The 71,716-nt window shown below is 42.4% G+C and overlaps 4 protein-coding genes across 9 annotated transcripts in view; 2 read left to right on the forward strand and 2 right to left on the reverse strand.

Annotated features, from left to right (window-relative positions):
- Positions 1-12,857, reverse strand: part of ttyh3a (tweety family member 3a) — a 105,363-nt gene extending 92,506 nt beyond the window's left edge. The window contains exon 1 of the mRNA XM_063185328.1: positions 11,662-12,857. Coding sequence (XP_063041398.1) covers positions 11,662-11,787 — 126 coding nt within the window. The 5' untranslated portion in view covers positions 11,788-12,857. The remainder of the gene's footprint in view (positions 1-11,661) is intronic.
- Positions 12,858-17,514: 4,657 nt separating this feature from the next.
- On the forward strand, positions 17,515-52,978 carry snx8a (sorting nexin 8a). 3 transcript variants are annotated; one of them, XM_063185347.1, is made up of 13 exons: positions 17,515-17,634; positions 19,240-19,367; positions 22,197-22,326; positions 23,715-23,905; positions 24,871-24,991; positions 25,588-25,724; positions 31,448-31,528; positions 31,661-31,821; positions 32,634-32,763; positions 32,902-32,970; positions 35,009-35,158; positions 39,723-39,872; positions 51,056-52,978. In XM_063185347.1, exons 1-13 carry the CDS (start codon positions 17,613-17,615, stop codon positions 51,146-51,148), a joined length of 1,563 nt encoding a protein of 520 aa, XP_063041417.1. In that variant the 5' UTR covers positions 17,515-17,612; the 3' UTR covers positions 51,149-52,978. The 3 variants fall into 3 exon arrangements, with proteins under 3 accessions (XP_063041417.1, XP_063041427.1, XP_063041408.1); XM_063185357.1 differs by lacking the exon at positions 19,240-19,367 and having other exon boundaries at positions 17,521-17,634; XM_063185338.1 differs by lacking the exon at positions 17,515-17,634 and having other exon boundaries at positions 19,006-19,367.
- Positions 52,979-52,980: 2 nt separating this feature from the next.
- nudt1 (nudix (nucleoside diphosphate linked moiety X)-type motif 1) lies at positions 52,981-56,272 on the reverse strand. 3 transcript variants are annotated; one of them, XM_063185395.1, is made up of 4 exons: positions 56,090-56,272; positions 54,752-54,910; positions 53,802-53,947; positions 52,981-53,697 (listed from the first exon to the last, which is right to left on the reverse strand). In XM_063185395.1, exons 2-4 carry the CDS (start codon positions 54,901-54,903, stop codon positions 53,525-53,527), a joined length of 471 nt encoding a protein of 156 aa, XP_063041465.1. In that variant the 5' UTR covers positions 54,904-54,910; positions 56,090-56,272; the 3' UTR covers positions 52,981-53,524. The 3 variants fall into 3 exon arrangements, with proteins under 3 accessions (XP_063041465.1, XP_063041474.1, XP_063041457.1); XM_063185404.1 differs by lacking the exon at positions 56,090-56,272 and adding an exon at positions 55,562-55,657; XM_063185387.1 differs by lacking the exon at positions 56,090-56,272 and adding an exon at positions 55,141-55,385.
- mrm2 (mitochondrial rRNA methyltransferase 2) lies at positions 55,705-58,410 on the forward strand. 2 transcript variants are annotated; one of them, XM_063185375.1, is made up of 3 exons: positions 55,705-56,050; positions 56,255-56,533; positions 57,559-58,410. In XM_063185375.1, the coding sequence occupies exons 1-3, from the start codon at positions 55,705-55,707 to the stop codon at positions 57,597-57,599; spliced, it is 666 nt and encodes a 221-aa protein (XP_063041445.1). In that variant the 3' UTR covers positions 57,600-58,410. The 2 variants fall into 2 exon arrangements, with proteins under 2 accessions (XP_063041445.1, XP_063041435.1); XM_063185365.1 differs by having other exon boundaries at positions 56,255-58,410.
- Positions 58,411-71,716: the final 13,306 nt, after the last annotated feature.

Raw genomic sequence — 71,716 nt, forward strand, 5'->3', positions numbered from 1 at the left:
TAACGGTAATTACCCATATGCTGATGCTGAACTCTCTCTTTTCTCTCTCTCTCTCTCTCTGCAGCTTTTGAGAATTTTAAGCCAGGGACGGTGGGAAGGTTATACAGTATACCACATTGGGGAATGGTCCTCTCTCATATACACACCGCTACTCTTTGACAGGGCAGTAATCTCTGCCAGATTATCCTAATGGACCACCTCCCTCCCCCTTCCATCTCCCTCCCACTCTCCCGCTGTTTCCTTCCTCAATGAATAGAGGCCAGCTAGTCAGCCAGACATCCAGCCAATACTACAGGCTACCAGGGTTGCCAGATAGGGCTGGTTCCCGCTGCTTAGAATGGCCGTGTGCGGGAAAAAATGGCATTTATCAGAAAAACCCGCCCAATTTCTGCCATAGAAATCAATACAATTGGGCGGGATTTTGTGCTCCTAGGCGGGTTTTGAGCATTTTTTGGGCTGGAAATCATCAGCCCCATCTGGCAACCCTGCAGGCTACAGTGCAGTCTGGCTGAGCGGTTAGGCCAGCTCACCGCTCCCATACTCTCAAGCAGTCTCCCTCAGGGCAAAACGTGACCTTCATTATAGGCAGTTTACTGCACTGTAGTCAGATACGCAACAGTGGCTGCTGCCATACCACTACACTAGGGATGCAAATGATTAATCGACTTTAGATTAATTGTCGAGCAAGAGGTTGCTCGATCAAAATGTATTAATCGCGATTAATCGCTAGAGGGCGCTAGAGACTGTTGAGTAGTTCTAGTTCTATTCAAATCCATGGTGCGCAGATTTTATCTATTAAATCGTCATTGCAACTTCTAGAGTTCTTGTGGGTCTTTTGGAGATGTGTGCTTGAATCTGTGATTATGCCAAGCCCAATGGTGTAAGTTGTTACTGTTTGAATTATGAGAAAAACGATCTTTCAAGACAGGCAAATGTCACTGCAAGCAGCATTTCACTGTAGGGTTAAGCTTGCTATGTTAGCTTAGCGTGCTAACTAGCGAAATCACAAACGTAGTCATTTCCAAATTGTGAGCTATAATTTTAATCACTAACACCCTGTCAGATATCAAGACTAGTATTAGCTGAACTGGGCATGGTAATATATGACCATGCATGAAGAGGAGCACCATCTGTTCAATTTCAGGTGAATCCATGTTAGCTGTAAGTGTTGTTGTCATAGCTCCATTCATTCTCAATGGAGCCTGTTAGCTTATTAGCTCTCCTTACAGACACAGGAAATAGCTTTTGTTTGTTCAGAAACGAACTTTGTTGACATTACTATACATCATGGACAACACACCTCCCAAAATATAGGCCTAGCATTTATTTATATTGAAGCGTATAAAATTAAAATGCTTGTAGTTGATCATGCTGGCTGACACACCTTTATGCAGACAAGTTCTGAGTCTGATCACTCAACGTTGTCTGTCATCATATCTCAGGCAACTGCAGGGCGACATAGATAGAGGGGGCGAGGGGCTACTAGTTCACTCCTGGGTGAAACCAAGCAATGCCTCCCCAAAGGTGGTGTGGAGATGTCATAGAAAACAGCTGCTTTCTTTTCCTAATGCATAAATACTTATAGAATATATAATATAATATAACACAATACAATAAAATACAATATGGGCTTAATGATCATAGTGCAATTATCATAATATAATTTAATACAACAATATAGGCCTTTTGAACTCAGTGTTTTAACTATTTAGCTGATATTTTAAAAGGCCCTATGAAATTCAGGTGAAAAAACGCTGCTTATCAATTAATCGAAAGTCGATCGATAACACTATCAACTAATGATTAATGAATTAATCGATAATTTGCATCCCTACACTACACCGTCTTCCACTTCAATGACAATATAGCACACAGATGGTTGACCACGATTGAAAGGCACTTGTTTTGCAGATGCAATGTATCAGAAGCCTGGCATTGACTGGAGATATAACTTAGCCTTGCATTTGAAACCTTAGTTTGCACAGGTCAGTGCCTATGCTCCTGCTCAAGTAGTAGGCTGGTGTGGCAATCCAGTAGCACATGGTTTTGACATGCTGCAGCAGCACTGCCATCTTTCCACCTCTTTTTGGTCATCTTGATGGTTTTGCATTTAGAACAAATTTGGAATTACTCTCTAAAAATATTGACTTCCTCAGTGACTTCTCTGATAACATAGAGTCTTCGCTTAGCAGTCTCATTTAAGTACAGTAGCAGGCCTAAGTTGTTCTTCAAATCTCCACTAAAACCCAAGGCTACTTCTCTTGGCATTTGGATATCTTAATCTAATCTAATGTGCTTCATCATAGACTCCCTACTTTTTCTTTTGCTATAGAGTTTGGTGCAGCAGGAGCTCTTGGACCGATTTGGTGTTAGGGCCGAAAGGAGGAAATAATTGTAGGTCCAACATATTTAAAATTTATAATGACCATCTACTAAGCAAATGTTAAAAGAGATGCATTGTTCCTTACTGGTCGGAGTTTAGGAAGCATGCCTGATCGTTTTTAGCCCTGTGGATACTGTGGTTGTGGACAGAATTCTAATCATTTTCATAACAATTCTGTGCTAGAAAGTTACTGCTTAAGTATACCGCTGTACACATGTTTGCTGATTTTCACTGTGGGACCACAGACAGTGGTGGCATTACCATAGCCGGCCTAAGTCAAAGCAGACTACACCAGTCAGCAGAGAGAATTTGTAGTGTCGCCTGTGCATGCTGGTTTGATGGAGCGCTAAAACGTTTTTGGTTTTCCACAAGCGTCTCTCTATGCCTCTCCAGGGGGGGATATACTGCCTTGTGAACAACCATTCCTAACCCCCTCAGCTGCAAAAGTCAACCAGACAGTGGGAATGATGAGGCTGCAATTCCCCTTCCGCTCTAAAACAAAAAAAACTTAAAGTTGTGGTATGTAGGACTAGGCCTATGTCCTGAAAGCATACAGTAACAAACAACAGTTAAACAGAACGAGGTGTTTTATGTATTTCCCCCTCCCAAATTTCCTACCGCCCTCTTTCAATATGAGCAAGCAGACACAGAGCAAACACCCACTCGCTCATTAAGAAAATGCATCAAAGAAAACTCTCCCTCTAACCCCAACCCCAGGGGAGCCTTCCATTAAAAGAAAACCCCTTCAGGCAAAAAAAAGACTCTAATCAGAGAAGTTACTAAGCAGGGCCTTGTTCTGTGCGAGAGAGGGAGAAACCAGAGCCTCATGTAGACATATAGCGGAGCTACGGAGTGTGCAATGGAGGAAGTTTATGGTTTCCTGCACGTGGCTGAAATGCGGCTGAGACTAAAGCAGTCCTGTGTTTATGGTGTGAAGCCAGAACAAGGTATCTTTATGCTAGCTCGGTTATGGAATGCGGAAACCATCACAAGAAACAGCACCCATTATCTATCGGCGCCACTTAATGAGAGATGAAAAAGAAACCCTTTGAGAAATTTTGCAATTGTGAGGAGCATGCCCCGCAAGTTTTTTACAGTGGACTTCTACACAAGCTCAGAGACAAACAAAACATGTGCATGAGCTTGGGAACTGTGGGAAGACTACCTTTAGGAGTAGAGATTCCGTAATGGAAGATAGGGGAGGCAGGGAATCATTTGACACTCAGCACTTTAGGAAACACCTTTTCACAGGGACATTGTTTAAGAAATATATTTTCCTCCTGTGGATTTGTATTCTCTGATGAGTGTTGTAGCCGCTGGCATGTCTCATTACTGCCTCACCTCAGACTGAGGTCGGCTTTTTAAAAAGCAGGTCAGTGGCAGATTCACTGGGTCCCCCGGCCGGGTTGAGCTGCATATTGGTGAGTCTTCTGTAGGGGGGGACTATAAATCTCCACTGCAGTAGGAGAGCCAATAAGAGTGGGGCAGGGCTGGGGGCCTTGGCCATGATGATGCTGAAATGAGTATATCCCCAAACAACACACACACACACATACACATACACACACACACACACACACACTCCAAGCACCTTCAAACACAAACGCGCATGCACGCGCACGCGCACACCCACGCGCATGCACACACACACGCACACGCACATGCCAACACCAAGCCCCTCCAAGTGCACCGCCAGCTCCTAAGTAATCATCATGATCCATCTTGCACTGACAACAGCAATGGTCCCCCACATTCTCTGGGAAAATGTGAAGTCTTAAAAGCGCTGTGGTTTCAGAAGCAATATCGGGTCCGTAAAGGATGCGGTCCACACAGTCTGTGAATGAGAGATCTGTGCTCATGGAAAGGTGGGAGAGCATTCTAGGACACACACACACACACACACCCACACACACACACACACACACACACACACACACACACACACACACACACACACACACACACACACACACACACACACACACAAAAGACAACAAACACAGGACACAGATAGAGACACTCACACACGTTGAAACAACAAACACACAGCAGACACAGACACAGGGGCAGCAAAGTCTTTGAAGATATCTGCTGTCAGGGGGGAAAAAGACCACACACACTCCTTAGCCAGTCATAAAAGACTAGGGGGAAGACATGGAAATAGCCTACTGTGCAGTGGGTGTAGGAAGGTGTTGTGAATGTGACAATAGCCATGCAACTCAAAATGCAATAAGCTATTAAAATAGACACCGTAACCCATTTATGTCAGATGCTGCGTAGCGCAACATTGAACCTAGCATTAGGCGCTGCATGACAAAACTTTAAAAGGGACACTGTGTGAGATTTTTAGTTGTTCATTTCCAGAATTAATGCTGCCCATTCACTAATTTTACCTTTTTCATGAATACTTACCACCACCATCAAATTCTAAGTATTCATTATGACTGGAAAAATGGCACTTTTTTAATACATGAAAAGGGGGATCTTCTCCATGGTCCGCCATTTTGAATTTCCTAAAATAGCCATTTTTAGCTGCAAAAATGACTGTAATTGGACCATACTAGTTAATATTTGTTTATTACTTAGTAAACTTTCATGTAAAGATCAATTTGGCAATAGGGAGCCTAGTTTTAATGAGCAGCATAGTTGCAGTACATTTTTTGACCATTTCCTGCACAGTGTCCCTTTAAGGCTCATGAGATTTTGTTTTATGAAAAATGTTGGGATGTTCGAGCTGAACAAAAGTTCTAATGCAAGACAAGGGCCTACTTCATGTTTTATGTGCTTCATGGACTGAGATGTTTAGGTTATTATGGGCTGACTGTACCTTTTTCAAAAAATGGCTTAGGGGTTTAAAAAGGCGTTTTTTGCAGGCGTTTCAGGCATAAATGGGTCTTTCCGCTTTGTCTATTACTGCTACATCACTGCCAATGATTAGGCAGTGCTTGTGGGGGAAGGCATCAAGTGCAGCTAAGCCATTACATACATACTGCAAAACCTTTGGAATGTTGTGGAGTCATACAGCACAGTAATGTAGGGCCTACTGAGAGTGAGATACCATGATCCTCTTTATCGCAGACAAACTTCCTCAATTGAAACAGCAATGTAGAGGGGTAGGAAACTTTGGACGTGTCTACCCAAAACATTCCTCTCGCTCAAGTTGGCAAAGCACACCAAATGGTCTGACGAAGCGACTGGCTTACTGGCAAGACGAAGCACCACTGAGCAAAACAGTCAGAGCTTCCTCTCTGGCCAGCTGACAACAGGCACTTGTCAGTTTGTGTCAAAGCCCGGAGAAACCTGCCAGAAAAAACAAATTAATGGGCCCTCCCGCTTAACAACCACAATCCTTGAAATCTGCCCTACCTGGATTTAATAACATTACATTACAATTAGCGGACTCTTCTCTAGGGGTGTAAATCACAGCCTCCACGACGATACGATTTGATATCGATTTGATATCGATTTCTTAAGGCAGCGATTCAATCATCGGCTGTAGGATCGATACATAAGTTATCAACTAATACACCCCTACTCTTCTCCCTCAATTACTTACAAAAGAGGGCCATAAACATGCTAAGAACAGCAGAGGAACAGAGAGGGAAAAAATAATTAGTTGGAACAGCTTGTGGTGGACAGCAGTATGGAACACAGAAATTGATGTTCCTTGGAGACCAAACATTCTATATGGTGGAAAAGTAAGATGGAATATAATCAAAAGTATCCGGTGAGCTTTTTGTCCTTATCTTAGTGTCAAGGAAAGGACAGTGGCGGAAAAGGCGGATGTTCACCACATCCGTAAGCCCAGCACCCCTTACCCAACCTCTAGTCTAACGCCTAGCATCTAATCTTGAGAGTAACCAAACTGTTCCCAAACCTCCCCCACATTGCAGTCATGAGAGAGCGAGAGAGAGAGAAAGAGAAAAAGGCTGTGGGTGTGGGAAAGCCTGTTGGCCTGCCCTACGCGTTGGTGCATGTTAACCCTTGCGACCAGCATAACAAGCGGCTCTGCACTATTCTGGCAGCCAAGGGGAATTACAGATAGGTGGGAGTAACAAAACGAATGCAGAAACAAGAGCTCCCTTCATGTGTTTTCCCCCTTCTAGAATGTGAAACTGAATATTTTCAGACAAAACAAAGCGATCTTACACCCACATGTTACACCAGTGGGTCACAAGAAGGGTTGAGGAGGCCATTGTCTATAGACAAGCTGCTTCTTGATTAATCAGCGAAACAATTTTAGAAAGAGATGTGTAAAAGTCAACCCCCACTCTGGTGTTAAACCCCCTGTTATGTCCCGTCGCTCAGTGTAAAACTTTACTCCATGTTGATGAACAGCAGTGAGCACGAGAGAGTACTCATCAATCCTATTAGGGGCAACAGGTCCCGCAAACTAATCTGTGTCTCCAAAGACATGGGATTGTCAACTGAATGGCATGAGATGGATAGCAGCACAAAGGCACGAAGAGGAATCCCGTGGAGTGACCCTGACCGTCACAGAACATCCCACAGAGAAGGGCCTGACAAGTCATGCGGAAGCCTCAAGAAGCACCAGTAGATAGAGATACAAGTATGAAAGAACTTATTTAAATTCCATCTACTTTCTCAATCAAAATTGGCTCAATATCATAAGCACAAACGGTTCATTGATACTAAGTTACACAGCCAGATACTATTTCATTGAAACCGACCACTGCAGAAGCTATTTGGAACCATTTTAATACATCCATAATAAACTTGAAGTTCCAAAAATATAAGTGTTCAGGATCAAGCCAGGGAGCTTCACAGGGGCAACAGACTCCTTCAGTCTGATGTAGGCTTTGTTATGACGGGAATTTTTTCTTGTTTTGGGAGGTCTGTCAGGAGCGATGACCAGCCAAAAGCCCCAGGCATTCCACCTACCCACCCGCCTGCCTGCCTGTCCTTTCGTTCCCTTCCCTCTGGCCCTGTTGTCTAGCCAGACCCTGTGACCTGTGGAGGCTCGGTGCGCTCACCCCTGCTGTCCCGTCTGCACTTTTCGCTACCGCCCGCCCAGCCGAACCCGGGCCACCGCCTCAACCCTGTGTTTGTCTGTTCATAGCCACCCGAGAACCGCGCCGGCTTCATCAATCATGGCAACAGGACAGCAACAACACATAACGCCTCTCCCCTACTCCACCTCACCCTCAGTCCTCAATCCACGCATTGCTTCTCACTCACTGTTGACTGTTTGCCCCACCACCCACCCCCACTCCTCCAACCCCTTCCCAAGAAGAAGAAAAAAACTTGACACTTGGCTTTTGTCCCCATCTCTTGCCCTGCTCAAAGCTGCATTGTCCCCTCAGACTTCTCACAGTTTTGGCCTTGGCAAGGCCAGTCTTCACAAAGACGGCAAGAGTGGGGGTTTGGGAAGGGGGTGACTGGGTGTCTTGTCTCTAAAACCCCCAAAAGAAAGTGTGAAAATGAGAAAAGTCGTCAGTGTTGTGTTCACAGCTTATTGGCGACATCTTCTCACTCCTCGACTTCAATGGGCTCACTGGTATCAGGATAAACTGAGGTAGTATCATCAGGACAGGAAAACATGATAAACTGGCACATCTAAAGGTTTAATGATTATTCCTTAGACAAAGAAAGGGGTGAGCTGGGATTTTAGCCAAAAAAAGAGAAAATTGGGTAAAGTTCATTGATTTAGCACATCAAGGGCCTAGTGTACTGTTTCTCAACGGGGGCTCTACACTCGTCTAGTGTATGGTGTGCACCAAGGCTACTTAACCCTTGACTTGCTGACCTGATATTAAGTTTGTTTTCCCGACAGTGCTTTGTTTGGAGACAGCGTGCCACACATGCAGCCAACAGTCAGGCCTGCCCTACCATCCTCCGCCTCCACCACCACATGCCTGCATCTAGGGCTGGGCAATATGACGATAAGTCATATATCGCTTATCATGATAGAAAAGTGTATATTGTGACCTTTCTCCTATATTGTTTATATCGTGATAGTAATTTTATCAATTTTATACAACTGAATATCATTTAATTACATTTCATGTTGTCACAATACACACTATAAGTTAATGTAACTGTATATAAGAATAAAAAGATCCATTTTAAAGAAAGGTTGTTTTGCGACATGAAAATATAAAGAGCAAATAAAGAGAATAACTGAAAACGTATGTAATTGTGCTAAATCGTGTAAAGTAATCCATATCGTGATATTGTTTTTTTTTCCATATCGCCCAGCCCTACCTGCATCAGCTGTGCAGACCATGCCACATTAGTCCTCCAGGGTTCAGAACCCAGCACAAGCCAAGTAGAAGGCAGGCGATGTGCATGAAAACACAAACACCCGAGAGGGGCATTGTGTTGTGCAGGCTGGCTTGTCACCTCAAGATGTTGAAGAGAGAGGCCAATCAAAATTTGATAATGTTCAAAATGAGAAGTGTTAGAAGACAAATTACGCTTTAAAAAAAAAGAGAGAGGATATTGGGAAACCAAGGGGGACATTGCAAGGGCATCTGAGACATAATTAAGAAGTGGAGCCTCAGCTTACCAGCCCTAATCTTTGCCTCACAGCACCTAATTACTTACTGGCATACCCTGCCCGGCGCCCGCACAAAAAAAAAAAACCTGCCCACTACAAGAAAAATAATAGTCGCTGGCAGAGAGAAGATCTCCCATAATCACAATGAATGTTTGGTCCGCAGCGAGCATAGTCAATAGGCCTAATGTGTAGATCCAGATCAGCAATCTACAACTTGGCATCAACAATGCCAACTGAAGGCAGACAAAAATTATCCGTTGTAGGGATGTGAGCTACAAAGTGTTGCCGTCGATTTCCAGACTCAATGGCTCAGGGACACACAAATGTCAGGCTGCTCTTTCGTCCTTGCAGTGACCCCAGGTTGGAGAGGGACAGAAATATCAAGTTTGTTGTTGTGAACCCAGTTCCTTTTAGTGATTTGTGGGTGATTTGAGGGTGAACAACAAGCTGTTCAGAGCAAATTCCAAGGTTTGAAAAGGGGCACACCAGGCTGAGATTTCATCTCCTTCTGGTTCCAACACCAGCATGTCGGCTGGTCCTTCTGGTATGCCACCCTGAGCAGCATGGCCTGAGACTGGCCTATATTTGGGGTTAGAGGTTCTTAAATCTGAGTGGATCCAAGGTTAAGCTACAGCAGGAGGGGTCACCGTTACTAAGTAGCTCAAGTTTAGCCCTTCACACTAGGCTTCCCCATCAGCCAAGGCATAAAATACCACAAGCGTGCACAGAGGTCAAACAATGAGCTTAACAACATTCCACCAAAGGGCACTGGGCCTGTTGGTCAGGCTTGAAAACTTAGCCTACATAGCACAATGATTCTCTACCTTTTTTTATTTTATTAATCGGGAAGAAGCACCTTTCTTTATGCTTGCAAAAAAATATTGGTATGACACAATAGCTGCAATTTTGGATCAGCCAGGGGGCGCACAGCTTCTGATTTCAACGCCATTGTGGTTTTCTCAAAGAAGTTATGCAAAAAGAAGGCATTTTTTTAATCACAATCCAAAAGGAGGACACATGGTGCGTTACAACTGATAGGGACTGTCTGAGGCATCACGCAGCCAAGTAAGGAAGGCGTTGGCGGAGTGTGCTTCCTATCTCTCGGTTGGCGTGCCGAGTGCCAGTGAGTAGGCCAGCTGAAGCCTGCCTGCCCACGGTATTTCTGTTCTGGCTGCATCATCCCTGTGGCGGTACGGTGGAGGCGGTGATGATGGTGATAGCATCACAGACTCCGAGCACAACAGAGAGCCCACACCCACCACCACAGGCACCCACCCACTCACTCACTATCTTCAGCCTTTGTGATTGAGGAGCCTCACTGTGCTCTTCTTGTGCCTTTTGTGCTGCGCTCATCGTTTTCATTTTCTAAATGTTGGGTGAGATAATTGATTCAATTAAACTGAAACACCCAGCTCGGGGTCAATTATTGGGTACAGAGACTCAGAGGCCACCTTTTGAGAAATTTCACACCATTCTCCTAGAGGCTTGGCTATTTAGAGGGTCTCAACAACTTAGGCTTTGAACCTACACAAAGCATGCTGTGGCTCTTCCCATTGGGTCCAGTAATTAAAACCCAGTTGTAACTAGCAGCTGTGTTTGGCCCTGGGTAGTTCACACGTGCCCTCCACAACACTGAACAAGGCACTGCAATGTTTCCTTTTTACGAACAGGGGGCAGAGAGGACGCCTGGACACAGCTGATACGTTGCACAATTAAACAAACAGATCACAGTTTTGCAATAGTCAGCACTAATCAGAGGGGGCATTTAAAATGAGCACGTTAAAGTGAGTTCACTGAATTCACAAGGATAGGCCCAGAGGGTGAAGGCAAGACATAGGCCTAATTCAATGCCTGAAATTACTGCTTCAGAGTTAAAAGCAAATGTTAAATGTAGTCTTCTATCTCACAAATGATTTCAAGTTATATGCCTGAGTTCTTAGGACCTGCAGATAGGATATTCACTATAATGCCACCAGGCAAGCAACATCATGCTGTGTGTTAGGCTATTTAGCCTACTACTTACTTTCGGGCATGAGAAACTGTGACTGGATAACACTTCTTTAATTGCATCAAGTCTCACCTTTAACTCTGCAACACATGTGACTGGAACGGTAAATACAAGACTTGAAGAGGCTATACTATACCTCCATGTCTGGGATCTTTCATCAAATTTGTCTCTGGCTGTTTACATGCACACAAACCAAACCTCACTCTTTATCACACGACATTGTTAAGACGTATGCACATTCCAGGTCCCATCTTACTAGCATTTTGGGGTGCACTGCTGACTATAAAGTCTTGGTGACCAAACACCTGACTGTTGGCACAGGTAGGCACCACAATGTGGCAATGCCATGCACTTAAAATGCCCATGCACAACCTGTAATCTTAAATATAATTCCGTGTTCTCCATCTACTATAGACACATAACTGAAAAATACATGTGAGGCACAACCCCAATTACAGTGCTATATTAATAAGAGATGTGTGCAATACCCCATCACATGATGGTTAAGCATATGCCATGATGAAGGCTACGCAATATGTCCCCATTTCCCCAAAAGGTCTAATCAAATATGCCTACTAAGATGACACCAACAGATATTTACAGGAGCTGATATATGAATCCACAATCCACATCAACACAAACGAATGTGTAGTATTAGTTACCAGAGAACACTGTAACAGCAACACAATTACTTTAAAACGAATAGGCCTAAGGAGGAAAGGAATAAGTGGAAATAGACATTTAATTTACCTGTTGGTATGAAGAATCTTCGGGTCGAAAATCACTGCTTATTGGCTCAAACTGTAGGTTGAAGTGAGGGATTCTATGCAGCAAATTGACCCACCAAGGAGGGGAATAGTTGACGACGGCTGCCATAATGATTTTGCCGAAAAAGACACCGACTCCGAAAAAATGGACCAGCTGGGAAGCTGGGGTAGGTGTTCAGTCCGGTGTTATGTTGTTCAGCACTAGTTCCGCGCTGGGAAACGTGCAGATTCAGGCGCGTGTCAAGTCTTGCGATTGGAATTCGGAGGACATAATTGCAACACTTCTCGTTGTGGCAGAAAATACAATGTTTCTGTTTTAGGTTACTGTTCAGAAGGCATCAAGGCGAGAAACAATCCTGTGGTAGAATCTTTAAAAGGACATGCCCGGTCCATACAGCAGTGGACAAGAACAGGAGGAATAAATCTAGCATTAGCTAATTCACATTGTTGGCTAATTCAGATGTAAAGTTAATAGCTTGCCTCGTCCTACCTCTCACCAACCGAACACGGTTTAGAAAGCCAGAGGATTCCTGTGTACCTGGTGTTTTAATTCAACGCGCACTGTTCCATTTTTACCGGTCGACTGCACACACCAAATGTCACGGTCCGTCTTGGCAAGCAACCCCTTCAATAACACCACCACGGTTTTCGTGCAATTAAGATTGGTAGGCAGTAGGCACCAATTCTTTGGCGGTGGGGAGACGACGATGACGTAGTGCAAAGATAGCTAGCTTGCTACATTGGTTGTTAGCTTGCTGCCTATTGTTGTGAGAGCAGCGGCGTTTATGTAGATCGGTAGTGCCGCCACTTCTTCATATTGAATAGCATTTTAAGTTCCCCCAAACAAATTAAGTAGTGCCTAGTCTTGTAGTCAAATAGAACTCCTATGCTCCTAAATTAAATGGCAGTCCAATAAGGTCCCCTTTCCTCTTCCCCGTGTCCTGTTGATCACCTAGATTCCCTCGTTGGAGATCTCTAGTAAAAATAAATGTTTTAAAAAAACCACACTGACAATAAGTAAGTCCTGTCCTATCCAATTCTTGTTGTCTTCAGTTGTTCGTCTCCTGCGTCCTTGTGTCCCAACGCCAATGAACCGATTCACATTTAGAGATCTTCCAAATATCCAGGGCAACGCCAGCCAACAGCAAACTCAACCAAGCAATTCCTCCTTCCAGCCATCCATCCCCTTCCTTCCTTGTCCATTCAATTTCGGTGCAGGCTAACCGCACCATACGGACAACCAATACAAATCGAATAGTGACACCTGGTGTTGAAATCTTGCTATTACTACTCGCCCCTTGAAAATGAACTGCAGATGAAGTGAAAATGAAAGTCCACCTGGGAAACTCCAACTCCCATTGTCATCAGCACTCCACATCACACAAGTGTTCACTGCACACTCCACACAACGAAATTGCATTTTATGCCTCACCTGTGCAAGGGGGCAGCCCCCAATGGCCAGAGGAGCATCTTGCCACCAGGCAAGGCAGGCAACCGCTTTGGGGCCACCAAGCCCCTAGATAGTGGATAACAGCCCACACTTTATCACAGTAGTGGGGATTTTGGTTCAAATGTTCGTTATTTTGCATTTTAGCTTGGGGCCCCACCTGACACTAGAATCGCCTCTGCCAATGGCGCCCCAAGGGAGCAGTGCTGCGGAACGGTACCATGCTGGTACCTCAGTCGTGGAGGAGGATGAGGAGAGCGCTGGTTAATTGCTCCCCCCACCAACATCTGGACAATAAACTGGACTGGTCTGCTAACTCACAAAGCACTGCAAGATGGGCCAAAGCAGTGTTTACTTTCTAAGGAAGCTGAGATCCTTCAATGTCTGCAACATACCTGCAGACTGCAGATGTTCTACCAGTCTGTCATGGCTATAGTGTACTTTCCTATGCTGTGGCATGCTGGGGAGGCAGCATCCGGAATAGAGATGATGGTCGCCTTGACAAGTTCGTGAGGTCTGTGGTTGGCACAGAACTGTAGCTCTCACTACCACTGCTGAGAAGAGGACACTCGGCAGACTCGACTCAATAATGAACAATTACAATCGCCCCCTGAACCCAGTCTTGTACAACCAGAGTGAAAGTGAAAGTGAAAGCCCATTGGGAAACTCCAACTCCCATTGTCATTGTGACACAGCACTCAAGTGAACACTGCACACTGCACACAACGAAATTGCATTTATGCCTCACCCGTGCAAGGGGGCAGCCCTCAGTGGCGCCCCATGGGGAGCAGTGCGGTGGGACGGTACCATGCTCAGGGTACCTCAGTCATGGAGGAGGATGGGGGAGAGTACTGGTTGATTACTCCCCCCACCAACCTGGCGGGTCGGGAGTCGAACCGGCAACCTCTGGGATGCAAGTCTGACGCCCTAACCGCTCACCCATGACTGCCCTGAGAAGCCGCTAGCTACAGATTCTGTGCATTCCCATGCAAGACAGACATGCTATGGAGGTCCTTTGTCCCCCAGGGCCACCCAGTTGTTCAACACCACACAGAAGGACACCCAGAAAGAGATCATCATAGGTGACTGCATAATCAACCTTCCCACACCTGCACACTCATCTGCACTTGTTTCCTATTTTGGGCTGCTAATATGCCAACTCCAACCCCACCACCTGTGAACTCTTTTTACTTTTTAGTTGCCAATGGGAAATTGCATTGCAACCAACAAAGTAGCTAACATAGTTAGCAACTATAAGCTTTCCAGAAATGCACCCCGGCTTTAGCTAGGACATTTGTTGCACTGACTGTTTTTTTTTTCAATACAGCAAAACAGGACACTTGTAACATTGTGTGTGTGTGTGTGTGTGTGTGTGTGTGTGTGTGTGTGTGTGTGTGTGTGTGTGTGTGTGTGTGTGTGTGTGTGTGTGTGTGTGTGTGTGTGTGTGTGTGTGTGTGTGTGTGTGTGTGTGTGTGCGTGTGCGTGTGCGTGTGCGTGTCCTCCCCCATAAAATTGTGTATATCTTAGATTTTAATTTCCTGCATTTTAACCAAATTGTGTCCCACTTCGGTACAATACAGAATCGTACTTTTAATTCCACATTTCAAAGGACGGTTGGCAACCCTAGTCAGTATACACCTTATTATCTGCAGTTATAAAGGTGGAGTCATTACCATTTGGGTAGTAGCACTGCTACACAAAACCATTAATTGGGGCTATAGACAGCCTAACAGGAACTAGCAGACTGGAAATCCAAATAGTAGCACGGGAAATGATGAAATGAGCAGGGTTTATGCTGATAAGTTGAATAGTGCGGTGTCAAGCTCATATTCACCGTGGGCCATGATCAAAATCTGGAACTAAGTCACGGGCCAAACTCAAATTTCACTCAAATATTGTACATGCACGCACCTCCTGGATAAATTTCACAAACACTCCAATTACATGGTAGTCAAATGTGCCTGTGCCATTGACAGTAGATGGCCTGTGCATATTCAATTATAATGTATGAATGGGAGACATCGCTACTGATGAACTTTAATGTTACACTGGCCTGTGCCCTCTCATAAATCCTGTGTGACGCACATTTTGTTTTCAAGTCATATACCATGATTTTTTTAGGTCAGTCATGGGTAAGTTAGTGTAGTCATGGGTAAGTGGTTAGGGCGTCAGACTTGTAGCCCAAAGGTTGCCGGTTCGACTCCCGACCCGCCAGGTTGGTGGGGGGAGTAACTAACCATTGCTCTCCCCCATCCTCCTCCATGACTGAGGTACACTGAGCATGGTACTGTCCTGCTGCACTGCTCCCTTGGGACACCATTTGGGGCTGCCACCTTGCACGGGTGAGGCATAAAATGCAATTTGTGCAGTGTGCAGTGAACACGTGTGTGCTGTGGAGCTGTGTGACGATGACAATGGGAGTTGTGTGGGAGTTCGTTTCCCAGGTGGGCTTTCATGGCTTTTGTATGTGGGCTAACTCTATTACACATTTAAAATGATTTTGTGGGCCAAATAAAATAACATTTTGGGTCGGATTTGGTCCCTGGGCCTTGGTTTAACAGCTGTGATAGAGCCTTATCTGTGCATCCGATACCATGACACATAGCTCCCCAAAACCTAACCCAATTAGTATCCCCACTAAAGGACAAGCGACTTTGAGTATCATGAAAAGCGCTATATAAGACTTGTGTAATATTATTACTATTATCAACCTTGTCGTAGCGTTAGAGGGGCCTTTTGCAAACTCCTGGCCCCAGGTCCCGGACACAACCCCCCCACCTCCCACCCCCGGCCGCTGTGTAGGCTACTGTGTCACTGGAAATAACAGTACTCAACCCAGCTTGGCTTTCTACATCATTTATAATGGCAGTGAACCTGCAAGCCAATTTCCTTCATCCCTTCTCATCATCTTACCATCAGTGGCCAACCGGGATGCTTACCTACAGATCCATCTTTCTTTCTTAAACATTTGAACAGTGTTTTGACCATAGGTAAAGCTTGCCTTGTAGCCTTTCCATTACTGGTGTAAAGAAATAATTTTCTTTCTTAGCTCTTAATTGAGCCCTTTCCTTTGTCTTCCATCACTGACTGACAGCGAAAAAGGGGAAGGGTTTGCTAAACATACCAACTAACAAACCAACTGAGGTAATGTTGGACTGGTTGAATGCTTGTTCAATTACACTAGCCTAAAATGTATTTTTTCTCTCATTTTGTACACCTACATAATTTGACTAAAACTAAAAGGTATATCATAAGTTATATTATTAACCACTTTTTTGTATAAGTTCATAGGGGACACATAGGGGGGACATTTTGTGTTAAATATTTTCAACATAATGGTTTCCAAAGGTGCGTGTGTGTGTGTGTGTGTGTGTGTGTGTGTGTGTGTGTGTGTGTGTGTGTGTGTGTGTGTGAGTGTGTGTGTGTGTGTGTGTGTGTGTGTGTGTGTGTGTGTGTGTGTGTGTGTGTGTGTGTGTGTGTGTGTGTGTGTGTCTGTGTGTGTGTGTGTGTGTGTGTGTGTGCGCGCGCGCCCCATTCACCATTTTCTTGAGGGCTTGAATACTTCTCTCCTCTTTGGTTATATGTAGAACTAAAAGCTGCCATTTGTCTTGTCTGGCTTTACAGTCCATCCACTTGTACAGTACCTCAGGTAGAAGGTACAGGTCCCTTCAGAGCCGCACTAAAAGACTGGCCAACAGCGTTTACCACCAGGCCATTAGACTTGAATTTGCAGGACTGCTGAGGAACATTACTGTCTTTGCTATCTATCTGTCTATCCTTTGGACATTTCTGTGTGTGTGTGTGTGTGTGTGTGTGTGTGTGTGTGTGTGTGTGTGTGTGTGTGTGTGTGTGTGTGTGTGTGTGTGTGTGTGTGTGTGTGTGTGTGTGTGTGTGTGGGTGTGTGTGTGTGTGTGTGCGTGCGTTTGAGAGGGGGGGGGGGGGGTCGAGTATTATGCACTTAATCTCTGCTGCACTTTAAAGTGGGATGGGGGGGGGGGCTGTCAAGCACTGGTGTCACCTTTACCTCTTATTGCACTTTACTTGAAAACCTGCTGCTACTAAGTATTGTACCCCAAACACAATTTCGTTGCCTTTTTGACAATGACAATACATTCTTGAATCTTGAATCTTGAATCTTGATAACTACATCTGGAAGTCTGCGTAAATCGAATATGAAAAGCAATGACAAGCATTAGGCTGCTGTACCTACGTTGGGGTCAAAAGTATTAGCCTGTTAGACATTGTGCGCATAACTCTATAAGACATAGCCTATTCAAGATATGCCCGGTAACATTTTGAAGCAGGTACCGTATGCTAGATTCAAGGACAGTGCCAGATTCAAGACTTAACTCCACCCACAGTCCTCCCACGCCGAGACAAACTGTTCCCTGTCTTTGCGCTACAACTTCGCCGAATGGGAAATTCCTTTTTATTTTCTTCAGGAAATCACATGGAGGTGCTGTCGTACTCACATGACAATCTGAACTATGGAAGGAGAGTTAAATGAAGGTAATGTTGAAGTTACCCATTCGAATGTTATTTTCCCCTTTAAACGTTGTGGTTGCATCAGATGGTGTTCGTAAACTGTTATTGATTAAGAAAGCCTGTAGTTTTTTTCCTGGTTTGATATAACGATCACATGGGAAACAGCAGGTAGTTCGTTCCATAGTCTCACACGCGAGTACAGTAGCTGTCAATCAGAAACAGATGGTGGAATTTCGGTTGGAGTGATAGTGAATGCGATGTGGACATTGTTAATGTACGGCCTGATCGACTGAATGTTAAACTCTGGTTGAATCTTGCGATGAAGCGGCTCCACAGGTTTCACCTGTTTTTGCAGCAGCTTGTGTTGTATCATGTATTATGTCATTGGATGTCAGTTAATTTTAGCCAATAGATATTACGCAGCCTCGCCAGTGTGGTATGTCTGTTTGTATTGAAGATAAAAGTATTGCCAAACTGTTTGTGTGAGAAGCAACAGCGACGTTCAGAACTAGTAATGCATACCAATTAAGCCACGCTAGAGAACACTGAGGACTTTCACTGTGAACCATGGAATTCGTTATTCTGCTAGAATGTCGACTCTCCAAGGGGCATGTTATGGATTTCTACAAACATGTCAGTCTTCTTGGCAGGATTTGTCACAAACCACATTGCAACTATAGCATTGTACCTTATAAGGGGTTCAAAGGCTTCCATAGTCTCAATGAAAACAGTCGGCAAAGAAGACACTGTTGCGTAACAGGCATGACTTCAGTTTTTACGCACCTCAGCACAATCAGCAGTTAATGCGGTATTAGCCTAGCTGTTTCGACCACTGTTGGATTAAGTTTAGGAAACTCGATTGTCATTCAGTGTAACAGGAGATCTGTGATCTGGTGCGCCATGTTCTTTAGGGAAAGAGGAATGATGTGATGATTTTACTGGAATTGGAGGCAAAGCAGTCGAACCCTGATTGGTGCTGGTTTGTTGTCTATCATGAGCGGCCACGCACAGGCCTCATGTTAGGGATGTGCTTTGCTGACACTGAAGAAAACATAGTGTTTCCTGTTTCTGAAAGGGGCTACTTGAGGTTTTGTTCAGGTCTGTTTTGTAGTTGTGCTGAAGGCTTACAAATAAACTGTTTCTTTGCAGCCTTATTTGTTGTAGTCGTTGTATTTTGGCACCTATAGGCCCACTTCTTCAGAAGTGGGGTACATAAGGAATTCATTTCCATACCAAATGCATGTAGTAGTCCTTGTGATGAAATAGACATGCACCTTCGGACATCGGACAGCTTAGCCACGCACGCATGCACGCACACACACACACGGACGCACGCGCACACACACACACACACACACACACACACACACACACACACACACACACACACACACACACACACACACACACAGTTCAAATATCTTACAATACTATGACAAATGCAGCAAGACACCCGGAATAGAACGAGATCATTTCACAGGCTCCTGTACAGAAGGACTTTTCAAGGTGTGCAGACCACCTTCTCCGTCTTTTGCACAGCAACAGGCACAAACAGTGCATCTGTCCTTGCTGTGACATGATGTCAAATCAAGACATGAGACATGATGCTTGCTGTTCTCCCAACCTCAGGGTCAGTGCCGCCGTACTACAGGGAGGTGTATCAGGCCATTAGCGGGCGTGCGGACGAGCGAGTGCAGGTGCAGGTGTTTCAGCGGCTCCTTAGCAGGACAGACCTCCCCAGTGCGGTGCAGTCGCAGGTGAGAGCCAGCAGCAGCAGACCCCCCATCCATGGGGAGCGGGTCTATGTTCCCACAGCCCATTGGTCTATTGACATTATTTTTTAGGCCCATTGGTCCCACAACATAATAGCTGCTGCTCCACGTTCCCACCTTTCGAAGACTTTATTCAAATTTAGGCCCTATGTTCCATGGCGGGTAGAAAGGCATGTTCTTTTACTCGGAAATGTGGGAACATGACGTTGTGGAACACAGGGCCTATATTTGAATAATTTCTTAGCCTACAAATGTGGGAACATGGAGCAGCAGGAGTAAGCTGTGGCACCATTGAGCTGTGGGACCAATGGGCCGTGGGAACATACAGCTGACCCCACACCCATGCATGCTCACTGATGCCGTAACCTACTTTCTTTGGATGGTTCTTCACCCACAGCTTATTTATCACCTGATTCACACAACAAAACCCTATCTGTAGGCACAGGGTTTCAATGAAGTGCTCATAGACTCAGTATTTGTAGATGATGTAAACGATCCTGTATTGTTGTAGGCCTACTACTGGAGTATAGTCAGACTTCAGTGCTTAAGTTGAACTCAACTATGATGTCAGCACATCAAGCCAGCTGGTAACGTGTTAAACTATGCTTCTCAGCTACCCTACATTTCATAAGAGGATCTGGATGTGCTGTATTTGGACACGTGTGGCACATTTACTTCCTTGTCATGTGTAGACTTCACTGAAGTCGCTTCTCTGGATCAATAATTGTAAAATTGTGACGAGATGCAGAATTGAAAAATTAGTCTGCGGTTGAGTCTGAATTTTCAATCTTGTTACTCATTCCTGGGTCTGAATTATGGTGCCGTTTACCCAATTTTATTATTGCATTTGATTTCTGGCGGGACCTACAGCAACACATAGCCGAGGGGCCCCATACCATATTTATGCGGCCCTGAGTCAGATGTATAATTCTGTACAAAAATGACATGAATTAGGAGGGGCTGGTTTATTTGTCAGGCTTCCATCTTGTTATGGTAAATGGATTTCAACATGTTACCAGTTGATTTGATGTGCTGACCTTAGGGATCAACTGATCAGTGAGGCATGACTACAGACGTCAGTGCCATGTCCCACCCAGCCAGTCCCGCTAGTCTCAGGCCTCAGTGGTTTACATCAGTGTTACTCAAACTTTTTCAGGCCGAGGACCACTTTGTCACCAAAAAAATGTTCAGGGACCACCTATCACGTGAATTGACAGTTGACGGATGCTAATTTGACAGTGCTAAGCTCAATGCAGATCATTTACTTTTTATTCACATTGCAAGCCTGTCTTATTGTGGTGAAAAAAGAGTTCTGCTATGTTAAGATTTGTTATGATGTTACAAATATAGCATATAGCCCTTCTTGGAAAAGTAGAAATCCCCTCGCGGACCACCTGAGCTCTGTCGTGGACCACCTGTGGTCCCTGGAGCACACTTTGAGAATCACTGGTTTACATCATGACCAGCTAACTCTGCATTTGTATAATTCACTAGTATTGGCGCTGGAATTTCACTTCTAGAGTAGTCAAAGTTTTACATAGTGTATAACAGGATGTCTTTTTTCCCTTCATGGGACCAGAATTCAAAAAAAAAAAACGCTAATATGGACAGTGCAATGTGCCCCAAGTATTTTGCCAAGGAAGTCAAAAGGGAAATGTGTAGTAGATTAGAGGGCACGGGCGCTATTTCTTGGCTCTGAAACCTGTTAAAGAGAGGTAGCTCCCGGGTGTTGCATTGCACGGGCCTGTCTTGTTGAACCTCGGTAAAATGACAACAATAGGCAAGTCACATGCGACTTTGTCCTTGGCACTGAACCACCGTTTTTTTTCTTCTGTCTCACAATTCCCTTTTAACAAGCTCTTATGAAAGTATGGGTGCTTCCTCTTGATAACCAGTAGTGTTGCACACAGGCTGCAACGTTTTCCATTCATGAGTGCAATTGTAGGTTTGAGTGGTATTTTGTTCAGCTTGTGGCTTAACTTGTAATGTTTCATAGTTTACCAATTTCCTAAAATAGCAGTGTGTGGGATTACATTAAGGAAGTGTGTTTTGGATTTGCTCCAAGGAGGTTTAACAAGAACCGTTAAAAACGTTTGAAGTTCCGTTGTGTAGTGCATTATTATGTTATATTTTAAAGAAAAAGTGTTTAAAAGAAAAAGTAACAACCACCACAACAACAATAGTAGTTGTGAGAAAAAGGCCTACGTTTAAGCTATCAAACATAAAACAGAGGCATAAAATCTTCTTTCTTCAAGAGATGAACCACATCCTGGTTTCGTGTGGACTGTCAGCGTCATAAACGAGGTGACCACTTGATGCTAAATTCTGTATGTATGTATTACACACATGTGCCAGTTGCCAGTGAAATTTTAACTAGCGCCTAAATATTTGGACTGCTCACCCTACCCTATGTTACAGCCTTCACATTTGGGAGTGTGAAACAATTCTGAAGTAAATGTAATTACAGCAGAACATATCAAATGTTAATTTCTACATCAATCAATTTTCCCATAGGATTTCCATGACCTGAAGTATCTGTCATTGAATGTACTGTACATTAAAGGTTTTGATACTGAGATGAACTGAATCAGAACATGAATGACACTTTCAGGTACCTCTTTTGTGAGAGTTGTGAAATATATAATTTCTCCTGTCAGTCTGAACCAACTGTATAGTGTGTTGGGCCAAGTTCAAGTAAATACATTAGAGGCTAAACAATATCATTTGTCAAGGAAAAGTGTATGCAAAGACAATACAATCCAGACATTTTGACAATGTTTAAATGTCGATTTCTGTTCATGTTTTACTTTCCAGATTGCAGATCATGTGGAAAATAATGACGGTTTCCTGAGTAAGTTATCACTGTATAAAGGCCTGGCATTGATCGCCCTAGCTCAACAAGGAAAACAGCCCAGCCCTAAGCTGTTGGAGAATTGTATTCAAGGTAATTTAACAACTCTTCCTATTGTCATATTATGGCTTCTTTTGCATGTGGCCTTGTTTATGATGTTGGTCAGTGAATGTGTGACCAAGGTTGTAGAGTATAAAGGCATGAACTTCCAGGTATTCTTTAATGACTTCTTTTATGTCCACTAACCGTTACATGCCTTATTTGTCAACACTGAGGAATAGATTCCTTAGGAGGTCCTTTTACATGCTGTTTGACCTCTCGTACTTTCCCTTTTCCGTACAAAAAAATCTGCCAGGTCAGACTTTTTGCCTGGGTGTAGCCTTGTGAAGTATTTCACAGAAACAAAAATGAACAAAAAGTGAATTCCAAATCCTCCTGTAACCAAGGACGACTGCTAATCTGAACTGTAAGTGACGCCTCCTTGAAACAATATTGTTCTAACTGGACATGGTGAGGTATTTAAGATTGAGTTACAAGTCAGAGCATCTCCCTCTTCGCTGTCCCAGTTTTGTCCCACCGTAAGAGGCTCACATATTCAAAGGCATATGCCCAAAAGGTCTATTTCTGAACATGTGTGATTATTCAAGTTCTTGTTGTTACAGGTGCAGGCAACATGGTAGTGGTCTGCACTTGGAAATTGTTGTGGCTTCTCTCTCTCTCTCTCTCTCTCTCTCTCTCTCTCTCTGGATTCCCGTAAATCATATTTCACGTGTCATTCTGACTTCACCATTTTCTTTCTAAATTTAGCCTGTGTAGCCAACAGTTATTTATTAACGGTTTTCTTAGTCTAATAGGCTGGATTTTAGTAGTGTGTTAGCATTCCTTTTGAGTCCTTTAAACATTTTAAAGGATATGAAGATGTGTTTGTAATTGGAATTTCGAGGGCCCTGTCTTTGTGAGCTCTACTTGTTTAACTACTGTGTCACCTCACGCGTTAGTTGTCTATTGTTTTGTACCATGTGACATTATATGGCCTGGGATGCACTGTTGTTAAGTGTGCACTGCCACTGCACTTTGGTTTTACGCACATGTTAGGGCCCTTGACCCTAATTCACACAGCAATCTCAATAGAGCTCTTGCTAAGTAAAGGAATAATGAGAGTCTTCTTTTATTCTCATCAAAAGTGATTTTATAAATGTAAGTCTTTCATTAGATATTAAAAGAGCTGAGCTTAACTTGGAGATTGAAGACGTTTGGCCTTTCGGTTACATTACATCTTCAAGCTCTAAGAAGAAGTTCAGTTACACCTGCAGCTATTGATAACATGAAGTGGATGTATGCAAAACTTCAACCCATAAAATTTAGAATTGTCTCTGCGTGAGACGTGACCCAATCTCAAAGTGAAAACTTGTCAGCGCAAACAAAATGCTATATTTCAATAAAGGTTTATAACTGACTCATTGTCATCTTTTGCATGGCAGAGTTCCCCAAACCCCAACTGGGCGATCCCAAGGGCCTGCAATCGCTGAAAATGCAGCCCGCTCAGGAAGACCCCTTGACTGTTTCGCAGACACTGACCAAGCTCTTAGGAAGGGACACCATCACGATAGAGAGTATTCCCGAGAAGAAGGGCCTCTTCCTGAAACATGTGGAGTACCAGGTCACCAGCCAGGTAAGAGCAATGACAATAGTTTTTGTATCTGTTTTATTTATTTTGTAAGTATGTTTTGATTTCCTCTGCCAAGGATGTTATGCTTTTATATTGCTTGTTTTATATGTTTGTATTTATTTGTCAGGTGTTTTGTAGCAAAATAGTTCGAATAAACATGAATTCATCGCTCAAAATGTTGACGGTTTGTCTGTATTTACAAGTTTGGTCCAATCCACATGGAGAACTCCATTGTCAAAATAGACCTAACTAAAAATGAATTCATTTCCTTTTGCTCGACGTTTGTATGTGGTCTTTGAGTGCTTTTGTAGTGTATTTATGTCTCTTGAGAGTGTGTATGTATTTGCATGTACTATATGTAAACACATCTCTACTACACGTACACATAATGTAGGCTATGCATAAACAATTCATGATGTGCAGCAAGGGTTCTGTGAATTGGGTATGCTTGACGTAAACATTGTGTTTCTGCAATGGAAGGTGGCGGCCTTAAGCGGTTGTGAAACTGCATACAGTCGGATTCACTCTGGTTGCCAGCCTGTCCTTGTGTCAGTCAGAAAGTCCCTAGAGTTTTGGGGAAATTCTGCTCTCCACAGTGCTTTTTGAAATGTCCCAGACTGGCCTGAAAGAGGGAAGCAATGACCCACATGAAATATGTACTCTAGGAATTTGGAGCAGATGCAGGCAGGCAGGCACAGCCTAGCGGGATCTCTGAGCCCTAACAAAAACATACATTTTGTTACTTCATATCTCTGTGTTAGCTGCACTGCTGAGCATGGAGTCAAAGGGCTGAGGCCTAATGCTTGGCCTGGCAGCCGTGTGTGTGTGTGTGTGCGCGTGTGTGCGTGCGTGTGTGTGTCTGTCTGTGTGCACTGCCTTTTCCACACTGCACTCAGACCACAGCCAAGTGCAATGTTGACAAAAAACGTGGTTCGGGGTGTGTGACGGCTGGTTTGTAACCGTTTCAGCGCTTCAAAATCTCAGTGTACCGGCGCTACAGCGACTTTGACGTCTTCCACGAGCTCATGCTGCAGAGGTTCGCCTACAGGATGGTGCCTGCCCTGCCACCCAAGAGGATGCTCAAAGGAGGTATGTCCTCACCACCCCCGTCAAAATAAGAGGGGGAAAAAAAAACAAAAAGGGGTGGAAAAAAGCAGCCAGCATCGACATAGTAATCAATCGCACCCACAGATTATAGGCTCTTAATGTTCACTTTTTGACATATGTGAAACCTATTCTGGTTGTGGCCATAGCTTTTTATGGATCCCTGTACAGAAAGAGGAGGAGAGCGGACACAAGATTATAATTCTGCAGCTGTTGGATACTCTGTGTGCTGCTTTTAACGGAGCACCCAATCTGATCTGTGCTGTCCGCCAATTTGAATAGAGATTGAAAACAAAACTGCTTCTATGCTAAAAAAAATCAACTGTTCGCTAGGGAATGTTGATCATGGAGGAGTGCTGCTTCATTTTTTTCTCTTTAGCAGGTGCTCTTTGGCTCAAGGAAATAAAGTTTCTTAAAATTATGGTCAGACTTAGCTCCAGTTGTGACTGTTGATAAGGTCTGCCAAAGATTCCAAGGCACACTGCTGGTGAAGTTAACTTTGGCAGACCTTATCAACAGTCACAACTGGAGCTAAGTCTGACCATAATTTTAAGAAACAAAACTGCTTCTGTTTTGGCTAGTGTTGACCTCGACGTCGGAGCAGGAGTTCATCGAGGGTAGGCGGCGTGCCCTGGCGCGCTTTATCAACCTGGTGGCGCGACACCCGTTCTTCGCCGATGATGAGCTCCTGAAGACTTTCCTGACATTCAACGGTTCGGTGAGCGTGTGTGTGTATTGTTGTGTGTTTGTGACATTCAACGTGTGTATGTGCGTGTGTGTGTGTGTGTGTGTGTTGGCGAATGTCTGTGTTTGTTTATAGTGGAGTGGTATTAGGCTCAGTCATTTCAAATTGGTGTTTAAGTTTGGTTTTCACTTCCAAGTTGAAGTTTAGGGTCTATAGAACAATTTGAGTTCGAGTGTCAAACACACAGATAACAAAATGGCCTGCGGGGGGCGCTCTAAAATATATAAACTGCTATAACTTTTGATTAGTTAAACCAAATTTAACATATGAGGTATGTATGGATTCAGCATGAAGATGAGAAACACGTGAGCTAAGTATTTGGTTGCCAGATTAAAAACACACTATGTAATAAACAGACTTTTAGCCAATGGACAGCTAAATCCGGGCTTTTTTAAGATAAAGGGTGGAAATGCCCTCAAAGTTGCAATGAAACATAATTTATTGTTACAAGTTATTGTAAATAAAGCCTGGGTTATTACTTAACTTGATTTGTTCAGAATATCCCTGAAGCACACAGATACTTAGGATACCTATACACAAATATGGCTGCATAAAGCCTATGTGATATTTAGCACCCAACTTGCAACTTTGAGTTTATGAATTTAGGATCATGAGAACCAGCTTTTTTTCAATCAAGCCATCATTTTATTCACAACTTAAAAACTTCATATCTGGAAGAAAGTAAATCAGTAATAATAATAATAATAATAATAATAATAATAATAATAATAATAATAATGAAGATGATGATGAATACTATGGGGAACATCATTTTTTCCTGCATTCAAAAAACAAATAAAAGACCATAGGGCTAACATTTATTCCAATACTCCACTCTACAATAACTATGACAGAGAACAGATACAAAAACAGTCAGTGGTCAGTCTTGGAAATTGCATGTGCACTTTTTGACTAGGTATCAACTAGGTAAAGGCATTGTCAGAGAGGTCTTGGCTCTGAATACAAACTGTGTGAAGATCATAAGCAAACTCTTAAAAGAAATTCAGAGAGAGCAGGTTTAAATCCCTATGATGCGACCCCATTCACTTAGAAAAAACATGTGTGATCAGCTCAGCGCATAGGCCTGAATATGTCAATTTTTTGACTGAACCACTTGGCCTATAAATGTGATCTCAGCTTTGACATGAAGAGCAGGGTTGTGCCATTTGTGTGTCAATATCATCTGACAACTTGCAAAACTTTTGGAGATATGACAGCGTAAAAACAAGGCTGCACATATTACCGGTACTCAGCTATTGACTGCCAAACTGTCACCTTTAGAATCTTCATTCATACACACACACACACACACACACACACACACACACACACACACACACACACACACACACACACACACACACACACACACACACACACACACACACACACACACACACACACACACACACACACACACACACATGCAGCCTTGTAGAACTTTAGACCTCTGCTGAGACCTGGGCAACCGTGGCCTAATATGCTGCTGTGGCCACTCTATACAGTAAGTGGCAGTGGCCTACTGGGTAGGGTGTTGGTCCGTCAGAGGGTTGCAGGTTCGAATCCCACCCTTACTTCTCCCTACCCACCCATTGCTGAAAGGCACCTGAAGCATCTGCACACACACACACCTCTCTCGCTCTCTCTCGCACACACAAACACACACACACTCACAAACACACACACACACACCTCTCTCTCTCTCTCTCTCTCTCGCACAGACAGACAAACACACACACACACACACACACACACACACACACACAGACACTCACATACTCAGACCTCAGATCTCTTTGCAAATTGACCGCCTATGCTGATGACATTAGTAGTAGGAATGAGGAATGATAATGATAGTGAGTAGTGAGGAATAATGATATTGTGGGGCTGCTGTCTTGTCTGGACACTTTTTCAAAGGCTACATCAGCACGGATTAACTGGAATAAATGTTCCTCTCTCCTGCTGGGGAACTGGGGGGTTACCCCACCACCATGACTCCCTCAGCAAGGTGTGTGGGAGAAGGGGGGTTTAAAATACTGGGGGTGTTTTTGGGCTCTGTGTGTGTATACAACAGCTCTGTGTGTGTGTGTGTGTGTGTGTGTGTGCATAAGCCGCAAGCATACTAATAGCATTGTCTCTCCGGAAATGCAGTCATATTATTATTATTATTATTATTATTGATTTATTTTCTTCCAGATATAACATTTTTTGTGATTTTATGTGTGAATAGAATAGGCCCTATGACTTGATTGAAAAAAAAAAGTTGATACTCATGATCCTAAATTTATAAACTCAAAGTTGCAAGTTGGGTCCTAAATATCACATAGGCTTTGTGCAGCCATATTTGCGTATAGGTATCCCAGGTGTCTTTGTGCTTCAGGGATATTCTGAACAAATCAAGTTGAATGATATCCCAGGCTTTATTTACAATAACTTGTAACATTAAATGATGTTTCATTGCAACTTGGAGGGCATTTCCACCCTTTATCTTAAAAAACCTGAATTTTGCTGTCCATGGGCTAAAAGTGTGTTTATTACATAGTGTGTCTTTAATCTGGTTACCAAATACTTGGCTCACCAGCTCCTCCTCTTAATGCTGAGTCCATGCATACCTCATATGTTAAATTTGGTTAAACTAATCAAAAGTTATAGCAGTTTATATATTTTAGAGCGCCCCCCGCAGGCCATTTTGTTATCTGTGTGTTTGACACTCGAACCCAAATTGTTCTATAGACCCTAAACTTCAACTTGGAAGTGAAAACCAAACTTTAACACCAATTTGAAATGACTGAGAAAAATTGCATAGGCCCACGACCCCACTATGTGTGTTTCATACCATTTCTTGAAACTAAGAGGATGTGCGAGTTTGCTATCTCGTTCACAACAAAGTGAGATTTCATTAAATGTAGAGGATGTAATATTAATAGTAGTTTATTCCAGAATCCATGCTGCTCATTCCCAAATGTACCTTTTTCATGAATACTTACCAAGACCATCATCAATTCTAAGTGTTCATTATGATGACAGGGAAAATTGCACTTTTCATATATGAAGAGGTAGATCTTCTCCATGTCCGCCATTTTGCATTTCCAGTAATAGACATTTTTAGCCGCAAAGCGTTCTGCACTTTTGTCACACTAACCAATAATATTGATTTATTACTTAGTAATACTCATGAAAATATCAAATTTGGGAATAGGCAGCACAGTTGCAATGAGCAGCATAGTTGCAATACTCATACACATAATTCTATATACTCTGAAAATGATGAGAAAATACAAAAACACTGTCTTGATGTGGTTGTACAGGCTGGTATATTTTTCATTAGCGGAAGGAGTCTCAACAATGAGACGGAAACAATGTTGTCATGCATCTTTGCAAAGTAATCAACAACAAAGAGATTCAACCATGTGAGATGTTTTGGCAGTCTTTGGACAGTATCTGAACCACTTGCTTTTTTTAAAATTCAAGCAAGCAAACAAAATGAATTGTTCATTATTGTCAATGTCCTTGTCCAAACTACGTATATGTATGGGTATGGGTATGTGCATTGGCCCAACTCTGTAAGTGGTAAACTGACTCATCATGCAGCTAAAGGTCATTCAAAAGTAGTATAATGTTGTTGAATTTTACAGCAAGGAGAAGGGATGTAAATCAAATAATAATCGAAATGTATCGATGTATCGGAAGTATTGGCCGGCGATTTGATCGAATCGCATCGTATCGTGGGACAGTCTTAAGAATCGAAAAGAATCGAATCGCTGGCCCCTGTGCAATGCCCTAGCTCCATAACACAATAGTAGTGGAAAAGTAATTGGAAAAAATCGAATCGAACCGAATCGCATCGTATCGTGGGGAATTATTAAATATCGAAAAAAAATCGAATCCCTGATTAAAGAAATCATTATCGTATCATATCGTCATGAAGGCTGTGACTTACACCCCTAAAATGTGGGCCTCTCCCTTAAGGTTTAACCAGGTTGAGGTATTTTGAAGAAGATATGAAGGCAGCTTATGCAGTGTTTCTCCCAGGCGCCACCATGACAACAAACTCCTAAAACTAGAGGTGCTCCGATTGCTCGGCTGCCGATCATGACCGGCCGATAATGGCCAAAAAGGGCCTGATCGGTGATCGGAAAAACATGCCGATCAAAAAACCGATCGAGAGATATTAAATTCCTCACGCAACCATTTGCCTTTACACCTGGCGCTGCATGTAGGCGCTGGCTCTGCACAGCTGCAACTGCACCAAAAGAAGGCATCTTTGCTTGTCTATAACTTTTCGCCATTCCCCCCTTCATTTCCACCATTCATAACCATATCTGCATCAACAATGATCTGATTTTCCGATCCATGCGCCGTTTACCTGAGTGACAATGTAATTTGCGATTGAGTACTCGCCAGTGAGGATTCCCTGATTGACGCTCCCAACCCAGGACGCTCCCATTTCATCTCGCTCCCACTAGCCAGACTATCGGTACCACCGCCATATGACGGAGCTAGTTATGTTGTTGATGTTAGTTTTTTGTTTCTAACCCTAACCCTAACCTTAACCCTAAACCTAACCCTAACCCTAACCCTAAATTGCTTGTATGTGGCAGTATATGATAATACATGAAATATAATCGGGTGGGACCGCACGTCCGGGAGTGATAGAAACACCTGGGACCGCACGTCCGGGAGCGATCTCAGTTGGGAGTCTCCATCCCCTTACCCCAGTGAGCCATGTTACGTTATAACCTGTGTAGTTGCCTTGGTCAGCACGCGACAACTTCACGTTGTCTGCACAAACATGTCAATTATTGTTTTCAAAGTTGTAATTGGCAGTCAGTCGATTAGTTTGATAGTCGCTGAAACACCAAACGGCGACAGATGTGGTTAAAACTTGAGAGAGAGATTCAGAACGGTAGTGGAGCACTGCAACTGTGGACGGTGACAGAGAGGGGAGGGGCTCTCCTCACGAGGCTGCTCATTTAAAGCGACAGGTTGTTTTTTTCTCGTATGTGGAAGACTATTTGATGTAATGTTTCAGTTTCAATTCAATCTTAAATAGTTTAGTTATTCTATGCAATAACTTATACATTGATTAATACTGTAGACTGTATTACCAACACTAGTCTGAAAGATAATAATAATAATAATAATAATACTAATAATAATAATACTAATAATAATAATAATAATTATAATAGCCTAATAATAGACATGTGCAAATTAAGATTGATTGGTTTATGGGCAGAAATGGTATTCAATAAGGATAATTAATAGGCTATTAAAAAAAATAGGAAATCATTTTTGTGATCGGCAATGATCGGTAATCGGCAGATAAAGATTTTTGGTGATCGGTATCGGTGATCGGACCCAAAAAATGGTGATCGGAGCACCTCTACCTAAAACCTTCACTAGGTCCCCCCTGGAGAGATGAAAATTGTTAATGTCATTTCTAACGTTGCTTTAGACAAAAATATATAATGATTCAGTGTTTCATTTGAAACTGCACAATATAGCCTTTCCGATAATGATTGTCTCATCTTTGATACCGGATAACCCTCCACTCACCTTGACTAACAAATATTCTGTGGGAAACACTGTTTTGTAATGTGGGAATACTGGCTTTTACACTGTTGCCGTGGCGTGCAAGTGAGGTGACCCAAGGTAAGGAACTGTCTTAACTGTTCTCCTCCTTTTGCTTCCAGGATGTTCAAACCAGACTACGTGATTCCTACAAGAAAATGGGAGACGAATTCATAACATGCCGGCTTTCAACTGAAGCAAAGGTTTGTATTTCATTTCCATCCCAAATTACAGAATGCCTTTTTTCGAAAACGAGACACATTTTTAGCCAGTGGCATGCAAAGTCATTCAGCAGTCATGTGGTGTAATTGTCCTTTGTTTGTGTCATACTGTAGGAATATCTTCCAGCTGATATCCAGGCCCAGTTTGCTTCCAGCAGGCAGCTGATCAGAAATATCCACAGTAGCTTCCAGAAGCTGCGGGACAGAGCGGAGACCATGGCGGCACGCTCCAAGGAGAACGCCACGGATCTCCTGATGTTTGGGAAAGAGCTCAGGTACCCAGCAAACTCCTCCGCTTTCAGTCTACTATGAAACGTATGAACACTAGTCACCAGGGCTTGACACTGGCACTAGCCAACCGGCCAAATGCTGGTGAAACTTGGCTGTGGCTAGTAGTACTTTCAGTGTCACTAGCCAATTTGGCTGGCAGTTTATATTCCTTGGTAACATACGCATCATAGCCTTTATGCTGCTGTTTTAGCCTTTATGCTGCTGCCCATTGTGTATAAATTGCTTGATATACTTCCATGTAGAAAGGTGTACACTCATCTTGCTTTAGCACCTCATCTTCTGAGGTTAGATGTACAAAAAAAACGATAGAAAATCAGTGGCTAGTGGAATACCTGAATGGCTAGTGACTTGGGAAAACCACTAGCCACAGTGGCCAGTGGGTGAAAAAGTTAATGTCAAGCCCTGCTAGTCATCATGGGATGTTTTAAAGCCCCTGTAGCCTCTGTCTGTAAGCATCTGCTGTTATGAAAAAGTTGTTAACCTACTTTTCAGATATATATTTTTTTAAGACTTTGCCATTGAAATTGACTTTCTTTTGGAACTGTTCCACATTGACGACGATGCATGTTTCTCCCCAGCAGTTTTTTTTTTTGTTGCTTTTGGACATCAGAGAGAGTTTAAGAAAAATGAGGTAGCGTGCTACTAAATCTCAGCAGAGCGACAGATGAAATGCCTTGTTCATGATTGTTGTGGACTTTTCGTAATGCTTCTGTATCTCCAGAAATGTGTTTTCTCTGCCTCATGTCCGATCAATCATCCTGTAGATTCCAACGAGTAGTTTGCTTTTCTGTTTTAGTACTTTGGGCACAGACAGCGCTCCTCTGCCTCCCCTCGCGTCGTCACAAAGCACGTGGGGATCCCTCAGACAGTCTATCAAAGGCCTGTCAGTGGAGTTTGGCTTGCTTGCTGACAAAGCCATGCAGCAGGTAAAAAGCAGAGCTCCCACAGAGGAAGTACCCAGTGGAAATATTTAAAAGTATTCTAAACCAAAATGACTTTTTTCTATCTGCTCCCATACCTTCCATCTCATTTCATTTTCTTTTTTTCTTTTTTTTCAAATAAAGGGAAGAAGAGAAGAGGATGACGTGGTGGAAAAATTGAATCTCTTTTTGGACTTGCTTCAGTCATACAAGGCAAGTCAGCATGACAAAGCTTAACTGAAGTTTTTTCTTCTTCTTCTTCTCACAAGTCACTGTGGAGGGTTCATTTCTGTGCCTTGTTATGATTGTGCAATGCTGCTGATGTTGAAACTCTGCCTGCCATGCTCCAATCCGTTGATGCACTGAGCTGAGCACATCACACTTATTAATTCTGCCCCATCTGCTTGCTGGAGTCGGGTTAATTACCTTGTTTTTTTTTAGCACACACACATTATTACCCAGGAGTTTTTACCTCCATAATCTCAAAATCTCACCCCAAGGATATCCTCATTTAGAGAGGTCTGCACCTGGGAAGTGCATAATGTGGGAAGACGTTGTAGAAAAGCCAATTTAAATCATTTACATTTGCTCCTTTCAGGTACACTACCTCTCTGAATATTAATTAAAGTAGAAAGAAGGAAAACATGTAAATGTAAAAAGCTGAAATGGTGCTTGAAGCGTTATAGTACCCAGGTAGCAAGAACAGTCGGCCCGATCTTGGCAGAATGTCGGTACTGTCGGCTGAGTGTCGGCTCGGCTGGAACACTGGTTACCGTGCCAATACTTCATAGAACACTGAAAATAACTGTCACTTCATGCAGTAACCGAGCCAACACTCAGCCGACACTGAAAATAACTGTCAGTCTCATGCAGTAACTGAGCCAACACTGAGCCGACACTGTCGGCATACGGTAATAGGGCCATTATTGACAAAGCCAGAATTGGGCCGACTGTCAGCACTCGCGAAAAAAGGATCGGGCCAACAATGGGCCAGATAAACTTTGCTACCTGGGTAGTCATTACTGTAATGATGTAGTGATGGCTATTAAATGCATTAAGTTGTGTTGCAGTTAGCGGATGGTTGTATCCAATTGAATTTCACATTATCTTTGCAAGAGGGCATGACCAAGCTAGAAAGTTCATGTGTCAAAGCTACAGGGGAATGTTGGTGAGAGGAGATTCCTTTAGTTGGCCTGCCAAAGGAATAAATGAAGATATAGCCGTGGTAATGGTGAAAAGTATGTAGCTTAGGGAAAAGAAGTTGGTTGCTTCTTAGCTCCTACTGAGATGTGAAATGTGAAAAGTCATTTTTGTGCAAAGAAGTGTGTGATAAACTGAATTTGAGGCACTACATTGTAAAGTGCAGGGAGTATTCAGGGAGGATAATATACACACATAAACACAGTGTTAAATACTTAAGCCCAGTCACATTACCTCAGTTACTGATTTACTTTGTTTCACTTCTTGTGTTAAAGGCGGTTTTGCTTGGCCACATAACCTCTGCCAAGGAGGTCATGTTTTCACCTTCAGCAGTTGTTGTTTTTTTTTTTTGTACCTTCTTCCAGCAACTCTAAAGTTATGATTTAAGACGAGGCATTTTTCTGGATGAGTCAGAATCTGGCTTAGTGTTTGGCCATATCCCCATCTGGAGGGAAGGAATTGTTTGATGAAAACTTCACTCTTCACTATTGTGAGTTGTCTTGGCAGAGATGCTGTATTTGCTCTGGCCTCTAGTCTTTACTGGTGTTGTTGCTGAGTATTCAGGGGAAGGAAGTTCTTTATACATAGAAAACCTGGTCCATCCTGTTGTCGTCTTTCAGGACCTGTGCAAAATTCATTAGAAGGGTCTGGCAGAACCCTGTGTAGTTTTAAATTGTCATTGTCATTTCTGTCTACCGTCACAAGAAGGTAGATTTGTAATCTTGTAAATATTCATTGTCATCATGGTTGTTTTGCTGTGTCTCAGGACCTATGGGAGTGCCACAAGAAGGGAATGGTAGAGGCCTGTGCCTTTCTAGTTTTAAATTCTAAATTGTAATTGCTATTTTCTTCACTTTTGTCGTGCCTTAGGGCTGTGTGAGCGTCATGAGAAGGTAGATTTCTAATCTTGCAGAGATTTATTGTCTTTAGTCATCACTGTGTCTCTGTCCTGCATGTCTCAAGACCTGTGTGAGCGTCACAAGAAGGTTGATTTGTAATGCTGTAGATTTGTATTGTCTTCGATCATCATTTCGTCTCGTGCGTCTCTCAGGACCTGTGTGAGCGTCACGAGAAGGGTGTGCTGCACGAGCACCAGCGTGCGCTGCAGAAGTACAGCGTGATGAAGAGGCAGATGATGAGCGCCGCCGTGCAGCCCAAGGAACAGGTGGCCGTGGAGCAGCTGGAGTCACGCATCGTACAGGTACACGACTCCACACCGCCGCACTGACATCAGGGGTATACTTAAGCTGGGCATACACTGTGCGATATTTTCACTCGTGGGTCTTAAGCTGGGCATACACTGTGCGATATTTTCACTCGTGGGTCTTAAAGGAGAAGTACACTTTTTTGAACATTAAGGCCATTTTCTGAGTGGTCTGCAATGTTTTAGAGTCCCCCTCACCGTTTATTTCACGTTTGCTGCAGTCTCTGTTATTTGGCTTATTTGGATTTGATCTCAACCAGCTTTAGAATGGCCGTCTATGGGCACCTGCAACTCTGTTCTTAAAATCACCTTTAACATTTGTTTTCAAGAATATGCAACTCACCAAGTGTTCAGCAGTATTCACTGGTGTTCCTTAACAATTTTTGTAGCGAAATATGGCATCTGTCGTGTTTTATGTGTGTTTTATGTAGCAATTTGTAAATTAAGTTTCACTTTCACTTTCACTTTCTTTCACAAAATGGCAAACAAAAAAGGATAGAAGCCATATTTCGCCTTGAAACTTGTTAGGGACTACTAGTGAACACCCCTAACCACTTTGTGAGCTGTAGACTTTCGAAAACAAATGTTTAAGGTGATTTTAAGAACAGATTTGCAGGTGCTCATAGACGGCCATTCTAAAGCTGGTTGAGATAAAATCCAAATTAGCCAAATAACAGAGACTGCAGCAAACATGAAATAAACGGCAAGGGGGACTCTAAAACATTGCAGACAACTCAGAAAATGGCCTTAATGTTCAAAAAAGTGGACTTCTCCTTTAAGCTTCTGCTCACACTGCATGATGGAATTTCACTGTTTAAAAGTTCACAACTCACCACTCACGTCCTTACACTACCCGAGCCGACAGTCGGATGCGAGCGAAATGCTTCCACCGTACGACACGACAGGCATGTTTCCCCGGTCTGCAGAGGAGGGAACATGCGCACCTGAGGTGGAGATGAGGTCGCGCTCAACAGCAAATGGCACGGCCCTATTCATTTGTGCGTGTGAAGTGTCAAATCAGGTCGTAGCACTGCTTTAACTGTGTGATTTAAGCACGAGCCACGACCAGGATTTCAAACAGTTTTGATTTTCTTGCGACCCTACGATTGCACGATCGTGAGGTGAAATTGCTTGTCATTACCCCATATACCTACACGATGCGAGACTCACAATTGACCTGCGACCGGCAAGAAATCGACCCGACTCCCAAAAAGTTTTGCGAGTGCCAAATCGGGGCAAAAGTCGCACAGTGTAAGCCCAGCTTAAGAAGCTGGTTCAGGAGTAAACCAGGTTAAAGTTAAAGGGGAACTTCTGCCAACTTCAATATGCTGTTGCATTGCTCACGCTACCCTTGACTTGTCAGTACCTGGTGATGCTGCATTTTTTGGCTCCGCCCTTTCCGAGATCTGTGCTGTTCTAATGGGGACAGACTTTGTTTACATTAAAAACCTACTTAACATAGGCCTATTCCAAATATTATATCACTGTTTGCTAATTGTCTGCCATTGCATAACCTTTTGGATGTTATTGGGAATAAATCAAGATGTGTTTTTTTTAAATGTAAACAAACCCTTTACAATAACCAGGATCTCGGAAAAGGCTGTAGAGAAAAAAAAAATCTCAGGTACTGACAAGTCCAGGGTAGAGTGAGCATTACAACTGCATGTCGAGATTGGCAGAAATTATCCTTTAGGTGGCAAATCTTCTAATAGAAGAGAGGATTAAGAAAATGAGGACTCCAGGCTCTTCTATTAGATGATTTACCACTTAACTTAACCTGGTTTACTCCTGAACCAGCTTCTTAGTATATGCCCCTGCACTGGGGAAGCACTCCCACTCACACAGACAATCACCACTCTGACTGTAAGGGTTTCCACAAGTGAAAGTAATGACCGACAATGTGAGCTTCCACACTATGTGATGGATGAGTTTTTTTTCCCCCGTCACTCATCACTCCACTACAGTAGTCGAGTAGTTCTACCAATGTGGAAAGACTCGCACAGAGACAACAATGTCATTCTCGCCGCGTCAAGACACACATAGTCACTCGTGCCTTTGTCACTGTGGGAAACACTCTAACACTCACTCTCATCATCACTCAAATCAAAAGTGATTGAGCTCAGTGGCCACTCATCACTTACTCTGGGGGAAGACTCAGTGGAGTGACAATTACTCAGAACTCAACCGTGAATGGGAGTGTAGTTAACAAGCACATTGTATGAGTCTTTCCAATGATCTTCCCAATACAGTCATTCACTGCTAGCCTGGCTATCGCGACTGCAGCTCTTTTTGGACATTTGGTCTGCCAATTTGCGTTGCAAACTCACTTTTCTGAGGAAGATGCATAGGGCGTGTCCAACTCAAAGTTCATGACATGCCTGCGTATGCTACTGTTTAAAGCTACAATCAATCAGATCAACCCTTTCTTTGCTCAACTGCTAACAGAACTGGTGCGTCATCGCCTTAAATACCCCACACTGAGCCACATGCGCTCAAATGAACCAATCCTCTGTCCCATAAGAATTTGAGTTATTCTACATATTGGGCCTGGCCAGAATACTTTGAGAAGTGAAACTGTGGGCAGGCCCAGGCCCCAGATTAACTTATCGTTAACAGACATCCGGGTGAGATCAGTGGAAAGAGACAGAGTTGTACCGGTATCTTAAACCTTGTAAAGTCTCTCTCTCTCTCTCTCTCTCTCTCTCTCTCTCTCTCTCTCTCTCTCTCTCTCTCTCTCTCTCTCTCTCTCTCTCTATCTCTCTCTCTCTCACTCACTCGGTTGGATTATGGGGGCACACTGTGACATATCAACATTACATAACATTACATATTTCCTCTTTTTGGTGGTCTACTTGGTACTACGGGTCAGACGTCTATTGTGGAAAAAAATGACCCTAACGATATTGACTGCAGAACTGGGAATGTCCCTGGTTTCTTGCCAGAAAAATGTCCAGTTCTTAGAAAATCAGCTACTATTTAATCCTAATAACTTGTATTTAAGTATTTTGGGGGGGACTAAACCAGTAGTGTAGAGAAGCTTCCATGTCCAGAAAAGGTCATAGGCCTTGGTATTGCTTTGTTGATGTCTTCTCTGGTAGTTCTATATTTTATGTATGTTTATGGGATTTTTTTCACGATAGGACAGTGAAATACGGGAACGTACTGTTTTAGTTTAGTTTATTGCTTATTTGACAGGGACCGTGTACAAGACAGAATCTATAGTACCAGAATTAGCTAGAAGCTAGTTTACATCTGTGGTTCCTGGGCAGGGAGCTAAAAACAGACACACATTAAAACATAGACAATACATGCACTACTGTTGCCACTACAAGTCACAAATTAGAGCAGCAACAGCATACTAAACATAAAAAAAACATGTACAATCACATTATCACAACAAGGCACCGTAACAAAGCACAATGATCAGTGGTCACATTGTTGATTAGCCTCAAGCCATATTGTTAGTGATAATTTAAACTGGTTAAAGCTTACACTGTCCCTGATATAAACTGGAATTGCATTCTATTTTTCAATTGCACTAACAGAAAAGGCTGATTGACCAAAATAAGTCTTTCTGTAACCCACATAACAATCGCCTCTCACAGAGGACCTTGACACTCTTAGTTTATCTCTGCAGCATGATATGCATTGCTTAAGAGGTGGTGGTGCAAGATCATGAGTAATTTTATACATTAAACACATATCAGCAAAACAGATAAAGCTATCGAAGGACAGTAAGTTATACTTTGCAATAATGCTACAGTGATGATACTTTCTTGGCTTTTTGTCCAGAACCTTCACAGCCATTTTGTAGAGAGTGACTAATGGTTGTATGGTGGTCACACCTGCCTGTGACCAACTTGTAGAACAGTATGACATGTGTGGTAATATCATTGAATGTAAAAACAGTTTTGCTGCAGGAAGTGGCAATTGATGTCTGATATGCCTAAAGTTCGCTAGACTAGTGTTGGGGGAGAGATAATGAGGAGTAAGGAAGTCAGATTTGAACCTGGGTCCCCTTGGAATACACGGCCCCGCACATGGTCAGGTCAGGGTTCCCACCACGGGCCATGGAATTTCTGGAATATCATGGAATTTCATGAAAGTTTTTCCAGTCATGGAAAGTCATGGAATTTTGCCATTTTGCATGCACAGTCATGGAATATCATGGAATTTTCTTAACATTTGTGTAGAAGCAAAACCTTTTTTTGTTTCGTGTATAACATTGTTTCTTACTACAACGCTTTGCCAGAGACCGTTTGGTTTCGTGCTGTAATGTGCAACATTCTAGTATGCAATGAGCCCGCTTGGTAAGTCTGGTGGTGGCTCGGCGGTGAAGACAATCTTCAGTTTTTACACTTTTTAAAACATTTTAACGTCATTTCTTTTCTCCCGGAAGTGGTAATGGAAATTTGATTTTTTGGGGGTCTGGAAATTCATGGAAAATCGTGGATTTTCATAGCTGAATTAGAGTGGGAAGCCTGTCAGGTGTATTAACGTGCTGACTACTGAGTCATGGCACCCCCCCCCCCCCTCTTTTTTTTCTGTGTCTGTCCCACAGCAAGAGAATGCCATCCAGACGATGGAGCTGAGGAACTACTTCTCCCTGTTCTGCCTGCACCAAGAGACTCAGCTGGTGTTCATATACCTGCCCATCACCTCCCACATCTTGGGTGCCTTCGTCAACTCCCAGGTGCAGGGGCATCGAGAGGTGAGCCAGCCGCTCTGCCCTGTTTGATTGCTTTCAGACACCGTGCCTGGTTTCAAACTTGTGTGAGAGATTGAAAGAGAAATTCACATAAAATAAATTCACATAAAATATTTAGGTACTTATTTAAGTTTATGTCTAATTTTGAATGTACTTAGCAGTGATGGTGATAAATGACAAAATGGGTTAGTTTTGTTGAATCTTATTCCATTATTCCGTAATGAAATATGTAGTGTTGACTAGAGGTGTGCCACCACTACCAGCCCTTATATTTGGTTAAAGTAACTAGTCTAGTCGTGATTTCATGAACCCAGAAATGTTGAGTACCCTAAAGTTTTAATGCAGAAATGTCATCTATAGGTCAAATTAAGGAGATTTAGCTTGGTTGCCCAAAGTTGCACTTTGGGCAATTTGCATAATTAGCATAAATATATGAAGCGCTCTTTTCCAAAACGCTATATACACCATTTTTAGGGGCCAAGCAGCGAAGCTGGCGAAGGCCCCTATAGAGTTAGTAGGTTTTCTTCATTGTTATTATTATTATCTAGTCACCATTCTTCTCCGACTGTAAGTCTATGGCAGCCCATAGAACCGTAGGCAGGAAAATGCTGTAAATTGGCACACACATTCGAGGCAGCCTCAGCATTACCCACAGTGATTTATAGGTCCCCAGCCCCAACACTCTAGCGCCACCAGCAGGTCAAAGTTGCAGGTACATTTCTGCTTGTAACTTTTGAACCGCTGGGCCAATTTTCATAAACTTGGTATCCCTGGAATCCTTGGGCCAAGACGAATCCAACGCACCCTGTGACGTCATTTTCCGCCAGGACAGTTTTCCCGCCATTTTGAATTTTTTGAAATTCAATAAAAATGCTACTCCTCCCACAATTTTCGACCAATTCACCCAAAACTCGGCATATAGTATCTCTGGACTGAGCTACACATGGGGTCTTCAGGAATATTGGATATCTTTTATCGTTTAGCCGTGAGAGCCAATCAAAATTGTCGTAAACGTGGCAAAACAGGAAGTGAGGTCATATCTCAGCAACCGTTTGTCGAATTAGGCTGGGATTTTGTACACACATAGTAGTCCATCCCATGACCTACCACAAAAAAAAATCGAAGCCCCAGCTCAAACTCTGTAGCGCCACCAGCAGGTCAAAATTTTAGCTACATTTTTGCCTGTATCTTATGAACCGTACTCCCAATTTTCAAAATATTGGTACACAGGTCATCCTCACACCATGTTGCACCCAGGTATGGATTTTCGTAACGATTGAAAAAACTATCAGCTCACAGCAGCCATTCAAAATTGTGGAAAGAATGGAGGGATTTTTTCTCATCTCTCTGTCTCCTCTGCTCCCCTTGCGCACGTTCACTGACACCATTCTCGGCAGGGGGTCAAGCCCCACTGTCCCAGCCCCTGCAACCCACCCCCCACCCCCCACCCCACCCCTCACACACACACAGACAGACAGAGGGAGAGGGAGAGGGAGGGGGGAGAGGGAGAGGGAGAGGGAGAGGGAGAGGCAGAGGGAGAGGGACAGAGAGGGAAGAAGGGAGGGAGGGAGGGAGAGGGAGGGGGGAGAGGAAAGAATTTTGAACACCTCTTGTCATTTGCCGGTGACAGCCAATCAAAATTGTTGTAAAAGTGGCAAAACAGGAAGTGAGGTCATATCTCAGCAACCGTTAGTCAATTTCTGTTAAGATTTTTTGCACACATTCTAGTCCATCCCATGACCTCCCACAAAAAAAATCCAGACCCCAAGCTCTCTAGCGCCACCAACAGGTAACAGGAAGTGAGCTCATATCTCGGCAGCTCTTCAACGGATTCAAACTAAACTTGGTTTACGTGATCACACTCTCGTCCAAGGAATGCACACCAACATTGGCAAGATTTGGACCAAAGGGGGCGCTGCAGTTCCTTCTGTTGCCGTGGCGGCTCTGGCAAGTTTACTGCTTGGCCCCGCATTGCTGCTTGCAGCTATATTTTACTTTTTGCACTTTAATATTGGAATTGACTGTTAAGAAGTCCTATCATCTATGTGTGAATTCCTGCCAATCAAATGTTTTGAGAACATACTTTTTAAACCTAACCTAAAATTAATTTTGCAATGCAATTCAATGGAATGCCCAATACAAAAATGTAAATTTCCCAATATTCTATAAAATGGATATATCGCATTTTGGAAAAGAGCTCTTCATATTGTTAAGGTAAGACTACTATAGGTGAATAGGCAAAAATCACCTTGAAACTTTCTCAGTTCATTACTGATGATGAGAGAAGAAAAAAATGTATTGGATGATTTTTTTGTATTTTGATGTTAAGATGTGCAAATGAGTAGCCTGGTAAACCAGCGCCACCATGAATGATCAATTATGCACTAATTTGCATACACACGAAATCAGCTTTGCATGGTAAAACCAGACTCAAAATTATTTTTCTGTGGGTTAGTGACAACCCTCTGAGGAACCTAGTCAAGAAGTTGTTTTGACCTGGATATATTAAGGAATTGCCCCTTACAATATACAGTGTATTACATAGCCTACTGCATAGTTTGTATACAGCATGAAGTATGTATATATACAGCTCCAGGCCTTTTTATTAGAATACCATGAAAAAGTTGATTTATTTCCATAATTCCATCAATAATGTTAAACTGTCATGGACTGTAGATTCATGGCCCAGTTTTTTAACTATTCCAATCATTGATTTTTTTCTTTTTATATACGTTGGCCTTCCAGCTCAAAAAACCCATGAATTGGGGAATTCGCATTATTAGAATATTGTTATAAAATCACATTTTTCTTCATCAAAATTCGGGTCACATTAAATCAGTTGAAATTTGGTACTTTCTACAAAGCGGATTCCAAAAAAGTTGGGACACTTGGTATTTTGTGAATAAAATCTAAATGCTGGCATTTTCAAAACATTCAATCCATGCATAAGATGCACAATGGCACAAGGTCAACATAGGAACAGTTAAAATGAGGCAAAAGCATTGTTTTGAGGGAAATATGTGGTCATTTAAAATTTGACCCATGCAACAAATCTCAAAAAAGTTGGGACAGGGCCAAAAAATGTTGTAATAGTTGGATAATTCTAAAAATAACCCAAGGAGAAATATTTTGAAAGGAACTATATTGACTGCCAACATGAATGCACAAATAAAATACCATCACAGAGAGGTTGTGGCACTCAGTAGCGAAGATTTTGAGGGACTAATTACTGATCTATTACACAGAAAGATTGAATTATCAAAATTGCAGGCATATAAGGCCTATTTCTGTATTGTAGAGTTCTGTAAAATCATTGCACGAGTTATGAGATCATGACATACCCATTGTCAATAAGCAAACTATGACACTCCAACAATGACAGCTGTTGAAAAAAATGACCATAAACACAACACTTGATTGAGGCACATGATGCAGACATTAAACAGTGTTGCAAGTGGCAAAGCTCATTCTAGATGGACATAGGAGACATGTGAAACTGTCCTCTGATTACAGAATGGAAAATATTTCATTCTTTTTTAAAATCATGGAGTCATGCACCCTCCAGGTTATGAAGAAAATGAATACTTCAGCTTGATTTAGTGGTCAGTCTGAAAGACAGCATATATGATGGTAAAGGGGTGCAGAGATGCCTTGGTTATGGTCTTCTTACTCATGTACAGCATTAAAATGAGGGCTGAATGATATATTCAGACTTTAAAAAGCATACATAGCTACCAAGGCATTATATTTTGGAGCACAGCCTTTATTTTTTATTAGATATTGCGCCACAATAATGGCAAATTTCAATCTCTACTATGTTCCAACAGTGTGGTTCCATCATAAGAGTAAACAGGCGACAAAATTGTTTTCTTGCCGTCAGGATATGCCACATATTAAGCATAACAAGAAGGTAAACAAGTCGAAGAACACACCTATCAGTTGAGCTGCTGAAATCATGTCTCGCATATCAAAATATCTTTTTTTTTAAAATAAAATCATGCCATCAGTCAAAGTATTTAAATGTTAAGTCTCCTCCCTTGTGTTGTGTTTAGTCTTATCCAACATAAAAAGCATTTTATTGGCCCTGTCCCAACTTTTTTGGAATTTGTTGCAAGGGTGAAATTTTAAATGATCACATAATTACCCCAAAAAAATCATTCTGCTTGGCTTTAACAACTGATATGTTGTCTATACACAATGCTCTACCTTATTGACATATTGAACGTTTTGAAAATGCCAGCATTTTGATTTTATTCACAAAATACCAAGTGTCCCAACTTTTTTGGAATCCGCTTTGTACATAACATGCAATGGTCAATACTTGGTTAGGACATTCTCTGTCTTCATAATGGCCATGATGCGTTTAACATTGAAGTCAATGGCAAAAACAGTGCATGGGAGTTATGGAAGCCCAGATATCCTTGATGCTTTGCTGTCAGCTGTTCTTGTTTGTTGACCTGGTGCCCCACACTTCGCTCTTCAATATACCCTGTAGATTTCCATGCCACGTTTTGGTGTTAACTCACCAGTTTAATTCTAACTCAACAGAAATAAAGCCCCATTCATTTTCAATGGGGTTTCATTTCTGGTTATTTAGAGTAAGTAAGAGTAATTTTACGGGTTTGAGGAAGGGCTTTAAAGCCTTAAATATCATATAGCGAAACATTTTGGAGCAAAATCTGATTGTAGTACACTTTCACTAGCAGGGACGTGCACAGGAATTTCAAAGGGGGGTTGCCCCCCCCCCCCAAAAAAAAAAAAAAATCAACAATGAGCGTCCTTCTGAATTTTAGGAAACTGCACCATGGGTATTATTATTTTTAGTAGTAGTAGTAGAAGTAGTATATTATTGTCATAATTATTAATATTATTTTATTGTATAGTATCTTGAATATGCGTACCATATGATATAACATGCTAGTTTTTAAACATGTAGGCCTACCTATTAATCATATCAGAGATGATCAGCCTTATGCCCACCTGCCCTAAATGTCTCCTGATCCACATTTCCTCATGTGTGGTATGTGGCTGCCCCTAAATTAAATGAAATTATGAGAAAAATCCTTGATAGTTTTTAAACCTGTATCAGTCACAGAGATGATCAGTCTTATGCCTACCTGCCAGGGCTTAACACTAACACACGCCAGGTAGCCAAATGCGGGTGAAAGTCGGCGTTGGCTAGTAGATACCGAAGGTTCACTAGCCATTCTGGCGGGTCCGTTACAATTCTAAATGATGAGGCACCGCATTTTGTAGTTTTTCCCCTCGGACCGTCTTTGCTACAAGCGCAATGCAATGCGATTTTGCGAGCCTACAATACCCATGAAGCACCTGTGTCACGTGTCACCTGTGTCTCACGCGCGAGAGGAATCTGATAGAGCTAGTCTTGCGAATATGAGTGGCAGCAGCGAGCTACCTGCAGCACATCAGCGTGCGTGGAAATGTCACTGAAAACCTTCATGTGAAAATAAAGTAGCGAAGTTCATCTCAACTGACCTGTTTTGGGATCTGTCATTACAATGCATAGTAGTGGACATTAAAATGACCAAGGCGAGAGGAGAACACCTCAGTCTTGTGAAAGTTTTGAGACTAATTAGCGCAGTGATAAGACAAGGACACATGCGGCATTAATAATGTTCGGTTTAAATAATTTTCTGATTTGCCTGTATGTCATCATACCTTAATATTCCTCCATGTTTCTTGTGCCGTTGTTCCCGACTGTCAAACGGGGCTTAAACAACGCGCAGTAGTAGCCTTCCAGACTGCACAAATCATGTCCCATGTCCCTTCGCATGTGCCCATCTTGCCTTGCGTCCGTTTAGCCTATATTTTAAACAACTCAATATTAAACGGAATGAAAGGAAGTCGTAGCTCCTTCTGTAGTTACCGGCCGCATATGTGTGTGCCTTCTAGTGGATAGCCTACTTTTATGAGAAAATATTCCAGAAGAGGTGTTATTCCACATCCATGACCGAGGACATGCGAAGCTTGGCAATGACTTTGCACTATCTACTTTGCGCATCGAAAGTGCCCTTCAGATCAAAGACGGAAATATTTTGCTCTCGTGTAGCTTACATTTGTGCCCTTCCACAATGTGCTTGGTGTTTCTGCACGGCTATGCCATTCCTCAGATAAGTTAATCTGTTCTTATAGTATGCATGCATGCATGGACCAGTTAATAACAATTCTAGTTATTAGGCCCTATATTATAGGCCTATTATATTATACTATATTATATTATATTATATTATATTATATTATATTAGCCTCAGTGGTAATTTCGTCAACCATGACTATGACTAAAATATTTCGTCAAAGCCCTTTTTTGATTTTCGTCATTTAGACTAAGACTAAGACTAAATTGGGAAGGCAATGACTAAAATATGACTAAAACTAAAATTGATTTTCGTCATTGTGACTAAGACTAAGACTAAATTTAAAAAAACTGACTAAATTAACACTGGTGTTAAATACAATAGAGAAAAAGAGAAGCAGTGTGTGAAGAAGTTTCATTCTGCACAGTGTGATACATGTTAAAAAGAGAAGCAGTGTGCGGAGAAGGTTTATTCTGTCCAGTCAATGATATATGTTAAAAAGAGAAGCAGTGTGTGGAGAAGTTCTATTATGTACAGTGTTGACTAAAATGACTAAAATGACTAAAAATTGACTAAGACTAAAATTGATTTTCGTCATTTAGACTAAGACTAAGACTAAATTGGGAAGGCAATGACTAAAATATGACTAAGATTAAAATTGATTTTCGTCATTGTGACTAAGACTACGACTAAATAAAAAAAAGCTGACAAAATTAACACTGATTAGCCTATAGGCTATTATATTATATTATATTATATTATATTATATTATATTATATTATATTATATTATATTATATTATCCTACATTACATTATTACAGCCTATTATATAATTCATTAAAGCTGCTATGATGGTTAAGAAAATTATGGCTAGTGAAGAGGCCCAATGGCTAGTGAGTCAGGAAAACCACTAGCCAATATGGCTGGTAAGCGAAAAAGTTAGTGTAAAGCACTGCTACCTGCCCTATGTGCAGAGGTCTGTGGCTCTGAGTCATCCTCATCTTAAATGAAATGAAATGATGAGTAAATTAATAGGCTAAATATGAGGATGCTTAATCAATTAACCCACTGTCATCTTTATAATCCTTGTAGCAGCCAAAGTAGACTTTAAGTTATAATAATAAATAGAAATAGTTTAAAATGGTTAAAAAAGATCATTTAATTTGAATTTGAAATTTCATTAATAGGCATATTCCATGATTAAAATGATGAATATTATATAGGAAAGCTAAAACAATAAGAATTCACAGGTTTAGGTCATTTGCTGGGTCTTTTGTAGCCTATATTAAAAATGTGTACTGTCGCTTTAAGAATTGACGAGCCGGCTTTCATTTCAGATCGCAAAGAACCGTGGCGTGGGAGCGACCAGTTCTTATCTGTTGCTTTGAAGCTCCGAGCTTCTCGCAGACTTTATAACCTTTTATTTTCATTACAGATAGGCCTATTTTAGTGCACATTTTGTAGGCCTATGTCTTGAGAAGTACAGTAGCATAAACGTCAGTTATCACGCGGAGTGGATTTATTTCAATTAGGCTACATGGACATTGACAGTGGAAACTGTAGCCTATCTTTGGGTCGGAGAATATAGGCCTATCAGCGTAAGAAAAAGCACTTTCCTAGAGGTCTCACCAAGATCAAACCTCTACAATCCTGAAAAAGATTCTCTGCCTCACCTGCACCTGTTCATTTTTTTTTCTGCAGAGATGTGCTTCCTTTAGCTAGCCTACCCCCTTAAGTTCTCTCTTGCTTGATAAAACGACATGTCATCTGCATGTTTCTTAGTTGTGTTAGCCTTCCACAAAACAACCTGAGCCATGTAAAACGTTGACTGCAAGCTAGCTGACTGTCGTTTTCCCCCAATATCTGAACGTGGCACACCGGCTGTCAGATTATTTAGAATCACTAAACGTCCTAAACTCGAGATCGACTTTAAGAGACATTAATTGTGATCATGTAGTTTAATACTGTGTAGTCTGCTATGTTTCCAGCTCACCTCAGGCCGTCAGGGCAGTCGCTCTACTCCCACGACATCTTCGACATATTTTGCGTCTCTGCCCTGGTCGGATGCATGGTTGCTCCCCCCTCCCTCCCATGTAGAGCTGCGCGTGCCCCCGCAACGCGCATGCTGCCCCTACCTTTGCCTAGGCTATCTCTCGAGGTGCAGGTGAATCTGAATTTGAAAACTTAAACTTAATTTAGGAAGCTTCAATCAAAAATACGAATTGCAAAGCAAATCAGTTGAAACATGAAATCTTAGCCTATTTTTCCGAGGCATATCTACAGCTGGCTGTCGGGTTTTTTTTGCTACCTAAACGTGGCGCTGGCTGGCTGTCAGATGTAGGCCTATGATAAGTAAAAGTTCTAACCTCAACATTGTATTAGAGAGGTTTATTGTGAGCATATTTTGTACCCTAATATGTAGACTGTGTGTAGGGCTCTAGCCGACACCCAGGCATCTTCAAAATCTTTCGTGTCTCTTATAGGCGCTCAAGCGCCTGTCGCGTGCCATTCTCCCTCCCCACCGGAGTTGTTGCGTAGCTACCTCACATCGCTCGTGCCCATTCTCGACGGGTCTGATGAATTTGTATGACTGACTTAAGTCTTTATTGTACAAAACTTCAATCAAAATTATGAATTATAAAGAAATCAAATGATATTGAAATATGAAATTATAATTGCCATATTATTTTCCCCTCCCTTGGAAGGGCAATATCAGCCAATGTGGGCAAAAGCCCAGGTAGCAAAAACCGTTAAGAACAGTCGGCCCAATCTTGGCAGAATGTCGGCACTGTCGGCTGAGAGTCGGCTCGGCTGGAACACTGGTTACCGTGACTCAGCCAACACTTCATAGAACACTGAAAATAACTGTCACTTCATGCAGTAACTGAGCCAACACTCTGCCGCCACTGAAAATAACTGTCAGTCTCATGCAGTAACTGAGCCAACACTGAGCCGACACTGTCGGCATACGGTAATAGGACCATTATTGTTATCACTCGCGAAAAAAGGATCGGGCCAACAATGGGCCAGATAAACTTTGCTACCTGGGAGGGCCATTGCCCGGGCACCGTGGGCAACTATGCTGTGCACGTGCCTGTTCACTACCTACTACTGCTAAGATGCTGAACAAATGGGCTGCTCTCCGGAGCTCAGTGAATTAATGTGTGAATTCTATTCTCATAGAATGTCACCTGTGTTACAAATTCAGTTGTGAAAAATTCTCATTTACCGGTTTACGTATTCCACAATCAACTATCAGCTTTATTATAAGAATATGGACACTGGGAACAACAGCTCAACCATACTGAAGTGGTAGACCACATAAACTGATGGAGACTGACATAATGCAAAGATGTCATCGAATAGAGTTGATTGCTACAGAGCCCCAAACTTCATGTGACCTTCAGATTAACCCAAATACAGTGTGCAGAGTGCTTCATGGAATGGGTTTCCATGGCCAAAAAGCTACACCCAAGTCATGCATCAAGTGCTAAGCGAAGCCCCAGATGCAATGGTGTAAAGCACACTGCCACTGGACTCTAGATTGTTGGAGACTTCTGGGGTTCTTTGGAGTGATACACAGGCTTTTCCATCTGGCAATCTGATGGACAAGTCTGGGTTTTGGAGGATGCCAGGAGAAGGGTCAATTTCGGACTGCATTGTGCCAAGTATGACATTTGGTGCATGAGAAATTATGATGTGGGATTGTTTTGGAGTTGGCCTTGGCCCCTTTGTTCCGGTGAGATGAACTTTGAATGCTTCAGGATACCAAAACATTTTGAACAATTCCATGCTCCCAACCTTGAAGGAACAGTTTGGAGAAGGCCCCTTCCTCTTACAACATGACTATGTACCTTGTACCTTGTTTGTGCATTGGTGCACACAGACCTGAATGACAGAGTATGGTCGGTGTGGATAAACTTGACTGGCACAGAGCACAGAGTCCTAACCTGAGCCTGATAGAACACGTTTGGTATGAATTACTGAGAGCCAATCCATTAATTATTGTATACCATTGTGTAAGCAAGCGCACACATGTAAACACATTTAGAACCACATAGCCTTCACCATCTCCATATTCTGTTTTGAGACACTCTTCAGCCTCATTATCTTCTTGGTATTCATCCTTATGAACTGTGAATGGTTTATTTTTGTTGTGTAGTAAGATAAGGTCCCCCCAAAACTTTTTAAATGGTGTGGTGAGGGATGCAAATTATTGATTCATGTTATCACGATTGATAGATTATGCATAGAGTAAGCTACGGCTGTTTAGCATGAAACACCTAATTCATCCATCTACGGTACATGTCAAAACTGCCTCTTGACCAGGGTCCTCAAAAGGTTTTCACTAACTCAACCCTGAAATACACATATTTTACCCACAGAAAAATAATTTGGAGTCTGTTTTACCATGCAAAGCTGATTTCGTGTGTATGCAAATTAGTGCATAATTGATGATTCATGCCCTCATTTGCATATCTTAACATCAAAATACAAAAAACATCCAATACATTTTTTTCTTCTCTTATCATCAGTAATCAACTGAGAAAGTTTCAAGGTGATATCTATGATTTAAGTTTTTGCCTAGTCACTAATAGTAGTCTTACCTTAACAATATATTTATGCTAATTATGCAAATTGCCCAAAGTGCAACTTTGGGCAACCAAGCTAAATCCCCTTCATTTGACCTATAGATGACACTTCTGCAATAAAACTTTAGGGTACTCAACATTTCTGGGTTCAGTATAGGGGCCTATGGGATCACGACTGGACTAAACCCTGTGATGGGGAACTTTATGATTTTGCTTCGGTATTAAAAAAAGAAAAAAAAAAACTAAATCAAAGGCAGCCATTATCGGTGTGAGCCAGTATCTCTTGACATGTGCCGTTCTAATGCCAGGTTTTAGCAGTTTGTTTGAGTTTGTAGACAAGAACGGAATGCCCCTGTGGCTTAGACTAAACAGGTTTGTGTGAGGACACTAGTCAAACTCTCTCTCTCTCTCTCTCTCTCTCTCTCTCTCTCTCTCTCTCTCTCTCTCTCTCTCTCTCTCTCTCTCTCTCTCTCTCTCTCTCTCTCTCTCTCTCACCAGATGGGTGAAGTCTGGAGTGCACTCCACCCCAAGTTGAGCTGCCTGTTTGGGGCCAGCAATGGCCTGCAGTCCCCACCTCTCTCCCCCAAGTAGGAGGCACATGGAGAAGTCGTGCCGGCCTGACGTGATGTGGTTAACGCCGGTAATCAGGTTGAGCCAGAAATATGACTGAAGTGACCTGGTGCTTTCCAGCTTGCACTATCTTGGGACAGAGAAAGAAACACTACATTCCTTCATTCATGGCCTGTGCCTTGGCTAAGTGAAGTTGATAACCCCACCACCTGATGGCTGTGATCGTGATCACCGCAGGATTCCTTGAACAGGGTTTACAGGGAAATATGACAGAAGATTTTTTTCTAACAAATAAGGAACTACTTTTGTTGGAAGAATAAAAAGGAAGGATATATTGAAGAAAACATCATTCTTGAATTGTGACTGACCTATTGTCAAATTGTTCCCCCATGCAACATGAAGGTAATGGGTTTTTTTCTGTGTGAAAGCTGTTTGCGATGTCTGAATTTAATGTCACACAAATATTACTGATAAGGGATTGTCACCAGGATGTTGTTTTCTGAAAATGTCATGCCTATAACACAGATATAATTGAAATGCTGTTCAGTATTTTCTATGTAAAAGTTTCTAATATATGCATTTGCCATAAATAGATTAATTGTGTGTACAGCATATGTATAAACATTTTATAACAATACACTAGCACTTGAAGGTGCAATATTTTGAAGCCAGAGCTATATGAGAGAAGTTTTTTTTGTAACTTTTACCAGAAGATGGCAGTAGTGTTGAGGCTTCTGATTTTGTTTTTGCACAAAAACAAATAATGTAAAAATATTTCTGATGGCAAATGAAACATTCCTTCAATGTATGCACAATCTTTAATGAACTTGACTTTAACTGATGAAAGTATTTGATTTTGTGGACTTAAATGACCATTTGTCGAGTCCTCCGTGTTTCCCAATTAATGTACGCAGTGAAGGGACCTGTAGCTTTTCATTTTGCCTTGTACATTCCAGCACATTTCAGTACTGTGATTGTAGCTGTTTGTGCCTACAGATTTCAAGCAGTTACTATTCTAACTTTCCCCTGTCGTAATATGCTTGTAAGGTAGTAAGAAAGAGGTCCCTTCAGAGCAGTGTGCCAAAGACCTACACGTATTTCAGGTAAGAACAGACAGTCACCAGGCCTTAAAAACCAGTGGGATGCTCAGTTGGAACATTACTGGTGGACAATTGGTAAGTTAGGGTTGTTCCCCTGACATGAAGTGGCATATTTAAAATCATCTAACTGGCTGGTGACTGGTTCAAAGCAATGCATTCTGGATGTTTTTGTACTAACGTCACCATACCCATCTGAACAAGTGATGCACTAGCATTGAATGAGATTTTTCAAAAGCATTGTCATTTCAAGTCTAGAATGTATGTTTGCTTCTATCCAGTTTGTTAATAGTAATCTGTTTCAAACAAGCCTAGGATAAGTTAGTGTGGTGAAGCAGTTTTAACACTTGTAAACATTCAACACTTGTTGGGGTATACTAGTCTAGAAATATTCACTTCTGGTAAAGCCCTACCACACATTTGCATATTTTTTTGCCACACAACTAACTGCCTTAAAATCCAACACTGATTTGTTTTACTATTAAAGAATAAGCTGATATAGTGGTGATTGATTCATGAATTTTCATGACCTTGTATTCATCTCAGAACTGTTTGTTTCCTGTCAACTGGATTAAGTAACCATTATGTGCTTTACCCCTTCTGATGTCATTGTTACTGCCAATCGCAAGACACTCCATTTCAGAGATATTCATATGGATGTTTACAAAGTATTTTTGTGTATGTGTGTGTGTACTTCATGAAATCTATTTTCTTTGGATCAAAATTAATCTCTAAATAAAATGTATAACTATGAGCATTGGTCACTCACGTTTTATTAAAAGATGAACACATTTTATTCCATCATCACATGAAAGCAGCTTTTTAAGAAAAGTTTGCAAAACCACATTAACCACAAACCAATGCATCCCGTTTGCAAAAGGGAAAGTCAATGTCTTTTTGCCACAAAATAAAATGGATTTACTCTGGGTGATTATCATACAGTATACATTATATCTTTACATCTTGTAACATCATTATGGAACCAGTCACAATTAAGGCAGGCCTTCAACAGTGTCTTGCACTGTCCTTCACACAACTTTTAAACCACCTTGTTATTCCAGATTTCAGTCTTCACAAAAGACAACACTGACTTGCGAGGTACAGCAACAAGGGGGAATTGGCAGACTCAAATATTCTGTGTTTTTGAACATCAATGTAATCTACTCAAAATATTAAAGTGGAATGAGGAAAACCTTTTCAAGTCCACCATTAAGATCCGTACAGTATAACAATGCACGTCTGTCATTTGGCCCCAACACTGGAAAGAATGAAGAGGTGAAGAACAAGGTTTTTATAGCCATCAGACCTCATTTACCTCCTCAAGTTTGTGTTCAACAATTAAATCGTGGCCTTGAAATCTGAAATAACCCAGGAACTTCTTCCTCTGCAGCATGAGAGGAAACCACAATGAGTCGTCAGCCCACATCTGACTGAAGGGAATCTTGTCAGACTCAAACCACTGAGGCCTCATTTCTGAAACGCACAATTGCATTATATTTAATAAAGACAGGAGGAAACAAATTCATATTCAAGTTATTTCTAATATGTTAAATGTTACAATTCATAATGAGCAATACCATCAGATTCTGTCGGCTCTCCGTTGAATGAGTCTGCTCTGAATATGTGTACGTCTAAAATTTCTGTATCTCCGATGAACTCAAATTTTATGTTTCCAATTTTATCCAGTTTGTCCACCGTGAGACCACTTTCTTCCTCCAGTTCTCTGTCATGGCAGAAACAAGGGAGACATACATAGCTTTTATATGGAAACATTGTACTTCTTTTATTATAGTATAACCATGCAGGATTGGGGTTAAATAAAAAAAAATAAAGTAACACTGCAATTACATATTATAATGTAGCATTGCAAGTACCAATGAATAGTTTGCGTCACTCATGAGCAGGATGCACCTGAATAATACACTGCCCAGCCATAAAAAAGTTACAGCCCCCAAAAACGTTCACACACCCCAATGTCTTGTTGAAACGCCTTTAGCTTTGATTATGGCAGACATTTGCTATGCCATTTTGTTCAGAGAATATCTGAAAAGTCCAAAGATTTATTTCAATCCATTGTTACAGAGTTCAGACCATAACCCCATTGTGAATGTTTGGGATTTACTAGAACCTTGCGCATTGTGCAGCCAATCAAGGGCTGTGACTTTTTATTTTGGCCAGGCAATGTATTAGTGTATTGCAGTGTATTAGTGCTCAAAGCCCACTGTGTCTTCGAAATAAAATGTGTTGTTATTGTGTTATAACAAATGAATATCTATGATGTTGTTGTGAAGTCAGTTAATGTTTAACACATTTCCTTTACTTCTACTGACATACCACAATCAATTATATCAAAGAAAGCTTCCACCAATGCATGTTTTGTTGCACCCTAGAACTAGATAGTAGCCTAGTAGTGCACTGGCAGTAGTGAATTGTGACTATCGACCAAGTCAATTCAGTGGCAGGAAAGCCATATTATAGAATGAGCTGGGGCAGAGCTCCTCAAAGCGGTCCTTGATTTAATTCTGACCTGTGGGCTGCCTGTTCGATGGTTTCTCCTGGTTGTACTTTTCCTCCAAAGCCATTCCATTTGCCTGCTCCAAATCCTCTTTTCTTCATGCCCAGCAGCACTCTACCAGGCTGCACCACCAAGACGAGCGTCAGAAGCTTTGAGGTGAACATGGCATCTCTGGGAAGACGAGGAATTTTAAAATACGCACGTGAATAGTTAATTCATACTGTATGTAACTCAATTCATAAGGCTGGCCAACGCTGTCTTCAAATGAGAAGTTCAACTCATCCACCACACCAGAATAATTAGCATGCACGAGTGTGTACAGCTCAGCTACAGTAGTCTATTTGTACTCTATTTGCTCTCCAAACATTTGACAGAACATAACAGATTTGAAATATGATTACATTCTTGTTGGATCCTGGATTGTCCTCTTCGAAATGTTTGTTTCTCCTGTTTATTAATTATATTGACAAAGTTTCGTTCCCGCGTGTGCTGTTAAGCAGTGTGTAAATAATTATGAATGGGTCAGTCAGTTCAAGTATAGAAAATGTGGATAGTTTCTGTAGTGGAACACAATAAATTCGAGCCTGACGTATCAGAGATTTTTTTTAGGAAGATCTAAACCGTCTCTGGACGAATGCAATGTAGATCAGTGGTGTCGCACATAAATATGAACTACTCTGGCGACAGGCCCACTACGAATTATTTTTAAGTGTGGAGATATATATCTGTATTTTGACTTGGGAGGAATTGCCCATAGTATAAGCAAAGCAATACAATACCTACGGTGTTGGTAAATAACACGTTCAAGTGGGGAGTTTTCACCTCGATCCTAGGTATGAATGTAATTATAATGTTGCATTCCACGTGCCCAAATAAGCAACGCACGGTGTCGCCAACATCCGTTTCTGTGCTAACGTAATTTCCTGTGAAAACAACACTCATGCGACCCTGCTGAGCACTTTCAGATGCGTTTGAAAGTTAATCTAAACAGAACCGTATGCGTTATGTATAAATCCTCAGTTCTTTTCCATACGTTGCGAATCCACACGTCAGCAACTTTACTGAAGAAGGCACCTCAAAATCTAAAGGGAAAGCGCCCAGCCGAACAGCGATGGATTGTCAGGCAACTGAAAGATCCATTTGTTAAAGCTGCACATGCTCAGAATTTTCGCTGTAGAAGTGCTTTCAAATTACTGGAGATTGACGACAAGTACAATATCCTGAGACCAGGCTTCAGTGTTGTAGACTGCGGAGCAGCCCCAGGTGCATGGAGCCAAGTTGCTGTCAACAGAGTAAACGCAGCAGGGGAAAGTGAGTGGCTCTATAATGAAAGATTTATTGTTATCTTACCTGATCTGGATGTAAGATTTCCTAGTTAAGCATGATGCATCCCTTCTCTCAATGGTCCTAAATGTAAGCTTTATAGCTAAATGCAACGGGTTTAGAATTTAGTAGCCTAGATGTGAGTCAGTGTGCCACTAACAAGAGCTGTCATTGATGCTGGCTTTCTCACAGATCCCGAGCAACCCCGTGGAGCTGTCATCGGTGTCGACCTCCTGCACATTGCCCCCCTCGATGGCGCCCACTTCCTGTCCAATCAGGACATCACCAGCCCGGCCACCCACGCCGAGCTTCAGAGGATCCTACCGGGTGGCCTGGCTGATGTCATCCTCAGTGACATGGCCCCCAACGCCTCTGGCTTCCGAGAAATGGACCACGAGAGGCTGATCTCCATGTGCCTGTCGCTGCTAGGCCTGGCAGATGTGGTGCTAAAGCCTGGAGGTTGCCTCGTCTGTAAGTACTGGGACGGAGGCCTCGCTCGTCAGCTTCACCAGGGACTCACAGGGGCATTTAAAGAGGTGAAGATAGTCAAGCCTCAGGCCAGTAGAAAAGAGTCAGCCGAACTGTTTTTTCTTGCCAGATTGTTCAAACGGCGATGATGCCAGTACACGGACTGTGCAAATGTGAAAATCTCTAATTTGAAACGAATTTGTGTTACAGGCTCATTCCATGTCAACTCACATGCCCTCCCCATGTGACCCTCTTTGATTTTTCTGATATTTCACAGACAGTTTTAAACTTAGGCTTTTTTTCGCACACCTCAGCTGGCAGGTGCGTCGGAGATGGCACCATGGGTCACTCAGCAATAGTTTAAAGAAACTCCCGCACGCTGACCATTTCGCTGTTCTTAATAAACGACGTTTCGGCACTAGACCTTCATCAGGCAATCTCTTGATATTAAAGAAAGAACAGCGAAATGGTCAGTGTGCGGGAGTTTCTTTAAATTATTTCACAGACAGTTACCTTATGATGTCAGCTGAAAGAAAACCAAGTTTCAGCGTCCTACTTCTAACGGTTTTGGAGTTCAAAGCCCTCAAAATGTGTGTGCCACGCCCACTTTTCAAGCCCAGGAATTGCACACAAGACAGGCTTTAAAGTTGCCATATGTCCTCAGTCTGACCATGTCTTGTCATATTCTGTACTTAGAAATAGCATACCACCGGTCACTTGAATTATCACACTTTATACAGATTCTGTTTTAAAGGCTTAACATATCCAAAAACAGTGAAGCTATGCTATTTCTAAGTACAGTATCTGATAGACAGTCATACTGAGGGGACGAGGCCATTTGAAGGCCTGTATCTGTCTTCAACCTAAAGCTGGAGGTGTCCAAATCTGCAGGTAAATTATGCATACAATCAAAGAGGTTGGAATTTTAATAAAGAGGAATCGAAACACGCCCACCCAATGTAAAAGCGTGTACTCAAGTTGGGTCTCCTAAGGGGGCTATGTCCCCTCCTTCTTCTTCTCTTTTTGAGGTGTTTGCACAAGACGTGGGCTAGCGCCAGTACAGCGCTAAGGGGACTCCATTGATTCTCAACCTCAGGACTCCGAAGGTCTCCTAACCGAAGGTCTCCTAAAGGGGCGTTCACCCGACATAAAGTGGATACCGGAAAAGAACGAGCCTGACTTATCTCTCTCTCATATACGATTCTCTGATACAATTCCTGGTCTCGAAAAGTGGACGTGGTCCTCAAACTGTGGAGGGCATCATCTCCAAAACCGTCAGAGGTAGAGTGCTAAAACTTGGTATTCTCTCAGTTGCCATCAAGAGGTAAGTTACCTCTATGTGCAACATCAGAGAAATCAAAGAGGGTCACCTGGGGAGATTTTAGGGAATCATGTGAATGGACATGGAATGAATGATGCAATAGGCTGTTTTCCATGCTTTTCATTAAATGTTACATTTCATTCCACCTCGTTTACTCTCATGACATAGAGCTATCTCCATCAGCTGTGGGTGAACATGGGGTGTGGGGTGTGGGGGTCCTCGTATGTAGGCATGTGAAAATGCATTCTTTGTGCATAATGCCTTTTCCAGACGATCATTGTGTGGTGAGTCAGCCCAGAGAGGTGACGGAGTGACTCACAGAGGATCAGAAAACAAAAGCCTTAGTTGCCATACTGTGAGCTTATGTAACTGCGGTGGAGTTCTTTTCTCCCAAGAGTTTGGCATGTAAAGTTTGCACTGCAGTTTTCTCTTTCATCAGTGTTTTCTTTTTTTCTACCACTTTACTGAGTCTAGGAGTGCAGATTCCAAGATTGTGTATTATGTCAAGGCTTGCACTCTGATACATGCAAGGTCTTTTGAATACAGACTTGGTTGACCAGTTCTGTCCATTTTGTTGACCTGTATCATCATCATCGTAGACATTGTCATCATCATCATTATTATTCATTATTTATTTATTTTTAAATGGACTAGTCTTGATGGACTGAAACTTTTTGCAGCAATGCCCCGAGTACATAATCATGTGATTAAAATATATATATATATTTATTTTATTTTTTTGTATGGTACTGGTACATTCAAAGCTTCAGTATGTCTGCACAAGTTCGGCTGCCATGGTACTTTTGAATTATGCAAGTGGTTTTGCCATGTGATGAAGCATCAGTAATAGGGCTGTAACAATCTTTGAGGATCGTAGAATAGGTTACAAGAGGCTACAATTTTTTTTAACTATCACATCATACCATGTGGTTGTTTTCTGGAACAAAGGATAACAGAACTTTGAAAGTCTGTATCACGATACTGCCTTCTTGCATCACAATACAGTACCGTGACCGTGCGCATCACGATTTCTCGGTTCGATACAATATCATTACATAATCAGTAAATATCACTTTTAATAGTGAAGATACTACATAGACTACCAATGCAATATTTTCAGGGAGACAGTAAGGAGCATATAGTATGTGTTGCCCCCAGCATTTACCCTTTCCGCCTTTGAAGACTTTGTCTAGGGCAGTGATTCTCAAAGTGGGGCGTAAGCCCCCCTGGGGGGGCACGGAGGCATCACAGGGGGGGGGGCTTGTGACATCTGATTTTTATTTTTATTTTCCCCCAAGGAAATGATTTCCTGTCTCGCCAATAAGCCAATACATTTTAAGCATCATATGCATAATTATAAACATTATATTATTAATTCTCATATAGGAAATGAACACACATCTGCTTTCCACTGCAGTCCCTCTTTGTTTTATCTCACCAGTCACTTTTCCTTTAATTCTGCACTTCGCAGAAATCGTAAAATCTGCGCCAGTAGGCTACTGCTGTTGCTTGGGGGGGGGGGGGGGCTCGGAAGCATCCAGACCATTGACAGTAAATAGAATGATCCAGACCCTCTGAAGGGGGGAATGATGGGAAAATTTGAGAACCACTGGTCTAGGGAAAGGGAGCATGTGTGGCATATGGTCCAGAGATGGTTGTCTTCACCTTCTGCGGACAGCTTGATTGGCTATTTCATGGTGTCTATTTTTTAAGTCTCGTGCATCATTGCACCTCACAGGTATTGAAACGGATCATCCTGTGTGGCTCGAAAAACAGAAATAACGGTCATCCAGGGCACATGCGTGTGAGCTGGCGCATTATCTGTGAAAAGTGTGAAAAGTGTTGCGATATCGACATTGACCAGAGGATGGAGCTCTTGAGTCATCATTGGAGCTGAGCTGTAGCTCCCAGTCAAAGAATCTCAATTCAGCTAGGAAATCTCACAGAGTGAAGGGTGGTTCATTATGTAACATATTATGTACACAATGTATTCTACACACAATTTTACAATGGCTTTTCTATCAGATGCAAGAAGTTCACCATAGAATGAATAGCTGTCTGAATCTTAAGCTTTTCTATTTATTATATATTGATGTACAGTATGCAATCGTTTAGCCATCCATTCAGACTCCTTGATTAATACGGTGAAGTGTTAATGTACACTTCACACAGACCATAGAATAGAAAGACGGGGCTGTAATTAAAAAGATTTTTCCCTACCATATGTTAAATATGTTTTTGCATTCAAGGTTTACACAAACAACATTCTTAGACCACTGTTGTCTTATGCCCTTTCATTGTTCAGCATTCACGCAGTTGTCCATAATGGTTCACAGTGCTGTGTTGAGGAGTGTTTCATTAGGCAGAGTATGTAATTGTTTTAGTAGTTTGTTTTCAGAATTTATGCTGCCCATTCCCAAATATTATATCGTTTTCATGAATATTTAATGCAACCATCAATTTCTAAGTAAATGTATACTTTTCAATCATGCAGTACGTTATGGTGGTACAAGAGTACACACAAGGCTGATGCCCAGTTTGTCTCTTCAAATCTCCCAATTTCTGTTTGCTTGAGTTCAGATCAGGTGCCATACTTGCTCTCACCTCTTCACCACCAAATCAGCATTGGCCCTAGGTGTCTGTTTAGAGTCATTGTCAGGTTGGAATTGAGCACAATGACACACGAAGGGCAATGAGTGATGGGTCAAATATTCGTTATTTGTAGAGCAGTACATCAATGCATTTATGATTCCATCAATGGAAACAGTTCTCAAACTTCAGCAGCACTCGTGCACACCCACATGAGTGCTGTCTCCCTGCCATGTTTCACTTTAGGCACCATGTATTTTTCCATGCATCATCTCCAACAACTTACAGTGTTGAAAATGATCTTTGGGTCATCACTCCGGAGTATTGGCCCATGAGCCTTCATTTTTGTCAGAATAAGCCCTGGCAAAGTCTTGGCTGGCTTTTTTGTGACTGGCTGTGAGCTTCTTTGATGGACGCCACCCACATACTGTACACCATTCTTCGCCATGTGCGAATTGTGGGAAATAATCACCCCATTTTAGAGTTCTATGTTCTTAGATGAGTGTAGTGTTGGACCACATTAGATAGTAATTTAACTGATAAGAAAAGCTACGGTCTTCTAATGCTATCAACCTTTCTGGTGTTTTTTCCCCCTTCTCAGGTCTTTTGTCCTTTCTCAATTATGTGGTGTCATTGCTTACAGCAAGTAATGGGAAGGGGTTTGCCCACAAAATACTGTTTTATAGTTTTTTGATAAAAAAAAAAAAAAAACCATGTAATGAGCCCTTAAACTATGCTAATGCTTGTTCAATTACTAAAATGTTGCTTTCTCTCAGGCTTTCAGTGGGGTAATTTACCCCAAACTGAAAAATACACTACATCACCAAAAATGTTTGCTAACCTACCTTGACTCACATAGGCCTGTAAACTTTCTGCCATTCCATTCCTAAGTCATTGGGTTCAATATTTATATCCACCTTATCCACACAATATTATGTCCACCTTTAGCCGCTATTACAGCTTCAACTCATCTGGAGAGGCTGTCCACAAGGTTGAGGGGTGGGTTTATAGGATTTTTTTTACCATTCTTTCAAAAGTGCATTGGTGAGGTTACACACTGATGTTGACTGTCAGGCTATGTCTCAAATGACGCACTTTTGTCAGTGCACTGACAGTCAGTGCAGAGTGCACACAGTGCACTGAGGTCTTTAGTGCATAGTGTCGTGGAAAAAAATGAGCACTATGCACTGCGCCCTCGCTGGAAGTGACGGATGAGCATGGCATTAGCTCGCCAAAATATGAGTTGGCTACTGTTTACAATGCACATCATCTGGTGCTTGTATTTCCATTTCCTTCACCCCAAAGGCCAACAATCACACATATAATACTTTGGTTTGCATGAAAAGGTTGGTGTCCCATCAACATTACTTACAGAATTAGGAGACTGTTGACCAAACTTTCCTACTGAACTGAATGCCACATATCCTCCCTGTCATTGTCAACATGGCCGCCGTTTAGTGCGTGCAGTGTCCATCATTCAAGCACTGCATGATTGCACCATTGTTAGGGGATCATCCTGGCACTTTGGGTGCACTGGCTCAACTGAAATTTTCAGCGTGAGCACCCTAAGCACTGAAAAAATAGTGCCCGAAGTGCACAAGTGCGTGATTTGAGACACAGCCTCAGTCTCCGCTCTAGTTCATCCCAAAGGTGTTCTATTGGGTTCAGGTTAGGACTCTGCAGGCCAGTCAAGTTCATCCACACCAGACTCTGGGGCACGCTCCAAACTGTTCCCACAACACAAAGCATTGAGTTGTCCAGTATTCATTTAAAAATGTCACACAAAACTCAGTGTTGGTGCCTTTGGTGACACCAATCGGATGGTGGTGACAGGCGGTGGCTTGTTCTACATGTGACTGAATTGTGCTGGTTTATGAAATCATAAGCCATATTAGTATTTATTAGTATAAGACTAAAGGATTTGGAAGCTTTTGTCATTACCATCAGACACAAAACCTGTTGACATCGTATATTTGTAGCAGTAGGAGTGTCCTAACCAATTTAAGAGAAAATGGTATAATTTCTGGAGTGATGGTGAAGCATGTGGTAGAGCTGTAGGTTTCAAAAGGGGGTCCTTTGTAATGTAGATGACCTTACACATACCTGAATTCATTGCCTTTTCAAAAATATGTGACTGTGTTGACGAATATGTGGGACACATATTTCGAGCATTTGATATTTGAGCAATCAGAAAATAATAGTAAATATTGTTCTAAACTCACTGTTTGCACTTAAGAACTATTTCAATATGTTCTTCCATGTTGTAGTGATGTTATTTAATTCCACCATGAGTTTATATTTTTTTTTATTTTTTAACCAATTGCAATGATTATGTGCTTGAGACAACAGGTTTTATAGGGGTGGGAAAGTGTATAGTAATGAAATATAATGAAATTACACTCAAACCGTTAAAACAAATCTACATAATTACCACTTTTATGAGCGGGACGTGTTTTTACCAAACTTTTAAGATCCGTAGATACTGTAGATATAATACAAATCATATTATAAGCCTTACTAAGTTCAACAGATATTGTTTTAAACTTAGTCTATCGCTACATATTGTGGAGATATCTACGCTGTTTGAAATGTTGTTCAAACTGTTACTTTTCACAGGAGGTGCAGTCATTATTGCTGTGCACTGTAGGTGAAGCTTCATTTTGTATTATCAGTCATAGACATCTTCTTCGGATATAAAACTTATGCCTCTTTTCCACTGCCGTTTTTCTGGTAGGCCTACAGATCGACACAGCATGACTCAGCCGCCACTTTTTGCTTTTCGACACTGGGCACGACACAGATCAATTGAAGAGCAAAAAGTGGCGGCCGAGTCGCACTGTGTCGAGCTGTAGGCCTACCAGAAAAACGGCAGTGGAAAAGAGGCATAAGTTTTATATCCGAAGAAGATGTCTGACTGATAATACAAAATGAAGCTTCACCTACAGTGCACAGCAATAATGACTGCACCTCCTGTGAAAAGTAACAGTTTGAACAACATTTCAAACAGCGTAGATATCTCCACAATATGTAGCGATAGAAAATCAGCTGTGGAAAGGCATTACTGTACTTTGGTCAGACCTATAAATAAATATCAGTCTATTAGGCCTTCTTAAATATTCATGAAAATATCATGTTTGTGAATGGACAGAATACATTAGGAAAAAAAGACAAAAGTTACATACTGGACCTTTTAAATTAAGTTTGCAATGTTTGCAAAAAATATGCAACTTTACTTTCTGAATAGACTGTTCTAAATGCTGACAACACGATGAGATGAAGCTGCATCTTAAAATGATGATGGGGAGGCAGCACTCACTCTCTATGCACGTCATTACCATCTGTGGTGAAGTGTTCTAATGACCCGTCAATTCCCTGAGAGAGCCTCTGCAATTAACTTCAATCTCTAAGCATTCAGAGCAGCTACCCGTGCTATTAAAGTCATGTGTCACTCATAGTAAACGACACTTCGTAGGGCTTCTGACACAGCTCTTTTCGATAACATCAGACTGTGCGGAATGACCCGGGAATGGCTAATTATCGGGGTGAGCTGAGGACTGCCACTGTCCTTGCTAGCAAATCAAATACTGCTAACTATGTTACACAAATAATGTGGGCAATTAGTGTCAGAATAATGTGGTGTTGTGTTGTATGCAGGTGTGTGAGAAGTGAAAGCAAAAGTGAAAGGGTTGAAATATACAGTAATGATAAAGTGCAGGAGAGGAGAGAGACAAACCAGCTAAAATATGAATATGAGTGAAGTCTGAGAAGAAATGGAATTCATCCTGAATAGCTTAGTAGCGTCTCGCTGTGGGGGTTAAGGCCCTTTTAATTGGTGTGGCAAAATGCTTTTCTTCAACAATAGCCCTGGTGGTGTTTTAACATGACAGATGAATAAAAGTCTTTAATGGTTTAATTTTATTTAATTAATCAATGTCTGGTTAATCCTGAATGTACTTCATACGAATAAATGTCCTTCAAATTAGCACCGAGTTAATATCCCAGTCGAAATCTGATTAGAACACAAAATGGGGTTTTTTGAAGTCTGGTCAACCCATGAAATGGAAATTTTTAAACCTAATTATGGCTGGATTTGCATTCATTTGTGACAGAGCTAGAAAAAAAAACACAGTTCATAGGAGTGAATTAATTACATCTTCAAATGCAGGGTTTTGGCTGGGGTGTCACTTTAAGGTTGCTAGCTCTGTGTGCTTTCCTACTTCTAAAAGTCTCCTCTCTGTGACACAAAAAGTTTACCCCAAAAGCATAACATTGGCTCACCTCTCTGAAATCCCGCCTTGCCACCCTTTTGCCTTTGACTACCCACCAACTTCCTTACTTTGGTGGTGGTCATTGGAGTTCTTTGATGTTTTGAAGCGCATTTTAATATTGCGCCTGCAGCTTGGAGTTTCTCTGCACATTTAGATTCAATCATACAGTTAGTTCCCCTGCAGAGGACTGCAGTTGCTCAGAGGCAGAGCTGCAGAGTGCGGCCTGTCTTCCACACATCTTCCCAGCGGTCCTGAGGGACGTTGCATTCCAGGTTAATTTGCTTTTGTCGGGACAGCTGGTGGCTTGTACGGGAAATATCAGTCAATTAAGGGAAACAAATTATTTGTGAGGGGAGAGATGCGCACCTCCGATTTAATTAAGGGAAGGAAGAGATCACCTCTGTGGACTTTTTTTTTTTTTGGAGGCTTTTGGGCTAAAATTCAAATGGCGCCTCTGAGGAGTTGCTGCAAGTTACTTCAACTTTACTCTCCCTCACTTCTCAACTCTTTTTTCCCTCCTTCTCAAAGTGTGTTATGCAAATCATAGCTAAAAACCCATTTTATGTGCGCTTGAAGGAGTTGAAAGGGAAAACGAATTCCCCGAAGAGCGTAAGCTTTAAAAGATTTAAAATTATTTTCGAAAACTCACTTGCATGCAATGTGTACTGCATATAGTGCTCTCTCCACTTTAGGCCATGCACTTACAACCTTTTAACAGGTACACAGCACATGGCAATTTCATCTGTCTCTCTGAACTTGGCGTCATTCACACAAATCTGAAGTGCTACCAAAAAAAGAGCAACAACAACGAAAAAAATCATCATTTTGTCCAGGCAAAACTCTCATCTGCATCAATCAAGCCCCCTTGAAAAGAGCTCCATGAGGCAGGGACACAATGGATGGTCTCCCTGGCGGACCGCTAATGGATGGATACCTGCTTCCCACTGCCTCTGGATGAATGAGCCCCTGCTCTTGCCGCTGTGCTAAGGGCCTGCAGACCACAGATTAAAGTGCTCCTTCGCCACCAGCTAAATCAGAGGAGAAGGTGGAATGGGGCTGTGTGGTGTGGTGAGGTCGTTTCAGAAGGGTGCTGAGGTGACACAGTGCACCGCCACCCTGAAGTGTGTTTACACTGTACCAGACTTTTACACAAACAATTACCATGAGACCACTGTGGTGTGGATAGGCGGCAGGCACAGACAGGGAGAAGGAAAGAGAGAAGAAAGTAAAGTAGAGGTGCCTCTCATAACTTTGCCAAAACTTTGGAGACAGACTTTTAACAAGGTAGCCTAACCAGGGCCAGGTGGGAGTTGCCCTGGAAATAAGATTGAGCGACGAGGCACAGGGGAGAAACCGAAACCTTAAAAGGTGACCTCACTGAAATGCCAAGTAATCAGTGAAGCTCAATATTGCTGTCATAGCAGTGTAAAATATCTATATACTGAAATATATGGCCAATAAAAATAATTGAGGATGGTAAAGTGGATTGACAAAATACTTTGTCAGGCACTTCCTGACCAAGAAAGACTTTTTTCGTGTAAAATGACCAGTGTGTATTAGATTATATTGATGGTCCGAACAGAGTATTGTCTGCTCCTAAAGGAGTATAGTCTATTCAAATCCCAGAGCTACTTTGCATCTCAAGGACCTCACCTTATAAACATTTTTATTCGATGCCACTCGGGGAGTTGGGCTAGACGAGTTGAGCAGCGGGAAGCAAGGCATGCCATTGCATATTCATTTCAGGTAGGGTCTCTCCGCATTTGCCAGGCTGCAACAAGTCACGCTCAAGCGGGCAGCTGAATCCCAGCCACTGTTCCAACTTGCCTGTAATTACAAAACATGTCACCCCGCGCTAATGCGGCATTACAAATCAGTGCATGTCCAAAAGTAATCAAGAGTTCACTGGGGGCTTATACCTCTCGGAATGAACACAAGGGCTAGCATTAGGGTCACGCTCCACCGGAAAGGACCCACGATAGCCCCCAGACAACCCTGGCTGCCGGGATTGCATCGCACTCCCATTAAAGGAAAGAAAATATTGTGTGGCATAGTTTGCAAACTTGGCTTCAGGGGAGAGAGGGGAGAGGTGAAAGGAGGAGCGAGAAAAGGGAGGCTGTTATTTGCCCTCTCTGTCCTGTTTACCAATCAACAGATTGTGTGATATGCTTCAACTAACCCAAAGTTCCATTAAGACACAACCCTATCATTGGCCCATCTTGGTTAACTCTGGGGAGAGAGAGAGAGAGAGAGCCAGAGGACAGAAAGAAGGACTTGAATGTGAGAGAAAAGTAATGTAGACAAAGAAAAAAAAGAGAGGATAAGAAGAAGAGATAGAGCGGGAGGAGGAGGAGGGAGAGAGAGAGAGAGAGAGGGAGGGAGGGAAAGGTGCCACAGGTTCGTCCGAGTCTGTTTACTCATACGGACAGCCTTGCTATCACTAGGAGCAGCTGTTCGCCGCTGCCTTTATGTGCTTGACAATGAGATTTTGTGGGCTGAATGGAGACTGTGTTATTGAAAGCATTTAACCTTCAAGGCTCGCTGTGTGACACAGGGTGGTGGGAAGGGGATGGAGGGGATGAGATGAGATGAGAGTGGCTGCTGCGACTACAAAAACTCCGGACGGACCTGCCTGCCTGCCTCTCTCAGTCAGTGGGGAGCAGTGAGGCCCATCCACCATCTGGGGACATGCAGAGTAGACTAGCCAGTCTGGATCAATCTGTACCATGCGTTGTCCCGCCGTTAAGATGAGTGGATTCATGATCTGAGTGCAATTTACAATTATTGCCAGTGTTGTCAAGCGCACAATAGGTCCTCTATCATTCATCCATGCTCTTATTTATTTCTTTTTTTGAGTAAGGCTTCTTTTTGTAAGTGGCAATTCAGTTCTGGGCCTCAACAAAGCCTTTTAGTATCAGCATTAAGGATATGCCACACATTGTATTATGTTTGCTACAGATACATTCTGCCCTCTAGTTGTCTTGAACAAGCAGAACATTTTTATTCAACAGTGCATCTAACAAGGTTCATTAATACGCTGCTACACACAGGCCTCGTACAATGCACCCCCTGTAAAATATATGACGCTGGGGGACCATTAACCAGCTACTAATAATAAGGGCTTCCGGCTGGAATATTTACGAGACAGCATATCAACAAACGATGACACTGTTTTGTAATTGCACATTTTCTCAGAAAGCCTTGGGATAGACATGCATGTGACAATTGTCCTCTTTTTTCTAGGTTGTTAGTCACCAATATTGAACAATTTAAAGGGACACTGTGAGATTTTTTGTTATTTATTTCCAGAATTCATGCTGCCCATTCACTAATGTTACCTTTTTCATGAATACTGACCACCACCATCAAATTCTAAGTATTCATTATGACTGGAAAAATTGCACTTTTCATACATGAAAAGGGGATCTTCTCCATGGTCCGCCATTTTGAATTTCCAAAAATAGCCATTTTTAGCTGCAAAAATGACTGTACTTGGATCTTACTAGAAAATATTTGTTTATTACTTAGTAAACTTTCATGTAAAGATCAAATTTGGCAACAGGCAGCCTAGTTTCAATGAGCAGCATAGTTGCAGTACCTTTTTTGACCATTTCCTGCACAGTGTCCCTTTAAAGTACGTCAAAGATACTGTAACAGCGGGTGCAGTGGCTAAGTGGGCTAAGAGTGCGCTGCAATATGCGACCTTGCCTCCTCCACTTACTTCTCGTCATGATGACATCACTGACAACAGCATTATATTTCAATATCTTGCAAAAGCTCAATTGTAGAGTCTTTTTCTCATTTGCAGTTGGGATGGTGAATGAAAAACAGTCCCTCAAAAGTTGTTGTGGCTAGGCTGACAGCTGGGAAACTTTATCGTTTTCTCCACGGAGGAGGGGCCAGGAGGCGGGACGAGGAGACAAGCGCAAGTGGAGGAGGCAAGGTCGCATATTAAAACGCACTCTAAGATGCCTGGGGACCCAAGTGCGAGGCCGACCCAAGGTCATTTCCTGATCCTGCCCCATCTCTCTCTCTCTCACTATCTTCCTGTCACCATAATCATTGTTTTTTTTCTCCAATCCAATTAAGGCTTTTAAAATGCCCCAAAATATCTTTAAATTTAAAACGTAGACACACATACCAATTTAGATGTTACACATCAAGCCATGAAGGCTAGTAAGTGATGTTGCTCTCACTAAAACAGATTTAAAAAAAATAAAATAAATAAGTTGAAGCTTCTTTAATAGAAGTGGCATTTCAGGCATACAGACGACAGTTTCAGGATTCACTGTGTAATTCCTGCGGAACGGAATCACACATTAAAGCCAGTAGGCCTAATAGATTTAAAATGCAGAAGGCTTTTCAGATTATCTCACACACACACAGTCACACAGACACACACACATACACACACGCTACACATAGTATACACAAAAACACACAGTAGAGAGCAGAGGCAGTGAGAGCATTTTGTATTTTTCGACAGGCTGAGAGTACACTGTTCCCCTGGCCTCTCTGCTGTAGTGTGGACCAATTACTCCCCTCATTTAATTAAGGTGTGAGGGGACAGGTGTGGGACCAGAGCACAGGAGTTCTCCAGCCTTTCGCCCATGCATGCACGCCCACCCGCGTGCCCGCCTGCCTGCCCGCCTGCCTGCCTAGCCAACCGCCTGACCCACCAACCAGGCTGGAAGATAAATGAGAAGTTTCAGCAGGGATTGAGTGGGAGAGAGAGTGAGGGACAGCTGGGCATGGAGCTAATTCTGGGGCTAGCTCTCTTCATTCAGCCACATTGCCGGTGGAGATCACACAGTCCACCTATTACAGGGGTGGGGATGAACCTATGTCTCGTGGGGCCATTTTGTCCGGCCCCCGATATAATTTTAATGTTATTCAGCTTCACATGAAATATGAAATTTTTTGTAAAGAAATCTTTGAAAGTTATAGGCCTATTCACGGGACCTAGAGTAGGTGAGGTCTGTTTTAAAGGTGGCCGCCTTCAATATAGGCTTAAAGTGCAGGGGGAAATCCTGGTTTGTTTTCATAGTAGGGCCCTTGGAGGACTTTTTCAGCGCTTGGAAGAATTTGAAGTGGCCCCTTGAATGAAAAAGGTTCCCCACCCCTGACCTAGTACAGTGGTCCCTGCAGTGGACAGTGTTAAACAATGTAGACTGGGCCCCTGTTATGAATTTGCAAAGACTGTCTCATGCCGTAGTGCTATGGTAGAAAAATCTTCCCAGCGACTATCATAGTTGATATCTCAGCATTGAAAGTTCATCTGTCCGACCTAGCAACTGTAACTAAAGAGGGCGGGGCTTAGCCAAAGGCGAATTGGCGGAACTGTGCACATTAGGCTACCAAGCATAATCTAACATGTACATTTGCAGACTGTTATGTTTTGCAGAGGGTATGGACAGCTGTGGGCTTATAGTTTAGGTCGTTTGTCTTGGGCATGTTGTTTTTAGGTAAGTTTAAATCTTGTACCAGTAGGAAGAATGTGGGTGGCTGGGGGAGGGAATAGCTAAATGCAGGCTGAACCAGGCAGTAAGTCATCACAGAGCATGTAGATCACGGTGTGTTGGGCTCTCTTCTTCTCTGATTCGCTGCTGTGGAAAGAATGTTCAAGACCGTGAAAAGTGAAGGGGTCATCCCCCGCTGGTCAGGGCGTCTGTGGGACATTTTGTGGTACGTCATTATTATGCATTCTTTGCCCTCTGACGGCGGGTCAGAGAGACGTTACCATTTTTACACTCTCTACCAAGTTGCTGAGCATCCCCGGGAGTTGGGGGGGGGGTGGTAGAGATTTATATTCCAAGGGATCTTATTGACATCTCGCTGAAGCACACGCAAGTTCATCACCTTCACGCCCGCCTCTTAATTTCCCTAAATGGTCCTTGCATTCCGAATCCGACCCCGAGTCAGACAGAGAGGGAGCGAGAGAGACGTCCACTTAGCATTTCCTAGTTATGGCTGGCTGCCCCACTGGCTTACTTAAGGTGCCCAGATGGAGGGCCCCCGAGTCGTTTTGGGCTCTCAGGGTCATTAATCTTCCTAAAGATGCTGAAGGCAGCATTTGACACATGAGTGCAGTCAGGCCCGTGAGGAGAGCAGGCCTGCTGGTGGAGAGAGAGAACGTGGAGGTGGTTGTCATATGGCAAGCTCTGAGCGGAATAGAGCAGAGCTGAACAGAGCTGAACAGTCCTTCAAGTGTGCGGTTAGTGAAATGTCTTACTGGTTTCCAGGAAGAAGAGGCCCCCTGAGGGAGTCTCCATGGAGATCTGAAGGGGTCCAGGGAGGGAGGAAGGCTGTGAACTGAGATTTCTCCGCCGAGATGCTCAACGAGGTGCCTGCAGCACGAGTTCACTAGTCACTGCCTGGTAGAGGAATTAGAGCAAAGCTCTGCTCTGGCAAGACATTTTGACACTTTTTATACGCAAGACAGCATCCAGCTGGAGATCCAAAATGGAGAGCAAGCTTGCTCCACATAAGCTATCTGAACAGAACACTCTCACAGAGGGGTCCATTTGCCAGGGGTCCGTTTTTCTCTCTTTTTTTGTTTGTTTCTGTCATTATTTATGGACCCAATGTTCAAATTTTTGTTGCCCTCTTTTTGTTACTTTGAAGAAGATACCAAAAGACACCATGCTGTGCTTATGTTGCAAGAAGAACATTAACATTCATTTAATGCCCAGACAGAGTAGGTCACAAACCGTGCAGGTCACAGCTCTCTTTTTTATTGAAAGCCAAGGACACGCCTGCTTTGTCTACAGGAGTCACAGGACTGCCGCTGTGATTTCAGCATACATTTTTTTAAAACAACGTGGCGGCTAACATCATTTCATGGTGGCCGGAGCATCAAGTCAACCCCTGCACTGAAATAACTTTTCAGACATGAAATTTGAAGGGGCGTGCGGCTCCATAATGGCCCTGGCTTCACACTGCGAGGGGCCAAATGAATAATACTAAAAATAATAATAATAATAAAAACCAGAGCCATCTCTAACCAAT

The sequence above is a fragment of the Engraulis encrasicolus genome, chromosome 2, assembly GCF_034702125.1.
Source record: "Engraulis encrasicolus isolate BLACKSEA-1 chromosome 2, IST_EnEncr_1.0, whole genome shotgun sequence".
NCBI classification, from domain to species: domain Eukaryota; kingdom Metazoa; phylum Chordata; class Actinopteri; order Clupeiformes; family Engraulidae; genus Engraulis; species Engraulis encrasicolus.

Coding starts and splice junctions, on each gene's coding strand:
- snx8a (XM_063185338.1), top strand. CDS start 19,212: ATGATGCTTGCTGTTCTCCCAACCTCAGGGTCAGTGCCGCCGTACTAC. Junction 23,906..24,870: donor AGTACCAGGTCACCAGCCAG/GTAAGAGCAATG, acceptor TAACCGTTTCAG/CGCTTCAAAATCTCAGTGTA. Junction 32,764..32,901: donor CTGACAAAGCCATGCAGCAG/GTAAAAAGCAGA, acceptor TTTCAAATAAAG/GGAAGAAGAGAAGAGGATGA.
- nudt1 (XM_063185395.1), bottom strand. CDS start 54,903: ATGTTCACCTCAAAGCTTCTGACGCTCGTCTTGGTGGTGCAGCCTGGT. Junction 53,948..54,751: donor ATCGAACAGGCAGCCCACAG/GTCAGAATTAAA, acceptor CTGCCATGACAG/AGAACTGGAGGAAGAAAGTG. Junction 53,698..53,801: donor AGAGCCGACAGAATCTGATG/GTATTGCTCATT, acceptor TGTGCGTTTCAG/AAATGAGGCCTCAGTGGTTT.
- mrm2 (XM_063185365.1), top strand. CDS start 55,705: ATGCGTTTGAAAGTTAATCTAAACAGAACCGTATGCGTTATGTATAAA. Junction 56,051..56,254: donor AGTAAACGCAGCAGGGGAAA/GTGAGTGGCTCT, acceptor GCTTTCTCACAG/ATCCCGAGCAACCCCGTGGA.